Source organism: Triturus cristatus, chromosome 10 (assembly GCF_964204655.1).
Source record: "Triturus cristatus chromosome 10, aTriCri1.1, whole genome shotgun sequence".
NCBI classification, from domain to species: domain Eukaryota; kingdom Metazoa; phylum Chordata; class Amphibia; order Caudata; family Salamandridae; genus Triturus; species Triturus cristatus.
In genome coordinates this window covers 1,127,545,064-1,127,617,152 of record NC_140593.1, presented here as the reverse complement: position 1 = coordinate 1,127,617,152, position 72,089 = coordinate 1,127,545,064, and the positions used below count along the sequence as shown (strand labels likewise).

Sequence of the window (72,089 nt, the reverse complement as noted above, 5' to 3'; positions counted from 1 at the left end):
TCGTCATCATGAAGAATCTCTCCCAGTCTATGGTGCTGGAAACCTTAACAGCGCTGACGTCCGACCACAACCCAGTGTTGATCACAGTTTGAGACGTGCTTGAAGATCAGCAACAGGGCACCAGGCACAACTACAAGAAGGCAGACTGGAGCCTATACAAGAGAAGCCTGGAGGAGACACTGGTCCCTGGCCCCCTACACTGCATTGAAGACATTGACCAGGCGGTTCACCACTTCACAGCTGCAGTCCACACTGCCATCGAGCGCAGCGTTCCCGAGCAGAAACTCCAACGCTGCTCTATCTACGACCTCCCAAAGAGCATCAAGCAGTCGATAGCTGACAAGAACAGAGCCCGGAGAGAGTGGCAAAGGAATCGCACCCCTGACCTGCTAAAGAAGTACAATGAGCTGACAAGACAGCTGAAGATGCAAATAAGCCAGCACATTGGTGAAAAGTGGGAAGAAACTACATCTAACTTGAAGGACTCGGACAATTCTCTCTGGAGAATGACCCGACGCTTGACTGGGAAGAAGGAACCAAACCCACCGATACAAGGGAAGACTCACTTGGCATGCAGCAACAGGGACAAGGCTGAGATCTTCGCTGACACGTTGGAGGCATCCTTCACGCCTAACCAGGCAAGCAAACTGGCAGCAGAAGTCGAGCAAGAGGTCGCTAAGCACCACCGGAAGCACCCACCAGAAACAGAAGCTGCAATCGTTGAGGAATGCTCAACGGGCAAGTTACTGGCCCTGGTAAAGACACTGAAAAACGGCAAGGCACCAGGAAAGGACAGAATAGCCAACCAAGCCATCAAGATGCTCCCATATGCCGTAGTGGATTACCTTGCTGAGATATTCAACTCTTGTATGCAGCACCAGTATTTTCCTAACGCCTGGAAAGAAGCAAGAGTCGTTGTATTCCCCAAGGCTGGGAAACCACTACGAGATCCTGCAAATTACCGCCCCATAAGTCTGCTAACTGGCATATCAAAGCTCTTCGAAAAAATTATCCTGGCCCGTCTCGTGGACTTGGCCACAAGCGAAAACCTCTTCGCCAAAGAACAGTTTGGGTTCCGGAAAGACCACTCAACCAATCACCAACTCCTCAGAGTTGTGGACATCATCAGCCATGGATTCAACATCAACAAGTCTACTGGAGTAGTCTTTCTGGATGTAGCCAAAGCATTCGACCGAGTATGGCATGAGGGACTGCTTTACAAACTTATCAAGCTCAAGTTTCCAAGCTACCTGATTAAACTGCTGTCTAGCTACTTGTCAAAACGGACCTTTCACGTGGCGGTGCGAGAAGAATGCTCAACGCCATGCCCAATTCTTGCTGGAGTGCCTCAGGGATCAATCCTAGGAACATTCCTCTTTAACATTTTCACAAACGACATCCCTATGGACCTAAAGAAGACTGAGCTTGCTCTTTACGCCGATGATGTTGCAGTCATCTCCCAATCCTTCAGCGAAAAGGAAGTGGCTAAGAACCTTGAGACATCACTCAGCAGACTCTCCGAATGGTACAGTGACTGGCAGATCACCCTGAACACAAGCAAAACCACAGCAACATTATTCACCAGGAAGCTGAACAGGAAACACTCACAGATCCTCCTCAATGGGGAAAAGATCAAATGGGAAAACAGCAGCTCCTACCAACTGTAGTAATCTAATAGTTATCCCAAGGGCCACACTTACCAGTGGCCCGCAATATCAAATCAAATAATAAGCAGTTGGCAACGTAGAAGGTTCAAGCGTTTATTGGCCACAACAGAACTCTACATAGAGGAGCCTCATGGATCCTCACCCATCAGGTGCGCCGAGGAAGACTGCTGGCCCCTTGACAGAATCACACTTATATACATAACACATTCGACATACAAAGCCTTACAAGTGGAAAAACACCAGTTAGCCCAGGAGCTCCTAAATGAGCTCATACCATATCTAGTTTCAGCTGCACACAAAGGGGTTGCTATCTTTACAGAGAAGGTCGGCAGGGTGACTACCTTTTCGTCCCGGGCCTAGAGGAATTCGCTTGATACTCCCTACAGCAGATGTAACCTTGGGCCTCAGCCGTAAATACAATTCAACCTGTCTCTGAGCTGGTACGAGCTAAATCATGTAGATGGTAGGCAGAGGGAACCACGTGATCTGAAACACAACTAGTCATAATCCAAGATGGCCGCAGTATGGTTTTTCGGCCCTTTCTATCGTATAAGACACAAAAAACGGAATAGGCCATCTTCCAAAGCATATCTCGCATTCATGGAGTAGGGATACTGACCAAGATACATTATGCTAACTTTACATACTGACTTGAATCCCACAGAACGGCCCTTTTTAGCATAATGTAGCTACCAACCGAATTACTCCTCGAAGATACCTTCGTCTATCTGCATCATGTCATGTATCTCCTTCTGCGCTAATTGAGTATTTATCCTGTCTGGGTTTGCTTTAGGTTCAGGTAAGGCAAGACGGATTCGAGCGGCACAGTAGGAACAACAGGCAGGCCCACATTGGATGCAGACACAACAAGTGAAAAGAAAACCCACTATTCCTAGGAGTATCATGAATATTTTCCAAACCCAGGTGGTAAGGAGACCCCAAAACCACCCCAAAATAGACCAGGTACCTGTCTCCGTATGAATCTCAGATGCTAATCGATGCAATTTCTGAATGGCCAAACGAACCGAGGGGGCGGAGTCAGGTATATATACGCAGCAGGAGCTGCCAATCACTCTACACGCTCCTTCGCGATCAGCTAGGATAACGTCCAAAACAAGACGCTTTTGGAGCGTCACCAGTCTGGTCGCTTGGAGCTCAACTGTTATATTAGTCAGTATTCCAGCAGTGGTGTTCACCACTCCCTCTACTACCCTGGATAATCTTCTAATTTCTTTACTGGTTAGAACGGGTCCCCATATAGGCAGGACTCCTTTCATGATATCGACAAAGTGTTGGGCAGGGGTGTCAGTCTGATCCGTAGCATCTCCATCAGTGGTCCCTGATCCTAAACTCCGTCGGCTCAGTGAGTGAGATTTATGATAGTCAGAAGGGGCTATGTAAACAGGAGGATATAGGAAAGACAAGTAACATCTACCTGACCACCCTCTGGGGAGCCAGGTGTAAGCATTTTCTCCGCACACAAAATATACATTCGGAGGGGTAAGTATAGGTGGGCTGCTAAATGTTTGTAAGCTATAGGTATAGTTACATTTACTAAACCCAACAAATAAATGACCAGTACCATGTATACAAAAGGAGGACGACGTATTCAACACAGGGACCGGAATGATCTTATCATTTGACACATTTCGTTCCTGGAAATATTTGAAATACTCAGTAAAATTGAAGGACACAAAATCTAACACTTCGTCCCTCAACCAGGTGTCGTTTTCATGTTCCGTATACACATTCATGCAAGCGGTTGGATCCAGAGTACCGTCTGTACCTTCGGCATTTGGGGTGAATCGCTGGTGCCTTTCTATATATGCCAGAATTAGGTCATAATCTTTTTCTGAAAATCGGTGCTCATCAACAGTATAATGTTCATATATCATTGACAGTAATCTAAACCAAGCTTCGCAACTGCCTAAGTATGACAAAGGCATTGAAATGAATAGATCATGTTTGTGCATCACTGAGGGGAGATGGCCACATACCCAGCAATTCGTAGCATTTGTGGAACTATGGGTTTGGTGTAACATTTCAATAAAAGCATTATTCACATATGTCTGACGATGCCTCTCTTTATGTGGGGCAAAAGTCTGGAAACAGTGCTCCTCAGGGACAGGGGTGGTAGCTATCAGGGTGTGCACAGGATGACGGAATACTAAATAGATGAACATCCCCAAACATAATATTAATGAAACAACTATTACGGCAAAGAAAACAATCTTGGCACGCAAACTCCAGGTAGAAAACATCGGCAGATATGGATACAAAAGGCGGGGTACTATGGGACGTTCCTCTTCAGGGACAAAACGAGCAAAAGGGTACATTCTCACTAAAAGTCCAGATATAATCTCGGGAAAGAGGGGATCTACAAGCAGTCCAACCTGCCGGAGGGTGCTTCTTTCCTGTGTCCGTATTAGAGCCTCACAGGCAGACTCCTATTGTTCCAAACAACAAAAAGAAAAATAAAGGCACAAAAACTTCTCGCGTTGGAGTTGCACTTGACACAACTGTTGCTGAAAGGAAACTCTACCTGGGCCCCACCAACTGATCAATGTCTCTACCTTCTTTCTGAACAGAGCTTTATTAAAAGTTCCAGGCTCTCAATGAGTTCAGACCAGTGTTTTTGCTTTTTCCAGGGTTTTACTCAAGCCTTCATTCTCATTCTCTAGGCTGAACCTGGGATCTTTGCTTTCTGTCGGGCCGCAGGTTGTAACGAACATGACCCGGTATTTCGGGATTAATGAAAAGAACAGGCACAGTGGGATCAGGTAGAGGACTGGGTGTGTGACTTCCCTGGTCAGATATTACATTCCCAGGTGTCAGACCACCCGCTGCAGACGTCTCCGAATTCACGACACCCTCCTCTCGCCCATTCGCTTCTCCTTGGGCTTCTGGGGAAGGTGACTCTTTGGTAGGTTTATCACTTTCGTGCCCTAGTACTTTGTTCTGGTCCCGCTGATCATCCGGCAAAGGAAGGGGAACCCTTTTCAGATGCGACACATGAATCCAATGCCATTTCCCTTCAACTTTAACAGTAGCCAGAAGCACTTGAAAAGGCTTGGTCCAGCGCGGGTCCAGACTCGATTTCCGTAGGTAGTTCCGAACCAAGACCCACTGTCCAGGCTCCAGGCTGTGTCCAGGACCCTCCGGCAGGACCTGCAGTACTGCTGATATCTGTTGGTGAATGGAACGAAGATCTTTAGTTAATGCATAAAGATAATCTGCCAACATAGGGTACTCAATATCTCTAAGGGATTTTGGTCGTGGCACACCCCATACATTAGCGGGCCTACCGAATATCACCTCATAAGGCGATATCCCACTACGGGAGTGGGGAGTAGTTCTTACAGACAGTAAAGCTAGGGGTAAGAGATCAGGCCATTTTAGCCCTGTTGTATCCTGTAGCTTCGCTAGTTTCAATTTTAGAATCCCATTATATTTTTCCACCAGCCCTGCTGATTGGGGGTGACGGGCAGCATGGAACAGCATGGAACTTCTGCTGTATTGCCAGGCCATTGCAAACATGCTCAACAAGGTCAGCATTGAAATGTTTCCCATTGTCACTCCAGATCACCCGTGGTAACCCATAGCGGGGAAAGAACTCCTTTACTAGGGCTTTTGCGGTGGCTAGGGCAGTATTTTCCTTGGTGGGGTATGCTTCTACCCACTTGCTGAACGTACAGACCACTACCAAGACATATTTGAGATTGTTAACCCGCTCAAACTGAATAAAATCCATCTGTAATACTTCAAAAGGTAGGGTGGGGGGCGCGAAACTACCAGTCAGAACAGGGATACTGCCTCCTGGATTATGCTGTAGACAAATCATGCAATTCTGGACTAGATGCTTTGCAGTCTTATGGATGTTGGTATTATACCACACAGGATCCAGCACTGCGCAAATACCTTGAACCCCCACATGTGCGGGACCATGTGCCATGGACACTACCGCATTCACAAATGCATTCGGCAGCAGCCATCTACATCTCTCTGACAGGTCAATCCAACATCCATTTTCATCTAGCTTCCCTATCTGTTCCTGCCAGTGCTTTAGTTCTTCAGGGGTCGCTTCTAATTGCAATTCTTTCACGCTATCTATAGTGTTATTGAATGTCTCTGTTTCTACCATCCCTCTATACAGACTAGTTACAAACATAGAGGTGGTATTGGATTGGGCAGTTTCTTTAGCGATTCTGTCCGCAAAGGAATTTCCCTTACCTACGTCATCAATTACAGTTTTATGAGCACTACATTTAACAACGGCTATGGCTTGGGGCAAGGTCAGGGCAGCCAACAATCTCGAAACCAACTGACCATTCTTTATTTTCTGACCATGGGATGTAAGGAAACCTCTCTCTGCCCACAACCTCCCAAAACTATGTGCTACGCCGAAAGCATACCGGCTATCGGTGTAGACATTTATCCTTAACCCTTCGCCCAATTCACAGGCCCTTAGTAGTGCGACTAACTCAGCAGCCTGAGCCGATCGATAAGGCACCTTGGCCGTCTCAACTACTGTCTGCAGTGTGGTGATCGCATAAGCAGCGGCCGTAGCGTCGCTAGGTAACCTAAAACATGAGCCATCGACATACAATTCCCCTTGAGGGTCAGATAAAGGAATGTCTGTCAAATCTATCCGCCCCTTCGTTTCTTCCTCTGTCTGAAATATGCAATCATGTATGTCTTGACTGTGGTCTCCCAGAGGGAGAGGTAGTAACGTAGCGGGTTTCAGGGTGACACATCTTTTAATAGTGATGTGTGGTGCAAACAGGGTCAATTCGTACCCTGTAAGACGTGCACTAGTTAAGTGCTGAGTCTGTGTCCTGTTCAACAATACGTCCACAGTGTGGGGCACCATCACTGTCAGGTCCGTATTCAGGACGAGCCCTTCCGATTGTCGAATCGCCACCGCAACCGCAGCCGTGGCTCTTAGACAACTGGGAAGTGCCCATGCGACATTATCCAATACCGCCGAAAAGTACGCACATGGTCTTTGCTTACCACCAAATCCTTGTGTTAACACTGAAAGCGAGCAACCTTCAGTAGAGTACAAAAGGCTTCCGGTAATCAGGGGTGCCAAGCACGGGAGCAGAGCAAAGAGCAGATTTCAAAGAGACAAAAGCATTCTGACATTCAGCTGTCCAAGGTAAAGGCTCATGCACATCTTTAGTCGTTAGATGCAAGAAAGGCTTAGTCAGTAGGGAATAGTTAGGGATCCATTGGCGACAGTAAGAAGTTATACCAAGCAAAGCGCGGACATCACGTTGTGTGCGAGGAACAGGCATGCTAGATATAGTTGTGATGCGATCAGGAGTCAGTCGTCTTACCTCCTTCGACAGGAGATGACCTAGATAGGTCACCTCCGGTCGACAATATTGAAATTTAGACAACGATACTTTATTACCATGTTTTGCCAAGTGCTGTAACAATGCAACTGTCGCCGCTCTGCAACCGTGTTCGGTATCGGAAGCCACTAGGAGATTGTCTACGTACTGCAACAGAACGTTACCTGGTGGCAAATTTAGGGTATCCAATAATGCTTTAAGCGCTTGACTGTAAATACTCGGGCTTTCTGTATAGCCCTGTGGGGCGCGACAGAATCTGAAGCTTCGGCCTCCTAATGAGAAGCCGAAAAGGTATCGACTAACAGGATGAATGGGAATACTAAAGAAAGCATTTTTCAAATCAATGACAGAGAAAACTCTAGCTGTAGGAGGAATCATCGTTAAAATAGTAGTGATATCAGGCACCACGGGATATTGAGGCACCACAATCTTGTTTATTTCCCGCAGGTCAATCACAAAACGATATGTGTCAGCATAATCAGGGTTTTGATCTATCGGGGCTCGTTTAAGAATAGGAAGAATAGGGCTGTTACACTTATTGGAAGCTGTCTCCTCCACTACACCGGTGCGGATCAAATCATGAATGATGGACAACAAAGCTCGTTCACCCGCAGGGGCAATCTTATACTGTGGGACTCTAGGTAACCGGGCATTCTGTTTCAAGGTGATCGAAACAGGGGGTATTTTCAACAAACCCACATCAGTATCTCCGGTAGCCCAAAGGCCCTGGGGAATCTTCGTAAGCTCAGGGGTAAGATGTCCGTTTTGGAGAAACATTGTGCCGAAGGAGAAGAGGGTTTCTTGATAGTCAAATAAACACCGTCTGGAGAGCAATAGATATGAGCATATAACCTCTTCAGTATATCCATGCCCAAGAGATTTTCACCACACTGTGAGGTTAGAAGGAAGGGTGAATCTATTGAAATTGGTCCCAGAGTAAGAGAAAGAGGTTGGGAGATGGGAGATGGGGCTTACCACCGGAGTTCCAGAGAAACCTACGGACACATTATTCTGGCCAGACAGAGCAGCCCCAGGGACAAGGGCACGTGAAACAGAACTGTTCATAGCCCCTGTGTCAACTAGAAACTTACCCGATGTATCCATTAAACGTGCATGAACATAAGGTCCGTTTTGTTCTATTGGAATTGACACATGTCCCCCACTCTGTCCTCGGCTATCCTATGCCTGAGAATAGCCTGCCGAGTCATCGCTCACACATCCTTCATTGTAATATTGCTTCCCCTGACCATGGTCAAAACAATTCTAACTATTCTCACCTTGTCCGAAACCTTCCTGCCTTGTATATCCACCCCAATGACCACCAGCACATCCTCTCCCTTGTCCCCTCGGAACGCTGTTTTGCGCATACAACAACGGACACTGGGCTCGCCAATGTCCTTCCTGTTTACAGAATGCTCATTGGTTTATTCCCAAATCTGTTCGTCCTACACTCTGCACGGGACCCGCCCCTCGTGGGGCGAAGTTCTGTGTTCCCCGACCCCTCCCTCGGCCTCTTTCAACTTGCTGTAACAACACTCGTGTCTTCAAATCTTTCGATTTCCTTTCCGTTTTTTCCTTGTTCTCGTTCTCCCGGTGCTCATAGTATTGAGCCATACTTAAGATAGTCGAAGGGGTAGATGTCGTCCAGGTACTTTCCGCGGCCTGAAGTCGGGCCGATATCTCAGGCAATAGGTTAGTTACAAACCTATTGACAAACAAGCGTATGCCGCCCTCCTTGGACAGATCTTGCCCGCTGAAATCAATGAAAACCCCTTCAGACCTTGTAAAGAAATCTGACACACTCTCATCCCTTTTCTGTTTGCACGCTGTCAATTTGTCCCAATCTACTTTTCTGGGAGGGATTAGTGAATGCATGTAAGTGATTATTTTTTCCGGCAAAACTAATATTTCAGTTCTAGGCTTATCTCCTGGTTTACGATCCCTATCCCAGTCCCTCAATTGCTCCCATGTTCCCCCAAACTCCGTCACATGGTCCTGGTCCTGGTCATGCACCTGACGCCATATATCCACCGGCACCAATAGAGCAAAGAATAGCTCGATATCAGCCAGTGTCATCACCGCCGATGAGGCGGCTTCCGTCAATTCTTTATAGTATGCCGTAGGATTCTTCCTTGGGTCGGGCAACTGAGTTTTCAATGAAAGTACCTCGCTGCGTTTCCATGGGGTGTACACCCACTGTTCCTGAAAACGGGCGTCTACTCTGGGGCGGGTTACCGTCCCTTGTGCGTTTACTATTTCAGTTATTTCCGGGTGATAAATAGGGTGTACCCCTGTGGGAATAGCAGCTTGTAGCCGCATTCTGTAATTTACCAGAGTTCTCACATTCCCATATACTGCTTCTGGACTTAACTGAGATTTATGTGTCTGATCATGAATATCATACAGTATGGCCGGAGCCCTCCCCTCTCTATAAACCTGCTCCCACAATGATATGAGGCGTTCGGCCATGTGTTCCAACGCGTGCTGCTGCATCACCGGTTCGTAATCTTTCATAGTGCTCCATATGTCGGACAAAGTATAAATAGATTGCCGCATCCATTGGGATGCCTGTACTGCAATGGTCTCCTTCTCCTCTGTTCCTAGAGCTGACCGAGTGAACAGCTTCTTGCCATCAAGAGAGCCGGCCAGATGTACTGGAGTTGAAACAGCTGCAGAAGGAGTTGCACTCGCGGAAGAGGAGGTCAAGGCAGAAGGAGAATGCATTGACCCTGGTGACAACTGGGGAGCTTCAGCTGTCGTGGCTGACAACAAATTGGGCAATAAAGCCATAACTTCTGAGACAGAGGAAGACAACCGAGAGAAGTCGGCTTTAGGCGTAGGGAGGGAGGGGGGCTGAGGCGCCGATGCAACAGGAGTTGCTGTGGACGCAGCTGAAACCGGCGTAGGGGCTACTGTCCCTGCCCCAGCCGATACTGCAGTCGCTGGTACCTCCGGACATAACCGTTGCGGGACATAAGTGGGCGGCGGCCGCATGTCCAACAAGTCTTCTATTTCATCCTCTGCGTTAGGTCGAGCCACATAACTTTTATCGACCTTCAGTCTAAATTCACGATTCACACAATCAATTCCTTTTTCCACTTGAGTTCTATCATAGGCTACAGCTTTCTGAGTGATGGTCTGCCCTGCCTTAGCCCTCGCTAGCTTTTCCTCCCTCATTCTTCGTTGCTTTGATTCTTTCTGCCAGGTGTTTAAGGCTTTAAACATAGACTGCCTACTGCGTCTAGAAAATAGTTGTTCCTGTAAAAAGGCAGTTTTCTTTTCATAAAATGAGCCAGTCTTTGGCCACTGTAACTCTTCATTACCTTTAGTATACTTATGCCACAAGGTGTTGAACAATAGAGGGGCAATTCCGTGCTTCACATACATGTAATGGCTAGGGCTGCCCTCCGGTGGGGCGGGCTGACTCTCAGCCAAACGAGAGTCGCTGGTCCGGCAACAGCAACCAAAACAATTCAATTTGCTGAAACACGGCATGCTGGTTAGTAGACAGACACAAATAACACACAACTGATTTTATATCACATATAACATATATGTCGACATTCCATATATCAATTCTCTTTTTCTGCAGTTCAACCTATCCAAAATTGATGCATCCAAACAAACGAACCGAGCCCGTCGACTCCTGTTCGTGGAGAATTATTCAACAAAGGATCAACAGAATCACAACAAGCAGTCTCTAAACAGACTGGCAAGAGTCGGTCAGACAGAGGTAACCACAAACTGTACTACGCACCATTCCGCTGCCTCCCTGGTTCACCACTTGAGACTATTCCGATGTGGTCCAAGCCGCACCTCAGATATGTCTCATGGCTACCCAGTTTCGGCCACGGGCTTTCCCGAGTACCGTTTGGCCGTGCGTCACACCCAGGCAACAACTAGGCATCTGATCAGTATCTTCAAATCACAAAAGATCCGTGGAGTCCCTACAGTCAGTCCCTACCGGACCACCCTGTAAGATCTCCTTAATTCTCCTGAGGTCATTACGACCCCTCAAATCAAATCCAAATGTACCGCTCAACAGCGCGTACTTCAAGCAAAGGCACCGCTCAGTAGCGCGTGCTTCAAACAAATGCACCGCTCCACAGCGCGTGCTTCAAACAAATGCACCGCTCCACAGCGCGTGCTTCAAAAACTTCAAATTACTCACCGGGTGCACCCAGGTACGAATGTTCGTTCTCCGCTGCCAACTTCTTACAACCAACACAGTCAGTTCCTGGGTTAAGCCCGTAGGACCCCGGTGAAGGGCGACTAGCAGCAGAGGGCACCCCGATCGGGAGCACGGTGTGGACGTCGGACTCCCCTCCGCCCGCCCGGCCAAGACGCCCTCAATCCTGCCACCCGAATACGGGGGAGGAAAGACCCTATCACGGGGTCCCTTCGTGGTCGCCAACTGTAGTAATCTAATAGTTATCCCAAGGGCCACACTTACCAGTGGCCCGCAATATCAAATCAAATAATAAGCAGTTGGCAACGTAGAAGGTTCAAGCGTTTATTGGCCACAACAGAACTCTACATAGAGGAGCCTCATCGATCCTCACCCATCAGGTGCGCCGAGGAAGACTGCTGGCCCCTTGACAGAATCACACTTATATACATAACAGATTCGACATACAAAGCCTTACAAGTGGAAAAACACCAGTTAGCCCAGGAGCTCCTAAATGAGCTCATACCATATCTAGTTTCAGCTGCACACAAAGGGGTTGCTATCTTTACAGAGAAGGTCGGCAGGGTGACTCCCTTTTCGTCCCGGGCCTAGAGGAATTCGCTTGATACTCCCTACAGCAGATGTAACCTTGGGCCTCGGCCGTAAATACAATTCAACCTCTCTCTGAGCTGGTACGAGCTAAATCATGTAGATGGTAGGCAGCGGGAACCACGTGATCTGAAACACCACTAGTCATAATCCAAGATGGCCGCAGTATGGTTTTTCAGCCCTTTCTATCGTATAAGACACAGAAAACGGAATAGGCCATCTTCTAAAGCATATCTCGCATTCATGGAGTAGGGATACTGACCAAGATACATTATGCTAACTTTACATACTGACTTGAATCCCACACAACAAAACTGTCTGCATTATACCCACTCCTGAAGACCAAGTCGATGCCCTTGCAGAGCAAGGTGCAAGCAATCACCTCAATAATTCGACCAACTATGACGTACGCTTCACCAGTTTGGAGTGGCTGCCGCCCGCAGCATCAGAAAGACCTACAGAGACTACAGAGCAGGGCCTTACGGATTGCAGCAGGTGCTCCTATCTTCACAAGAACAGCAGACCTCCACAGAGACCTAGGCGTTGAGATGTTGGACGACCATCTCTGCAAACTCAACAGGACATTCTACAAAGGATTGGATCAAAAAGAAAACCCACTGATCAGGAAACTTGCAGACATTTCTACAAACCCATTTGACCGCTACCCACGGCCCATCAAAGCTCTAACCTTGTGAAACTGAAACAGCAACACAGCATCCAAAAACTCATCACTGTCAGAAGGCAACCGCCGCGGCAGCCATCAAAAGCTCATCACAGTCAGAAGACATTTGACAGACGAAAACAAGACTCTGCGATAAAACTTGCTGACACTTCTGCAAACCCAATTGACCGCAACCCAGGGCCTATCACAGCGCTGACCTTGTGATGCAACCTCAACTGTGACAAAGTGTCACACATCAAAAAGACAACCTAAACAGCGACTAAAAAACTCAAAATGAATGTGGAGTAATGAGGCTACCGCCTCGGTATCCAAAAACTCACCACTGTCAGAAGGCATCTGACAGACGAAAACAAGACACACAGATGGGAGTGCTGCTGGAAGGCGGGGCTGAAACAGCCTTTGATTCTTTCGGGCATATCCCCAGTGGGCGGAGTCGTTGATTGAAAACTCTGGGCGCGGCTGTTGCCTCTGTCTCTTTCTCCAGCTCGCTGGGATTGCCTGCAGCAGGCACATGGGACTTTAAGAGAAAGAGAGGGAGGCAGGGAGGGACTGAGAATGTATTCAGAGAAGTGGAGAAAGGAGAGAGGAAATATATATAGAGAGAGGAAGAAGTGCAAGGAGAGGAAGGGAGTGGGGTTGAGCATTTTGGATCTGGCGGCTTTTGGTTCCCCGCTGAAGCCATGAGAGCAGCAGTCCATGCCCCTCTCCCCCTATGGTGAATGAAGGTGTTAGGTGGAGGGCAGTGGTGCGGCCCCAGAATCTAATGTGGTTTTACCAAGTGTGTTTTTGCTTCAGTAATATCAGGCTGGGCATTCCCCACACTCTGCACTCTACACTGCAGGGTGACTGTGCCATATGGAATCAGCCGCAGCAGCGACTTTAGTTTATTGACCTTCCAGGATCCACAGAACGCCTACAATTCAGAAATAACTGTGATCACTCGCAGCATAGCACAGTGAGTTAAACACTACTGATGTTTAATAGCTGTGATCACTCGCAGTATAGCACAGTGACTTAAACACTACTGACATTTAATAGTTGTAATTACTCGCAGTATAGCACAGTGAGTTAACCACTACTGACTACTAATAGCTGTAATCACTTGCAGTATAGCACAATGAGTTAAACACTACTGACGTCTAATAGCTGTATTCACTCGCAGTATAGCACAGTGACGTAAACAGTACGGACATTTAATAGCTGTGATCACTCGCAGTGTAGCACAGTGACTTAAACACTACTGACATTTAATAGCTGTGATCACTCGCAGTATAGCACAGTGACTTAAACACTACTGATGCTTAATAGCTGTAATCACTTGCAGTGTAGCACAGTGACTTAAACACTACTGACATTTAATAGCTGTGATCACTCGCAGTATAGCACAGTGACTTAAACACTACTGACGTTGCACAGTGAGTTAACCACTACTGACTACTAATAGCTGTAATCACTCGCAGTATAGCACAGTGAGTTAAACACTACTGACATCTAATAGCTGTATTCACTCACAGTATAGCACAGTGACTCCAACACTACTGACGTTTAATAGCTGTAATAACTCGCAGTGTAGCACAGTGACTTGAACACTACTGACGTTTAATAGCTGTGATCACTCGCAGTGTAGCACAGTGACTTAAACACTACTGACATTTAATAGCTGTGATCACTCGCAGTATAGCACAGTGACTTAAACACTACTGATATTTAATAGTTGTAATCACTCGCAGTATAGCACAGTGAGTTAATCACTACTGACTACTAACAGCTGTAATCACTCGCAGTATAGCACAGTGAGTTAAACACTACTGACGTCTAATGGCTGTGATCACTCGCAATGTAGCACAGTGACTTAAACACTACTGACATTTAATAGCTGTGATCAATCGCAGTGTAGCACAGTGACTTAAACACTACTGACGTTTAATAGCTGTGATCACTCGCAGTGTAGCACAGTGATGTAAACTCTACTGACGTTTAATACCTGTAATCACTCGCAGTGTAGCACAGTGAGTTAAACACTTCTGACGTTTAATAGTTGTAATCACTCGTAGTATAGCACAGTGAGTTAAACACTACTGACGTTTAATAGTTGTAATCCCTCGCAGTATAGCACAGTGAGTTAACCATTACTGACGTCTAATAGCTGTAATCACTCGCAGTATAGCACAGTGAGTTAAACACTACTGACGTCTAATAGCTGTAATCACTCGCAGTATAGCACAGTGAGTTGAAAACTACTGTCGTCTAATAGTCGAAACCACTCGCAATACAGCACAGTGAGTTAAACAGTAATGGCGTTTGTTAATTGTAATCACTTCACTCGCAGTACAACACAGTGAGTTAAACAGACCTGTTATGTTTGGTTGAAGAAGTGTGTTGTAGTGGTAGGACCTGTATCGGATGAAGTGTTTGAAGTCCAGACACATGCTCTTGGCGTACTGATGTTGCACGTAACTGTTAGTTTCTTCTATAGCGCTTATGTGCTTTTTAAAGGGCGGTGCGCTATATATATACTTTTACATAAATAAATCAGCGAATCTCTGTGGGACTGAATATTCGAAGGAAGGAATTGTTTTATAAAAATGAGCAACTGTGTGTAGATGAGGTGATGGCATAGGTTCGGTTCGAAGGTGTGTAGCTTTAAATATATACCAAAAATATTACTAGATCGCACATGAGCGGTTGGTTTAGCAATCAGTTCTGATAACTGTACCCACAAGTGCGTTCAGTGGATTTTAAACACATTTTTGCTTTGCAGCACATTGCATGCTCCTCACCATTTTGCCACAAAATATTTTCCAGAGAACATGGTCGAAACAAATGCATCTTTACAAAAAACATGAATCGTTTTTTTTAACCAAATTTTTTTGATTCTTAATAAAAAAAAATAGCACCATGCACAGTGCAATAACAATATAGATGCTCTTCTAACAGACACACATCATGGTTGAATAGCTCCATCATAATAGTCCTACCATTTCCCCCATCTTTTACGGTGTTTATGGGAACAACCGCTTACATGGAAATAGTCTCTTCTTGGAGAGAGGTTGTGACCTTAACAAGCTACAGCTGCTGACGATCGAAGAGAGATCAAAAATCGGCCTGGGCAGATTTGTTCTCACAGCTGAGCCATACATAAATGCAAGTGAGACCACTTCTTCTCAGATTTTCTTTCATTTAGGCTAGCATCATATTATTTATTTAAAAAAATCCACTGCGTGGTGGCTGCACGGCGCCATGCGCGTCTTAGTCTCCGCCCTCGCGTCTACGCCTACGCGTCATTCACCTTTAGGGCGGGGGTCTGGAGTCAGTGGGCCTGGTGGTGATCTTGCGCAAGCGCATTGTGGGTCGCGCAATAAAAAGTGCGCGTGAGTGAGAGGCAAAGTAGGCCAGAAAGTGAGACCACGAGAGGCTGGAGCGGAGCCTGGAGGCTCTGACCCCATAATTTAATTATCTGTAGCCTACTCTGGGCTGTGTCTGCCGTCCGACTCCCACAGGTGAGTGCTCATCGTTTCCATTGCATGCAAATGCAATCCTTGCCCCACCCTGAGCAATTAATGGCCAGGAACTGTATAAGGGGCGTCGCGACCGGGCTGGAATTCAAAGCAAAAGCCTGTTTACTCCCCGGCCCGGTTCCTGCACTGCAGCGTTTTTATTCAGCGTGACATTAACCGTTACAGAACGTTTCCCTCTGTTACTCAAACATCGGGTGAATGCGCCAAGGTCTGCCGAATCCCACCCTCTTCCTCCCCGGGGCTTTAGACAACCTGACGGAGCTTGCCCTCGAACAGTGTGAAATCCCCTGTACTTCTACAACAACTCGTGAATTATCCACCAGCCAGCACCTGAACAGGGAGTGTGAGCATCTGGGTCAGATGAGGGCGCTTTCTGCGCCATTCTATTTTAATTTCAGTGCAAGTATGCCATTATAATTTCAGTATTACGTAAGTAGTAGAGTGCACTCCTGCGTTTTATTCCACAATTTTGTACTAATATTGGCGTGCACTACCTTGGTGCGTTTCATCCAGACACACTTTAAAAGTTTCAGAAAAACAGGAACCTCGTCAGGTTCCACCACGGGGTGCACATGCAGAGAAATCGACTCCTTGTTGTTTATTATGATTAACCCGGTGCTCTTGTAAAGAATAGCGAGGGGGGGGGGGGGGTGTAAATAGCTGTGTGGACCGAACTTTGGTAGTTTTATAGGTTTAATTTGGGTTCTGGCACTGTGCAAGCTGATGGCGTGTTGTCATCTGGGGGGGAAGTTAAGGGGGTTGGGGATAGTACGATCTCTTAAAGCAATAAGAAACTAGCTGGTTTGCTTCATGTTATTTATTCATGAACTATAGAGGACAATATTGGTAACGCGCACGCTTTGTTTCCTACAGTTATCCCTGACAAATGGCAGAGACTGCCCGAAATGCATGATGTCTTTTAATTAACTTATTGTCACGCCATGCGGTGGGGTGACCCCCATGTGCTGTTCAGAAAGGCCTGGATGGGCATTCGTTGAATATGAAATACATTGGTGAAACGCCACATGAAAAATCATGGTGTGATTCTTTACAATAGTACCGGGTTAAGGATGTTAAACAATAAGGAGTTGATTTTAATTTCGGTGCCATTATGCCAATTTTGCATATTTCCTTCCTGCGTATCAGCGAGAGATTACAGCGGTATGCAAGTCCTGTGCTACTTTACCATAGTACAAAAATACCAACATGTGAGTACCGTCAACATGGCGTTAAGGCAGCCAACTTTCTTCTCTTCTGATTAAGATGCTCTGCATAAATTATGCAGATAAGCCAGAATGACAGTCCATGCCTCTAAGAATAGCAGTCAGACCTCTCAAGCAGCCCTTATCAGAAGCCTTTATGGGCCCCGGCTCAAACGCTATACGGGTCCACAATCTGTTTTTTTTTTTTTTTTTTTTTTTTTTTTTAATTTTTGTTTTGTTTAAGGAGCACCTCTTTCTGAGAAGCAAAAATGTTTACACTTACCACGCCGGACTCTGCTCCAGGATTTGTCACCCCCCTATTGGTGCGTCACCACCCCAGTGCTGCCTGATCTAAAACGAAAAGGCCTGCGTTTTCGTTTTATAAGTACATTTTATAATTCCCCCCCCCCCCCTTTCCTCCCTCAGTGATGGCCGGGCCCTGCGCTTAACTCGCTGAGCCTCAAAGAAGGACCAGATTTTAATGTAAGGGATTTAATCAAAACCAGCGGAAGAGACCATTTGAAAGGGGAATAAAGTATGCAGGTTGGGTGATCTAAATGAAATCCTAGGCGAACCTCTGCCATAGTGTCAGGTTGAAGTTTTCCAAGGTCAACTCTCAAGCTGAGGGAAGAGATACTAATGTCGCTCTGCTGCAATTCTATACCTACGTATCTGCTCATTAATGCCATTCAAGCATGAATTTTGCAGGCACCAAAGGCAGGTGTTCTTGGGGGGGGGGGGGGGGTCAATGTCAAAAGTGATGTGTTCCAGTGAATGGAGTTGGTGATGTGACTGTAGAGCAGGCAGCTTGAGTCTGCTATTATAGCTGCATGGTATGGACAGCAAATAAGCAGAAGTCTGCTCAGGGTCAGCAGTGTGCTAAAATACCCTGATACACCATCATAGCAGGGTGCTTAATTTATGCAGGTGCTTTCCGGTGCGCTGCACTGGTGCTAAATTGCCAACACCGGCACTTATGGTATTCTGCCAATGCTCACAAATCCACTGTGCTGCAGAACCGGGCTGGGGCCTACCAGGCATAGGGTGGAGCGAGGTAGTGGGTGGTGGCTGGCCTTTGCATTTTCCACTATGACTCACATTGACTCCTGCCGGCTTGAAAAAAGGTGAATAGGATCCCTTTGCTGTCACAGCACAGTGGGTTGAATGCCTGTTCTGGAAAAAGATACTTGCTGCTGGAATGCACCGGGTTGAAAGCGTTGGGTACTGAAACGGCTTGTATAACCTGTAGGCTACACGCCTGTTTCATGGATATGCCGAAACTGTTTTTTATTTACAATTTATTTGACTATTTGCTGGGTGATAATATCTTGGTGTCCCCCCCCCCGCCCCCCCCCCCCCTTCTTCCTCACACTCTTTCGGGAGCATATTGTTCATTCTCACTGCTGAGACCTGGTTAGATAAGTCCTTGTCGGCCTCAGATTCCTCTAAATTAAATTCAGAATTCATCTGGTTTATTACATCAAAAAAGGCAATTTTTGTTGGCTCTCCGGGCTCAGTGCACTTTTACCAATGCTAACCAGTGCTAAAGTGCTTGCGCTCTTTCCTTTAAACACGGTAAAATTGGCGCACACACCCCTGGCCGTCCGACGTCACGGTGTGTGTGCGGAGGATGGCCGGGGGCCATCCAAACCCCGCCCACTCAATAAAACGGCCGCACATCGTGAAAATGTGCTCAGTGCGGAAGCGGTTAAGCATGTGTCAAGGCCAGGGCCTGTCATTGCAGTCTGCCTGTGCGCTTATAAAACTGCCATTTTGACCTGGCAAAAGGAACCTTTTTTCCAAGCGTGAAAATATTCCCTTTAACTACATATGTCACCACTAGCGCAAGCCCTTTCCATAAGGCAGAGTGCAGTGTATTTAAATGGTTTGGCATATAATTTTAAATTTTATATGTCCGGAATAGGCAAGGCTGAGTTGATACCCTTGTTCTTTGTGTGATTCTTGAATTTTTCACAATCCCATGACGTGAGTGTACAGGCAACATTGATGTTTGCACCCACACTCTGAAAAGTGTTCCAGTGCCACTGGCCTAGGTGCCTTTGTGTGAATTTGTCAAGCTTTCTGGCTAGGGTGTCATGTGAGACACTTCCATGCCTTCTGGCAGCCTGTGTCCTTATGTGTGATGTTTTCATGCTTTCTGGCCTGGGTGCTTGTGTGCTATTTCCATAGTTTCTGGCCTCAGTGACCTGGAGGCTCACGTGTCACATTTCCATGCTTACTGGCCTGGATGCTTTTGTGTGACATTTCTGTGCTTTCTGGCCTGGTGTGACCAGGCCTGGGTCGGTGCTTATGTGACATTTCCACGGTTTCTGGCCTCACTGTTTACAATGTCAAAATGCCACAATCATAATGTTGTGCGCTGTTGCACTTTACAAAGATGCTTTATTTTAGCACTGCTTACAAAACTAAGGATCTAAAAATCATTTAATGTTTGAACATTGTCTTGTACAATTTTTACTCCGAACCTTTGCACAATTGTTTGACGTTGAGTGCGTTTTTATGGAACAAATTAATTTTATTATTTGCGTTTTTAAATGTCTTTATGCTAGTTTATATGAAGAATAAATTGGTTATATTTAAATTCATATTTCGTGCTTGACATTTCATTTTTAGGTCTCGCCTGACCCAGCGCATGCGCTGGTCTGGCGAGGACTTTTAGTATGGGCTTCAAAAAATGCTACCAGCTTGCGTGCATGTGCACGCTTACGAGCAGAGGCGCCATATGGCTTTCCTTGTCATGCTCATTAAGTAAATCGCTCGCCGCGCTTGATCGCGATCACTTTCGCGCCCATTCATTAGGGGCTTTGGCAAAGACGGCGCATGATTATTTTGACATTCCAATTCACTTTACAATAGCTGCTGCCCCATCCCGCGAGTGTTGTGAGGTGGAAGTTATTGTAAAGTGAAAGTGCAATGCCAATCTTAAGCGGCTGCCTTTGCACAATGCCGACAGCTTGTTAATGCGTGCATCTCGTCTTGCACATGTACGCCTTGTTGTGAGCCATTGACATCGCTGTTGCCATGCAACGCTTTATTCCCATAAAAACCAACACCCAAAAATTAGCGCTGGCTGTAAAGTGTTCCTGTTCAGAGCAGCACCGTGAGGATCCGAGCTGCGTTATTCTAGTAAGGCGTGTCTTCCCAACGCTACGTCCTGTGTAACTTCTATCCTTGTGTTGTCAGCAGCAAAGAGTTTTGGACATCTTCACGCTCCCTCTCGGTGCTTACTGAACTTGTTCTGCAAGTTTCAAGTGCAACTCTGTGGTTACGTTTCGCAAGTTTCAAGTGCAACTCTGTGGTTACGTTTCGTTAGAATCCACGAACAGCATGTTAAGAACTGTGAGCCCATCTTTTTGATTTAAAAGAACTGCGTTACAAACAAAGTTACACAATTTGTTCATCTTTCCCAGTGGTATCGGGCTGCATGCTTAGAGGCACACCAGCCTTTAAAGGTTTATATATTCTTGCTAACACATTGCTTTAGAATTTCCGTGCCCTTTACCTAGCGAGGCTTTTTTTTTTTTTTTTTTTTCTTTTTCTTTCAGGTCGGGTAAGAAATACATCGATAAAACACAAACTTTCTATTCAATTGTATCCCACAATGAAAATCTTGTTTCTTTTTCCGAAATTATGGGGATTTACATTTCATAAACTTAGCAGAAGTCTTGGCACACCTAGCTAGAGGATGGATTTTCTTGATAAAGACCACAGGTTCAATCCCGCAGTGCTCTATACCTTTTGACATGTATGATTTTGTCCTTTTCAGTACTGGTTAGTTTGACCATTTATTAGCTAGGATGCCTGGTTATTTTTTCAGCAGTATTTAGGCTCTTTTGTTGTGTTTAGCAACAAATCCTCCAATTTTGTAGAAAGCAAATTGGAAGTGAGTATCGGTGGAGTGGAATAATCAATCCGGTTCTGGCTTTCCATGCAAGTCTGGCACAGCGATTATGTTCTGGTGTAACTAATTACAATAGTGATTAAAGGGAGACCGGCAATGTGCAGCGTTACTATTTCACATTAACAGACAATGCTACAAGTTTATGAACAGGAGGTAAGATAGCAGACGGGCACTCTTGTTTGGTTTTATAAAGACCGTTGCACACTTTAGCTGAGGATGTTTTCTCGTTTGTTTTTGTTTTCTCGTTTCTTGTTGTTTTTAGTTTTCTCATAACCAGCCTTACACATATTACAGAGGGACAACATACTGTTTCTCTTTTAACCCCTTCGCCGCGCGGCAAATTCTGCCGCGGTGCGAGGGCTGAGCGTGGCGCTCAGTTACTTAGGATGGCTCCCAGCCGTCATGAATCACGGTGGGTGTGTGCCCATGACGGCCGGGAGCCGGCTGAACTCCGCCCACTAAGCATATTGCCTGCACAGGTGGGGAAATATGCCGCGCGTGGGCGGAGCGGCAACGGTAGGGCGGCTCCTGGCCGTCCTGAGCACCCATGGGGTTAATATACACAACGTACACTAGCTACTCAGGTGAGCATATTTGTAGTATTTTGGCGAGGTTATGCTATTAACCGATCTTGCTCCCCCAAAAGATATCTGCCTCAAGTCCATATGACCCCAGTCCATATCTAATGCGCCTTCTCAGTGTAGTCCCTTTGTGCATCTCTAAGGACGCAGCATAGTATTGCCTTTTCAGCTCCAGTCCTGAGGTGTAACATGACGTGCACATGTAGTTTTAACAAATTTTATCGTGGGATTTGTAGCTTAAAAATAGCTCCTTTCACCAGCTTCCTCGCATGTCGTTGCTTCTTTAGAATTACGCTGCATTCTTAGGCACTGGGACGCACATGATTTAACCTACACACAATTGGCTCATTGGTTCTCTGTGCACATTAGAGGTAAACACCCCTTGACATGGTTTTGTGCATAACTATACATTTTGATGTTTTTCACTACAGAACACTGGTGCACAAAAGGACCAATCCAAGTGTATAACATTTCAGGCAATGGCATAAACTCTATTTGCACAAGTGCAGGACATCTGCACATTCGCAAGTGGGCAGTGCACTGAGCTGTGCAGATTTTCAGTTTTAAAGGCACAATGGAGCTGCTTTCTCTGAGGGAGGCAGATGTTGATTTCTTGGCTATACGTGACTCACCTGCGCACATCCTGAATAAGGGCATTTGTGTAGTATGTGAATGTTGGGAACAGTGCTTTAGGAGACTGTCCTAATCACGTCTTATATATGTTATATCGTTTACTGTGAAACGTACTGACTGATGTGCAGTTTTATGTTTTTAGTCTATGAAAGAGTTGCATCACTCATAGTAATAATGCATGTATGAGGATGCTATCTGTGCGTGTGAGTTTACATCTATGCACGTGCGTATGTGTAGACTTCATTTCCGCACTTGTGACATTCATACTGGGTGTGTGCTCGTGTGTGCTCAGTGGTATTTTGATTGAACACTAGGTAAAATGCTGCTAAAACATTTCTGGTATTAACAATATTGTTAAGGACAACCATGCGCCTTATTTACGAATTCTATTCAAACTGTTTTGCTAATCAATACACATCTAACCTGAAGCTCTACATTTTGTCGGTCAAGGTATATCGGGGATATATTTTGGGAAAGCCAGGCAAGTGGTCCATTCCCCTGTTCTACCCTTGTCAAAACGGCCCTGCCCCTTAGGAACGCTTCAGTAGTAGGGTCTTTTTCTACCAAATCTACGGAAAACATCAGACGCTTCTAGGATCCAATGTAGACGGAGCCCAGTAAGCTGATTTTAAATCAGAAGCCTCTTTCTGGTCCAACAGGAACGTGATGCCTGCGCTGACCAGCCAGTGAACTCCACGCTGGACCCACCATCACACTGACAGCGGACCAGAGACAGAGAAACAGGCTGGTCAGTGCTGATCCAGTGTGCCTACAGGCGCATGTACAAACCCTTGCATGCACTGCAGCCAACACCTACGAGATCGGGTGCAAAAAAAACTGCCGCAGGATCTACTTTCCTATTTAGATGCCTGCGACTTTACAGCTCGAAAGAAGGCAAACACAAATGCAGATAACTGCAGGGCTGTTTAGAAGTTACCAATAACAGAATCGTGTTCCTGCGCTAGTATGATTAGAAAGGCACACTCATTCTAGACCATGTCTCTGTATTGTTTAAAAATCCCTTGAGCTTGCTTTCTCTTGGGAGAGGTAAAGTAAACTAGCATTGGCATAGCCAATAGGTCTCGCCTTTGGGACCTTACAAGTGTTTAGTCATGCAGCACAAAAGCCTTACTGCAACAACATTAACTGTTGCATGGCTAAACACTTATAAGGTCCCAAAGGCGAGACCTATTGGCTATGCCACTGCTAGTTTTAGTGTTCTCTTTAGGAATGTCTGAGATTAATGACTGGGTATCCTGGCGCTCCGTAAGGTAATTATTTACTATGCTTTAAAAGTTAATACAATCTAATATGTAATGTAAAATGTTGGCAAAAAAATGCTTTGTTTTGGCCTTTCTGTCTCCAAAATTTTCTCGGGGGGGGGGGGGGGGGGGGGAGACAACCTCTTCCGCCCCTCCTACGCTTGCTCGCTACACACCATATGGGGGCTAGTCTCACTTTTACTTTGTTCTCTGATTCACTACTTGTGTATTTTTGGTGCTCTCTGAAAGAATGTCTATGGGTACATATGACTGGGTGGGTAACCTGGTGCTCTTTAAGGTCATCATCTACTATTTACTGTCTTGAAAGTTGATACAATTGAGTATATAATGAAAAACGTGCTGTAAAAGTCACCATTTTGGTCTGTCTTTTTCCAAAATGTTTCCCCTAGTAGTAGTCGCTCGCTACACGCTGGACTAGGACTGGTCTGGCTAAATTTACCAGGGCTGCTTTCAGTAGGGCCTACATCGTCCAGGAAGGAGCCAGTGTGAAGAAAAGAAACCAGCGGGGAAAGACAAAGACCTTATCTGGATGCCGCTCCCCCCTCCCCTCGCCTCTTCATAAGGAGGCCGGGTGAGAGCGTGGAGGCACACTGCTAGGAAGGGCTGAAGCAGACAGAGCACAAGGACAGCTCCCCGAAGAGTACAGCATGAGTCAAGGTAGCACCCAGCGGTACCCCTTGGAGGCGAAGGGTGTGGGTTTGGTGCAGCATCACAGGAAGAAGGTAGGTGCCTACGGGTCACTCACTCGTCTCCAGTGCATCTCATTATCTAGGGAAGGGGTTTATTTGATATGTTAGTGGTGTATTACAGCATTCATGTATCACTAACCATATGAGGGGTGCTGAAGCGCTTGCCTACATGGGTAGCATGCGGCACCGTGTTGGGTGTGTCTTTGTTTTTGATCCTATGTGGGTGGTGTTTGCATGTCATGTGTGAGGATCAACTACATGTGGTTATCGTGTTCTAGGCAGAGCCACAGGAATTATGCGGCAGGAGAAGGCCAAATTATGTGGCCGGTAACTGCAAATTTTGCGGCAGAATTAGTATTACTTCTTATTTCATCATTTTAAACTTGGTAACACTCTCTGGTCAGTGGGTGCACCTCATTAGTACCACTTTAACATCCAAATATAGCAATGCGCAACATAAAGGTTTACAGTCCAGCTTTGCAAAAGGCCTCCACTGTGCTGCAACAAAAGTTATCACATGTTGTGCAACTTTTAAACCATTTGATCTAAAAACAATTTAATTTTTGTTAAATTCATAGATTATGCGACAGATGTTGGATTACATGGCAAACGCGCCAAATGTATAATTATGCAAAAATTGTGGCCACACAAGCGCATAATTCCAGTGGCCCTGGTTATAGGACACCGTGCTCACCAATGTGATGGATGAAGAAGTGTGAGGCAATCGCGCAGTTAATGGCTTCTGTGAGCTACTGACCCCGCAGGCACCTTTATGGTATTTCTTGTGTTGAAAGTCCACTTCGCCGGTTACCGCACTGGGTTGTCCATTCTGAGATATTTTGTTTACGTTTGAAGTCCTGAAAAGTTATAGGATAAAGGGAGTAGTAGTGCAGAGATCTGCTGGGGTGGACTTTGTTAATATCACCCCAAATCTTATTGTCATTGTGAAATGCCACTACATGGACGTAGTATGTTGCTAGTCGGTACCTGCCGTTTTGGACTATTTGAGAGTCCTCCAATGGCAAGTACATGGCTGGTCTCTTTAGTTATTCCACGCCTGTTCAGTTGGTGGTGGGTGGTTTATTGCTGTTGACTAGTACACCACTTTGTGCTGGAGATGGCACATAGCAGTTCTGCTAACCATAAGAACTGTCTGACTACTAAGTGTGGGTTTTATGTATTGTTTTGTTATTGCATTATATAGTACTTACTACCCCCTGATGAGGCGCTGTTTCTACGCTGGGAAGCATGCTGCTGCAGGTCCCCATGTTTGTGGGGCGTTTTTTCGACTTTTGGTAGTTATTTTTGGCTTTTCGGATTAGCCATGTGCTCTACAGAACCCATTACACGCCTTTACTCCTCCTTCTATGTGGTAGATTACATTTAGTAGGAATCGGGTGCGATCTTTAGAGGGAGGGGTTAGCAGTCTTCATAGACGAGCCACCTGGGATTGGGTTCTGTTCGGGTGCAGGATGTAAGTTTTAAGTAAATAGGAACGAGGCGTTGGGAGGCACCAGAGCGCCTCATATTAATACACTTTGCAATCACCAACTCACTTAGAATTAATATGTTGGGTGCAGAATGAGCGTTCAGCGTTTTTGTATCACAAATTCGAAGACTGTCCAGGACAACCGAAGGGGAGCAAATGCTGCAAAGGAGTTTGCATCGTTTTAAAAAGCCTTTCCTCGTTTTAGAGATGGGGATTCCTGGTTTTAGAGATGGGGGATGTCAAAGCGCTTCTCGGGTAGTTGAGGTTTCAAAGAGCGCTTAAGTTAAGTACTGCTTTCTAAGGGGCTTTGGCGCGAAGATTTATCTTAGCTGTGTGCCCTGAGTGGCTAGCGGGGCATATTTTCTTGAATCGCTTGCTCTGAGAGCTAGGTTATTTTTTTTTTTCTCCTATTTAGTTGTAACCCCCTGTATGTTAAAAAGGCACTTTGATACACATCTTTCCTCAATTGGGAGCCATTTCAAGGAGGAGAGGACCAGCGGGATGAGGTCCTATTTGATGAACGTCTGACTTGCAGCATACAGTGTGGGCTTAAAGGAGGAAATGTCCAAAGGAGATGTGGTTGAGGGTGGGGACGTGCAGTAGTGATGTAGTCTAGTGGTTGGGATATGGCCTAGGGGAGTAGATGTGGCGTAGTATAGGAGATGGGTCTAGTTGAAGAAATACGGTAGTTCTGGTTATGAAAGAAATTGAAACACTCACCCTCAAGTTACAGTTAGTGCCACAATCCAAGACTCACACAACCTCAAGCCAAACCATCACCTGCACACCAGGTGCACCGTTTGTGACATCACTAGCAAAGTGACAGATGCAATTACTAAAGTGAAACAATGCTGCCGGTCAGATCACGTTAGCGTTAAGACTTCCAGTGAGGCAACAATGAATACAGTGCCATTTAATGTTTAACTTTTATATGTGTATCGATTTTTGCGCTCAGTGGACTGTATGCAAGTGCTGTGCACCCACCTGGTCCGTTGCCAAATGCACGCCGATGGCGCCCAAATCCTCCTCATGAGGAGGAGGAATGGCCCATGGAGGAAACCAAATATCACTACTTCGAACACATAGACCCATGGATGAAAGAGAACCTCCCCTCTGTGGATCGAACCAACAATGAAATCCGATCCATGGGGGTGGCAGCTCCCAGCTCCTGCCCTTGAGTGACCTACAGGTCTTGCAGAACTTCCTGCAGCCTCCCTGGAATATAAAAAAACAAACTTTTGGGTATTCTTTAATGCCGATCTCTTTTGTTCCCCAGGAGATGTAGCAGTCAAAGGCATCAACTTCAGGCCAACATCCTCCCTCTTTCAAACCTCAGAACAGGAGAGCCTGTGAAGCGAGCACTTGGAACCCCCCCCCCCCCCCCCCCCCCCCCCCCCCCCCATAGTCTTAGTCTCGGTGGCGGCAAGAATGAAATCCGAAGGTGACCTTTATTCACAAGACCTGCGGGGCATAGAACAAGGGTAGTTTAAACAAGCATTTGCAATGCAATAGGTCTCGCATTTATACGAGTTTGAGCTATTGGCATTGTAAGTTTGGTTTTTTAAAAACCTAAATAAAAGGCACTGTCATTTACAATGCCAATAGCGCTCAAACTCGTATAACTGCGAGACCTATTGCATTGCAAATGCTTGTTCGAAGCGCTGCGAGATTTAAATGATATAGCGCTGAGAAGCGTGTGTTTTTGACTCCCTCTGCCACAATTATACAACTTGCTAACATCGGAGGATTTAGAATGTAAAATTAGTAAGTATGCAATGTACGTAAAAAGAAAAAAAAAAGCGTTTGTCCCGAGAAGCGCCTAAAAGCGATTCCAGGTGCATACAAGTGTCGAATGTATTCCCTATGGACTGCTGGGGTAGTACTGTGCCCTTCAGAAGAGTGCCATAGCAGGCGCAGGGGAAAGGCTATATTGAAATAAGGCTGGGCAAAAAAATGTGTATTAAGGACCTGCGTTGGTAAAACGAACTGTCGGTGATCTGCTCCCTCCCCAACAAAGTCCTCCAACAGTACAAGAGCCCGCCCCCTCCCCCCCCCCCCCCCCCCCACCAAATCTACCAGGGAGGCTGCCTGTTTCCTTTGTGAAGCCGCTCATGCGTGCAGGGAGTTCACCGCTTTGAAGTAGGCTGACAAGCAGTCTTTCATCACCCCAGATTTAAAGAGTTTAGACTTTAATCGCAATAAAGGCAATGCAAAAAGCATTAATAAAATCAGAGTAAAGGAGGGAAGTATGCTGACGAGGGAGAGTGCAGGTCAGTGAGGCTTATGGGGGGGAAGGAGATGAAGAGTGGGGCTGAGGGTAGAGGTGATAAAAGGGGAGATGAAAACATTGGAACTCTCCGAAAAGGGGACAGCTGGGGAAGGAGGGAGCGTTGATGGGTAGTGAGGGGATGGACTAATGCGGGGGGGGGGGGGGGGGGGAGTAGTGGAGGAGGAGAAGGCGGGATGGTAAGTGAGGTAGGAAAAAGTTGAAAAGAAAGGAGAGCGGGGAGAGGGAACTGACCTGGTGGAGGTCACGAGAAGGGAAGGGGGAAAGGAAGTAGAAGTGCTGGGTACAGGAGATGAAAGGATGGGGAGAGAAACATAGGAAATGACAGTAAGGGTGTCTAGTCGGGAGAAGGCGCAAGGGTGGTAGCAGAGAAGTTGGGAGGCACATCACAGAGGAGGCAGTGGCAGGCGAAAGATCATTAAAGAGGAAAGAAGTGGGGGAGTTGTAAAGCACTCAATACCTTCGGGTCGAGTCAGCACTAAATAAAACTGATTAAAGCCACACACAAAGACTGGCTGATAAATAGAGAAAGTGTAGAAATGAAGGGAGAAAGAGGGAGACAGAAAATGTGAGTGAAGACTAGTAGAGTAGAGCGTTTAAGGTGTAAATGAATGAAGGAGGTATGGGACATAGAGACGGGACGTGGACGAAGGAGGTGAAAGAAATCCTACAGAATTTGAACAAACACCAGAGAAAAGTGAGTCATTTATAGATCGCTTTTCGGCCTCAAATGGGCCCCTTGGAACTACCTTTGAAATGCGGTTGAAGGAGAAAAAAAAATCGCTACTATTGAAAGCTATATCAGAGAGAGGAGGGGGGGGTTGAGTTATGCCAGATGAAAAGTTGGGGGGGGGGGGGGGACGCATCACGATGAGAAATTACAAAAAAAGTGTAAGTTTGTGTAAGAGGTCTGGGTGGGAGAGTAAGGGGGTGTAGCGTGACAGGAAGCAAAGCCAACAAGCAGGTAGGGGGTGGCAAATGGTGTGCACTTTCGCGGCCGCTTTGATGTCCTCAGTGAGCCGCCCGGCCACTGAGGACATCAAAGCGGCCGCGAAAGTGATCAGGCAGTGCTTTTCAGGCTGCCAAATGGTGCGCGCGCCTGGCGCACATGCACTGTATTTGGAGGCCTGAAAAGCACTAGTTTGCACTTCCAGATCCCCCTTTAACAAAAGCTCTCGCGAGAGTAGTGCTAATGCGCTGGCTCAGGCGAGACCTAAAAATGTCCCTCGCTATAGCCCAGCTATAATGTATTTGCCTCCCCAACCTAATTGACCGTTTTAGTATTTACTAATTCTCGTTTGCAGTAACCTGAAGTGACCATAAGGGGGCACTGCTGCCCCTTAGAAAGCTCTGTGAATAAACAGAATATTGTGTAATAGGTTTGCCGTGGGTGGAGTCAGTCGCATATTGGACTCTAACTCATGAAAGAAAGGGTTGGGCTGCTGTGGTGTCAGTGACGTGTCAAAATGGTACTGAAAGGTCTATAGGTTAGGGGTAAACCATTCACGTCAGGTTAGTGACTCTGGAAGGTGGATAGAGCTGGGAAGGAGTCAGGCACTCGCCAGGCCTCTAGAACTTGGACAGTCCCTTACCGATCAGGTTGGTGAATCCGACAGCCATCAAGGAAGGGTGGTTTTAGTCACATTTCAAAGTGACCGGCATTGGGGACGGAGATGGAAGCACTTACAGACCAGGTCAGTGGCTTTAGGGCTGGTATAGTCGGTCACAAGTCTGATTCATTTAAAAGGCCTCAGGACTGGGTTATAGTCATTCACAGGTCAGTTTACTGCATATGAAAGGCCATTAGAGCCGTGGTCGATTCAATCCCGTGTACCCGTGAAAGGCCAGGCTCGCACTACTGAGTTTCATGACACTTTGAGAGCATGGCATTGTGCATGTGTCTTTACCCGGAAGAGACTGGTTAGAGCAGCTTTACTGTTCCTGCCAGACGTTTTGTGCTTAAACCAGCTTCCTGCTGGTACCTTGTATGACTCGAACAGAAGGTATTCATTCCCTCGCATTCCATTTTCACACTTCATATCATGGGTCACTTTGCTTGAAATTTCTGCAAAATTTTGCAGAAAAAAACTCACTTGCGCCCCTAGGAGAGACCGATTACAGCTCCAGCTGGCCTTAAAGTACAACATTGTGATGGGAACTGCAGGTGCCGGGAAGGATCTAGAAGCCACAGCAGATCACCCTGGAGCTCCAAGCTTCACAGGCTCATCCTGTGAATCACTGGTCATGGGTGAACTGTTCAGATCATGGGGTCAGTGGGGCCCAGTAGTAGTTGCCAGGGACTTGTGGGAGATGAGTGGGTGCAGGAATGATGGAGCAATGTTCCCATCGAGGTCAGGTGGTGTGAAGGTCAAGCTTAGGGACACCCCAAAGTGGCTGATGGTGGTACTCGTGTGTGCTCCTAGGGGACCAGACACACCAAGGGGAAGGGCGCTGACAGTAGGTATCTACCGGTGCACGGATCCTGGAACCAAATGACAACCTCTGTGGTAGATGTGTGTAGGCAGAATCCTTGAGTCCAGGATGCAGTAGTGGTGATGTGAGTGAGAGATGTGCATATTTGAACTTGCTTTGATGATAAATATTTAGTTATGCTAAAAGTAAACCATATCATATCCGTGTATTATTTCATCATTAGAATTTTTCACATCTTTATTTCGGGCAAAATAACACTAGGCATTTTGCTCAGTACCTAAAAGCACTCTTAACACAGCAGGTGGGGCATTCGATGGGGGCCCCACACCTGCCCCACTTCAAATGAGGCCCTTGGTCTTCAAACCCACGTGTCCTGTGCCCCCTAATAGTTCTTTCCTTTCTTCCTCTGCAGACCTACATGTTCCTGGTGCTCTGGTCTGATCGCAACAACATCCTCATCTACCGGACCTATGAGGAGTTCAAGAAATTACAAGTGAGTACACAAACGCCAACCCGGAAATGGCGCTTTGTTTTTGGCGGGAATAACAGGAAATTGACCCGCGTACTCAGACATGCTCTCTTTTATGTTCCAGGTGAGTCTGAAGAAGAAGTTTCCAATTGAAGCCGGACATATGAAGAAGTCTGAGCGCAGCATTCCTAAGTTAAAAGGTAACACGAATACATGTGTGCGACCCAAGTTTAAATGTCGATCAGTGGAGCAGTGATTAATTTGAGCCGGTGGTTTCCGGTGCTCAGCACCATCACTTAATCAACACCGGTGCTTAATCATGAACACCGGCTTGAGCACCAGTTAAGGACACATACATTTTTGGGAGGCACAGGGAGATTAAGTGATTTGCCCAGAATCACGGGATGTTGAGGCCATGCTGATGCTCAACCCTGGTTCCCCAGCTCTGGCGTCTGCAGCTCTAGCCATCACGCCACATCCTCTCCCTACTTGTAGGGTTTCATTGCTAGTAGTTGATTATGTGTTAGGCAGCGCTAACAGGCAAAATGGACTGGTCAAGCTGCATCCTGACGAAAGCACCAGCACTTATGTTTTTTTACAAATTAACCACTGGCTAGTGATCTTTTTTGGACAGGGTAGATCCCATTCCCTGGCAACGACTGGACCAGCTGTTCAGCTTGCCAGCCTTTTCAAGGAAAACACCTATAGATTGCCATTAATGCTGCTGCACGCATCTTACAGCAAACCTAAAACACACAAAAACAGTACGAACTCCTTAAACAGAGCTGGGGTGCACTTTCAATTTAAGTCGTCGCTGACCTTTTGTATATTTCCCCATCCACCTCTCAGATGCTCCTGCCTTCACATTCAGGAAGGAGTCCAGAAGGTTCTTGGCGCGCCTCAAGCTGCTGGAGAGTTACGCCCAGGAGCTGCTGGAAACTGAGGCCAAGATCTCGCAGGGCGAGGATGTCACTGCTTTCTTCACACCGCAGACCAGGGATTTTGATCCTGCCTTCACCGAAAGCAGGTCTGGTGCCACAATTACTTTATTTTAAATCAGTCATACTGTGCATGTTTGTGTGCTGAATGTGTTAGTGGCAGATCAATACCCAGCCTTGCATGCACGAATGGCGCCTACCCTTGAGCAAGGAACTGGAGCAACTTCCTGCATGCGAGACTGGGGGTAACAGAACAATAAAGCATCTTCCACAAGCCGAGATGGGAGGATGCATTAGACCCAGCCAAAAGCAAATCCGTCTTGACCCAGCTCCAATAGGAACATTCCAGCCCGAACTACCCAGCCAGGTTCTCTCCGAACTGGAAAACAAGCAACCATCGACCGGTTCCCCCCTGATTGGGGCTCTTCAGTCAGGTGTATCTTGGTTCCAGTGGTACAGTAAGCTTGAAACTCATGTCTGGGCATACCATTGGCCGTTTTCACTCTGAGGGAAGAGTGGAAAATTGAGGAATAATGTGTGCTAGAGCCACATCCTTCAGCAGGTGGACTATCCTCGTAGATGCAGGCTTAGAGGCACAACCTGCCCCACGGTTGAAAACCATGACTTCCCTCCTTGAGCTGGGGCAGGGGATTTAGGAAGCCTTTGGACTGGGAGGTATAGCGTAGAGGACCCCATGAGGACCCCACGAGCAGTGAACCAAAACACATGACAACATCTGTAGGAGTGTCGGGAAGTCATGCCTCTGTGTAAATGACGCTAAATGCAACAATATTGCTTGTTCTCTAAGGAATTCCCTGCCAAGCCTCATGAGAAGCATAGGTCAACTCCTTTCCTTTAGAGACTATTTAAAGATTTACTTTTGAGTTGGATAACACTTTATTTTTAAGTTTTTTTGTTTTTTTTATTTATTTTAGTTTTTTAATGGTATCGTGTAGTTGTCTTTTTAGGTTTTGTTACCATACAGAAGTCTTTGGGATTTTGTGATCTCGTATGGATTGGAAAGGAAGAGAGAGTTAGGGTGACTTTAGACAGGTGTCAAGAGATGCAGCAAATCTAGCTTCCTGGATGAGGTTGCTTTTGCTGCTGTTCACTGTCTTTCTGTATTCTGTGTCTCAATGCGGAGCTCGCTCCTGTACCATATTTCAGTAATTAATATTTTTGGAGCCAAGAAACCCAGGTGTAGTAAGAAACAGAGCATTGGAGGCCACTGCAGGGAAAACAAATTTGTGATGTTATTTAATAGATCCACCAACATCCTAGTATGTCCAAGAACCTGGGCAGTGTTGGGGTCCAGAGGAGAGTCTGATCCTTAGATCACTGCAGCGTGGTACCACTTCACAAGCCAACATTGGGGCGTCACCCAGACTAGTGTCCAAATCTGGAAGCCATGTACACAAGGGGACAATGGAGCACAAAAGGAGGGACAGGTATTTAAATCTGTCCAGTAGGGAGGACGGCAAGGACACGTCAATACTCCCAGAAGTATGGATGTAACGGAGAATGCAAGCTAATGCCAACCACAGTGTATAACAAGTGTTCATGAAACAAGGCCAGGTGGGGGTATCACTCGGCTATGATTCAGGAATCACTCGGGGAAGTTAATCTTGGCCCGAGTGGTATGGACCCTGCCGTCAGCGGGGAGCCTGGCGCCGCTCTTAACAGAGAATATGATCAGTCTTGGACAGATGGAGTGGTTTAGATACTGCTTTGAGAAACCTGTTGATGTTGCAGAGTGGACAGGCTAGAGATCAGCAGGTCCAGCCTTGAGTCATCCTGCAGGACAGATCTAGCTAGCTTTGGACGAGCTTCAAGTGTGAGATCTAAGATCAGGCACCAGGGTGATACTTTACCTTGTCACTTACTGTGATTTTTGTCCCAATACTTAGGTTTGATTTCTGTGGTATCTCACATCTCACATCTGACAGTAGCAGTACTGGGTTCAATGAAATGTTTGCTTTGAAAAGGTGTTGGCAGTTTTTTTCTTCTCTGCTTTGGTCTGCTTGCGTGCATCAAAGTTGATGGTCTTGTGAATATAAGTCCATGAATTTAATTTCAGGATCATGTTTTTGTTAGTTACCGTGCCAGTTAATCACTGCATTGACAAGAGACCTTCCCTCCTTTAATTCCCTCAGATGGTCCGACTGCCAAGCCCTCGTCTCCTAACACAACAGCACACTGAACATTCCACTCGCCGCATCCCACCAGACACTAAGCTTAGGACACCAAAATCCTGCTGTGGATTTATGCTTTGTACTAAATGGTGTTCATGTCTATTCTCTAGCATAGTCATCATGCCCCCAGAAGTACGAGACGGGAGCAGGGAGATGTCAAAGCAACCGGCCAGTGACGCAGTCATTCAACCAATAAGAGCCGAGCAGTACTGTTGCTTGGAGGCGTACGAGGCCACAGATACCAAGAACCGCCCCTTCAAGGTCCGTCGTGGAGAGCTCGTGGACGTGTTACTGAAAGACACCACAGGTACTCCCCTTCTCACAAATGTATTCCCTTACTAGCAAGTACCGTAGAAGAAACGTGTTACATTTGAGTGTACCCATAATGGGTATTTGCATGCTTTAGAAAACTGAAACCAAATCAATCATACATGTGTTAATGTCCCACATACACCCATAGAAGTACCCAAACACCCATTAATGTCACACATGCACACAGGTAACCATAGAGGAACCCAAACACCCATTAATGTCTCATATACTCACAGGTACCCATAGAGGTACCCAAATGCTTATTAATATCGGATGTATGCACACTGTTGTACCAAGGATCCCATTAGGTGGGTACCCAGACAACTGTTAATGTTGTGTGTACTTATATGCAAGTTAATATCCTAAATACAACAGAGACCCATAGAGGTCCTCAGAAAACCTATTAATGTTTGGTGTTGTCAAACTGATAATGTCTGACACGCTTCCAGCCATCGACAAAGGTACATCAAGATGTACCTCTGTGGGTATCTGAGACCTCTGTTCTCACACCAGTACCCACACAGTCCAACAATCGGGGCTAGTATTATGATACAGGAATTCCAGACACTCAGCTAGGGCATAAGCAATAGGATGGCACCATACCGCTTCTAGAAGCACCAAGTGGAGCCCCCTTGAGAGTGCAGGGGCTATCTCTAAAATGTTGCTCTGCCTAGGGTCGTAAACTCTTATGCTGGCCCTGCTCTCGGTGGTTGTAGAGCGGTTATCGGGCAAACGATTGTCAGCTCTCCCGATTCCTTCGCAGACATCGTGGCATACTTCAGTTAAACCCTTCCACTATGCCCCCATCAGCTGTTTTAGCTTGTGAATCTCGTCACTGGCCATGTCCGCCCCTTTACATTTCAATGCCATGCCGTTTGCCCAACTGCACACCAGAGTGGTGACCTCTGTCCTGTGAGGATTAGCTGCACACTTACTTTGGTTGTTGAAGTTTGCTCCTGTGCCACTGAATGCCAGATCTCTGCCCCTACTGGTGTGTATGGGGTGCTTTAAATGCTACTTCCAAGGCTATCCTTGTGTGTGTTGGAAACTTCACTACACTTGTGGTCTACCTGTGCTGTGATGGAAGCTTGTGCTGTTGTTTCTAATGATTGACTTGCGTACGATGGAAGCTTGCACTGCTTCTCCCCAGCAGGTGAGTGGAGAGATCACGCCCACTAGCAAAATCTTTCTTGGTCAGGACCCTGTTTCAATTGTGATCGAAGTATCAACCGGTGCAGGTTGATCCTTTGAGGGGGGTTAGGTCTCTCAGCCAGCTCCTCACACGTCTGATACCACAAGAATACAGCCTTCGGTTAAAACCTAATCCCTCCCAGGCCCTTTCCCAAACAGGCTAAATCAATACACCGTCTTCCCCAAAGAAACTGCGAGCAGCTTTATCTGTTCAAGCAGTTATTCATGCAAGGCGGCAGGCTTTGAAGGAGCTTCTGAACAGCAGATGTTCCTATTCACCCGACCATCCCCTTGCACCCTCCAGGATACACCTTCCTTTGCAAGTTTTAAGGTGCCCGCTGCATCCCATTTCAAAGAATGAGAAACTTTTGAATTATTTGGGTTGAAGGGTTCACCTGATCTCTGAAGATGGCGCTTGCCCATATGCTGTATCGGTCAGCAGCTGGCTCTGCTGTCCCCATAATGTGCTTGTTCCTGTCCACCCTGTGGCGGTGACTTGTATTGATGCTGCTCATGTTGTGTGTGTGTGTGTGTGTGTGTGTGTGCTCGTGTGCTCGTGACCCATGACGTAGCTGTTCTGTGTTTAAGGGTCCCTCACAAATATGTGCTCAGTCCCTGTGAGAAAGGACTTCCTGTGCTTCACGTCGTCTTGCTTTCCTTGCATGATGACATACAAGCCAGATATGGCTTCTACATGATGGTACCAGACCGCACCTCATGGTTGGGTGGGGGGGGGGGGGTCTTTCCCTCTGTCGCTCATGGCGGGCCTTCTGTGCTCTTTCCTGCAGGCTGGTGGTTGGTGGAGAACAAGGAGAAGCACCTGGCCTGGTTTCCTGCTCCCTTTCTATCCAGACTTTCAAAAAGGAAAAAAGCTTCTCCGAAACACCCGTCCACAGACACTGGTAAGGCTGAGTTCTTTTCCCAAACTTGTGTAATCACCAACTTTCTCACCGACCAATCATATGGCCCTCTCTCCTGCGTTAATGTCCTCAGTCCTGACTCTGAACTGTGTACTCCTGGGCACCCTCAAACACCAGAGAAGAATAGTCCATGCATGCAACTGACTTTGACTCAACACAACATGGTCTACTGGGTGTTGTTGGGCCATCTGGTCATGCTTCCTAGTTTGAACCATGTTTTGATAGTCGTCTTGCATAGCAAGGTGCTTTAGGGGGCTCTTTGTGATCAACCGAATCGGGGGAGGCCATCTTGACACTTAGGACTACTTTGGGCGTCTAACTGATGGTATGGGCCACACCAGAGATGCCCTTCTTTAAATTTAATTCCAAGCTATCTAATTTGCATGAGTGTATAATCCAAATGAGGGTGGTCCTGCTTTCAGGGTCTTCTTTATCCAGCTTATGGCCTGTCTGTATTGGGGTTGGCACTCGCTGCCTGCCGGAAGTCCCTTACTTTATTGGACTAACGGATATGACCATAGGTCAGTGTTTTTAAAGCTATCATTTGCAACTGTGTTTAAAAGTGGCTGAACCAGTTACCCAAGAATGGGTGGAGTTGCGTTCTGAAATGTTTTTCTCATCCTGTTTAGGAGAGCTTTACTTCGCAATAAAATCTTACGAGGCCAAGGACTCAGACCAATTGTCCATGAACATTGGTGTGGTGGTTGAAGTTCTTGAAACATCTGACAATGGCTGGTGGCTGGTGTGGTGAGTTTCTTTTGTGTTTGGCTTTACATGTTGGTGTCCCCTTCACTTTTCTTATTGTACACTGGCTTAGGGTTACCAGATGTCTCCATCTCATGAGATGCCATTGTTTGTAGTCCTGGAATTTCCCTTTATAAATCACTGTTTTCAGGTGTGCCAGATTGTATGGATCCAATCAAGTGAAAGACTACAATTCCCATAATGCACTTATTTGGTAAATGAAAGTCTGGGTTTCGACGCCAGATATCTCGGTGACCTCTTGTGGATGGTTACTGTTTGTTCTCTAACAATTTGCTTTCATTGCTGTTATCAGTGTCCAATGTGTGGACACAGCAGGACCTGTAAATATCTCCAAAGTTGCCCATTTTAAATGGGGAGATTTCAAGCCATAAATAGTTTTCAGGGTGCCATTGCAATGAATTGCAAACCAGGAAGTCTTTTTGGTGTGATGCACGACCTGGCTTGTAAATACCTTACCTGGCAGCTTGAAGCTGTGGAACCAGGAATAGAGTAGAGCCTTATTCTGGGCACTGGGTGACTTGGATTAATGTAGTTAGATTGAATGCTCTGAGATGTCAGCCAGGATGGCTTGCATGTCACGAAGCAAATTGTGGTTGGAGATATTAATTTGAGTTTAGGTTGTGTTAAATCCATAGTTTCCACATTTCATTTTCTTATTTTTTTTGTAGAGCTGAAACAAATCTCTTTAAAAACAAATCCTTTACAGCTACTACCTATTTGTGGCATTTACCAAAGACCTACAAGTGCATACTTTATAAATTGAGTAAGACTTGGCTTAGTTGGTCCATCCTTAACCAGACCGCGCATCTACAATACCAATGCATCAGTGTCTGATTTCTTTAGATGGATTGTTTGCAATGATGCTCTACCTCTCTTTCTAGGTACAATGAACAGGTTGGGTACGTCCCATCAATGTTCCTGCGGCCATACAGAAATCCGCATCAGACGTTCCAGGCTATTACAAAGAATGCTTTGTATTCATCCACGCCAGACATTCGACAAGCTGCCAGCCCAACTCCGCCTAGTCGGGCATCTATTGGGGAGGTACCGTCACAGCGCAACAGCTTCAAAGATGGGACTGGTGAAACGGGGAGATCTCTGCAGAAACAGAAATCTATATCGCTCAGCAGCCTTACCACCACATCTTCGAACAAGGTCCGGTCCCCACTACCTCTAGAGCTGGATGTCTTTCCAGAGCAGGCAGCAAGTGGTGTGAAGTGGAAGCCCACCTCATCAACAAGGGACGTCAACCTTTCACCAGCAAACACGGAGCTTCTCTACATGAACAGCGTTGCGGTAGAGGGCCATCGACAAGGGATCAGCAAATCCATGCCAAGAAGTCATCTTAGCAGGGATGCTGGGCTTGGGGAGAACTCCTCGACAAGTGGTTCATACGAATCGCTGTCTTCTAGCTCAGACTCAAGATCTAAAGTTCCTAAGATCCCACAGAAGCCAGGAGCTCATGAGATCATGCAGAGGTGCACTACCTTCACCAAGAAAGCCTTACAGAGGTCAGCAGCCACCCTGGACTCTACGACAATATCAGGGACACCTGAGCGCGTCTGAAGCGAGCATTTTTAGGAAGGTAGATTAATTGCAGGCATATGGTTACTGAAATGAGAAGTTACAGCGTGACACTTAACTTTATCTCAGCGGTCTAATGTCCTCTCTTGCTTTTATGGCGGAAGGAGAAAGTAGCCTCTCGCAGCGGTCACGTGTTATGCAGATGCATCTCAAGAACAAGCATGTGTTGCGTATAGCGACACAGAGCGATGCAAGAGTTAAGGGTGCTTGAATGCAAATAACCTGCCACTAGGCTAAACTGTAGTAGAATTTTCTCTTCTTGATATGTTTGAATGCAGCAGACCGTGAATTGACTTGTGTTTAGGTGTTCAAAGCAAGGACACCATTGGCTATAACAATAGTCATGAGTTTATATTTCATGTTTGGAATGTCAAGTTCATAACTAAAGGCAAGACCTTTTTTGATCGCTTTACAGTGTAAGAGGTCTTTGTCATTTCTCATGTTGGCAGTACCGAACCAGAGTCTGTGGCCACAAACTGAATGTACGCAGAGCTGTGATGCAGACGAGGGACAACAGGAGAATTTATTTTGAGATAATCCATGCAATAGTTGTCCAAATGAATGATGTAATTTACTGGGATTACAGTTCCGGATCTCTGCATTCAACAGTACCTCATGTGAACTGGCTTGAGGTACTTTGTTACTGTGGTCAGCTGACGGTATCTGATATTGAAGTGCAAAGTGGCGGTAACACCTGCAGAATTTTGCTGCAATTCCTACATTTGCCTGGGATCCAGCTCACCCGTAAAGAATTCAGAGCAATGAGGGTTGTGTTGGATGCAGTGATCCCTAGGTGCAAATACCTCCCGCGGTCCCTGTAGGTAGCAGCGGTGGGGCAGTGGCATAGCAAAAGTTCAGGGAGCTCTCCTGCAAGGTACATGGAGGGGCCATCGCTCTGGAGCTCTCAGGCCTGAGTACTGTGCTGAGGGAGCCCCTGCAGCTTGGGAGGCCTGTGGTACACCCCTGCGGTGGGGCCAGGTAAGGGGAGATTTCGAGGGACGATGTAGAGGGAAAATTAAATTAACAATTTTCCCTTGGCATTGTCCCCCAAAATCCCCCCTTTACCTGGCCCCAAAGCCCCACTGCTGTTACCTGCAGGGAGCGTGGGCGCTGGCGAAAAACTCAAGGGCTTGGTGGTCGATTGTCCTGACTACTGCAGATGAGTCCAGTAAAGCAGGTGCAGAATAATGGTTCTTGACTGCGAAATCCAGCATTTGAAAATTACTTGCTCCGAACATCCAATGCCAATTGGGTTGACTCTGGTTCCTGGTCTGTCAGTTAAAACTCCAGGTAGTTCCAAGCATTCCATATGATGCAGCTAGGCCACAATACAACCCTGGCATTTGAGCATTAAAAGACTGCTTCACAGAATGCAGTCCCTCGAGTTCTTTGGGTGTAGTAAGACATTCTGGGTGGCTGAGAGCGACCATCACATGCGGAGTGCATCGCTTCACCCTTAGTTTCCAGCTTTATTTATGTTGGGCTGATAAGGCAGAATCAGGAAAGCTTCCTATAAAACTGTAGACTTCCTATTACTTCAGTCATGCCTGGATTTTTGTAAGTGATTGCTCTTTGTAGAAATAGCAAATGAAAGGCCTGGTGGCAAACCACGCAAGATCATCACATCCTGTACGAAAAAACCACATGCTGGAGGGTTCTAACTTTGCATCCTAAAGATCCTGGACTGGTTGCAAGCTGGGTCCATGTATGAGAAAGGTTCTTGATTGTTGGACCCTCAGCCAGTCTCACCCAAACTTGTGTTGTGAAGGTGCAGTGAAACAAACTGTGCGTTTTTAGGGCTAAAGCACCCACATGAATGTTGCTGCGTCTCTTCCACAATGCGCTTTCAGTTATTACATTTCATCTCCTCTTCCTTGTGTTAGAGCCTTGTGATGTTTCAATAGCAAATGTCCAAAAATACATCCTTTTTGGAACAATGTGTACTGCTTAATGTCATGTATTTATGCACTTTAAATAACTTATTTGATAAAAGTAACCTGTAATTGGTAGGTATTTATGTACCTGTGTTTTATTGTTCACTTTTTACTTTAAATAAAACATTTCCTGATGCAAGTGGCATTTTACTGCTAATTTGCAATCCATAATAAAGATGAATAACCTGAAGCTACAACATTGATGCATCTGATATCTTTTTAATGTAATCTCTCGTATATTTTGTGTGTTTATATGTTGCCTTGATACGAGAACTCTCCAACAGCAGGATGGTTTAACACCATATATTTATTAAAACCACAATTCCTCAGTCCATAGTACATGTCTGTTTCCTTACGTGTTTCAAAGCCTCACGGCCTCTATCAGTGGAAGGTCACGGTTGACAGTTAATACTTTCAGGTACTAGTGACCATCCTGTCGATGCTCATACAAAAAGCGCACATCCGCACCAGCAGACACAGATACACACTTGCACAACACAGAGGTGCAAACAGGGAGACACACACGAAGGCCCTTGAGAACAAAGGAAGGAGACGGCCTAGTGGCGTAGCGAAACTTGAGGGGCCCCTGCAAATTTCACGGAGGGCCCAGTGGCGTAAAGAAACGTGAGGGGGGGCCCCCTGCAAAGTACATGGAGGGGGCTGAGTTCTGAGGACATGGCACACACTGCACAAGTTAACTCCTTGCTCGAGGTGCATTGGTGGGGGATGCGATTGGGGGGGGGGGGGGCACTATTGCCCTGGCTCGCGATAATGGTATCCCCCAGAAGAGATGCCCGGACCTGTTGGTCATACATCTGGGAGAGAACGACTTGGTTCGGCTGTAGGGTTTGGCGCTCTTACAGCTGATGCAGAGAGACTTGGGGGTATGAAACACAGGCCGGGGACTTGCATTGCCTGGACTGAGTTTGTTCTGAGGAAAGTTTGGAGGGGTGCTATCAAACATTAGGCTGTGGAAAAAGCGCGATGGAAGCTCAACAGAGTGATGCAGGTTTTTTGTGGGGAAAAGGACATTACGGTCATTGCTCACCCTGGACTGCGACTGGAGGAGCCGCTACTGTTTAGGGATGACGGAGTGCATTTGTCGAGACTGGGGAATGCATATTATATGATGGAGATGAGAGATGTGGTTGGCAGGCTCTGGAATGAATAGATATGGTGCTGCAGGGATGCTTGAGTAGGAGCAGGGGTGAGCGAGGCATGGCTGGGGTGGGGGGGGGGGGGGGGGGGGGGGCAGGTGACCGCCCTACAGGGGGTTACCTGGTTGGCGATACTTTGGAGGGGTGGGGGAGTCAATAGCGGGTGTATCCAGCCCTGGGGGGGGGGGGGCAGTGGGGGAAGAGTGAACGACGTGGGGAGCTGGAGGCATGAGTGGAATGCCAGGTGATATCGGGGAGGATGATGGGAGATTTGTGGAAATAGATGAGGAACGGAAGGGGCATGGAGTGGTAAACCGGAGTGGGTGAAATGAGTGAAGGGATGATGTGGGGGGGGGGGGGTTGGGGTTTGTTGGTTGTTATGGTTATCAATGTTGTTGAGCATGGTTTATTGTGAAGCCTGGTCCTAATAAATGGCCTTTTACGCTTGAAGGTACTAGCGTGGTCTGATTATTGTGCTAACGTATAACTACATAAAGACATCTGCAGTGGCAGGGCCCCATGATGACCGGATTCCATTTCTAATAAGGTCATTCCTGAGACCTGCTGTGTAAGCCTGTCACGCAGACCTACCCCCGATGCTACTCTTCCCCCACCTGACTAACCATGTCTGGGCAGGGCTAAGTAGGTGTTTGCCGACACAGTGGCATCCTCAAACACAATTACTGCGGCGCCATTGAGGGGTGGGCACTGCACATTAACACCTTGCCCCTTCTTATAACTCATTCGCGATTAAATAGTGAGCCTAAAGAGCGAGCCTCACTACATTTTGGCCCTCCGTAGCGCTAAGGGTAACTTTTATGGGCGCACAAGGCCCATCTGTTAAAAAGTACTTTCAATTCAACAAAAAACTTCTACCAGGGTCGTAATGTAAGCGCGTTCAGTGGCCTTACATGTTATCACGTGCTGTGGCATTATATTAATCTACGTTTGAACACTGCCTACTCCTGTGTATCAACTTTGCGAGGAGGGAGGGTGTAACAACTACAGTGTGCGCTCCTTTGATGCCATGCTTTTAGGCCAAATTTGTTGTCCTTTAGTTATCACGTGCTCCTGGCTTCCGTTTACTTTTACAAAGTATATGTAACAGAGCACTGAATAACTTTGCGAGGAGGGACTGGGTACAGCTGCAGTATTCGCTTGTTCGCCACCATGCTTTTAGGGCAGCTTTGTTGTCCTTTACTAACAGATGCGCAAGGCCCATCTGTTTTTAAAAACTGCTTTCAATTAAATAACAAGCGTTGGCATAGCCAATAGGTCTCACTTTTGGGACCTTATAAGTATTCAGTTATGCAGCACAATATCCTTGGTGCAACATCAACTGTTGCATGGCTAAACACTTAAGGTCCCAAGAGACCTATTGGCTATGCCAATGCTTGTTTTTCAGGCACGGGGGAGTGAGCAATTTGCCAAGAATCACAGGCTGTTGAGCCGATGCCAAAATTCAACTCGTTCCTCAGTTCCAGAGTCAGCCGATCTGCTGATTAGGCCACATATCCTCAATGTCTAGGAAAAATATGCAAACAATCGGTGGCTATACTTGGAGTGTGATAAGTGAAGAGCAGGAAGTAAAACAAGCTGATTTCATAATTAGGATCAACAGTCAATTGGAGGGGTTTGTGACCACGTAGGCTGTTTCCACAGACTGGATGAAGAAAGTGAAAAGAATCACCCCATTATCCACTGTCAAAATGGTTTCTCTTTAGCGTGTGCTCAACAGCGCTTGAAAGTGAACGTGTACTCTGCGAGGCGCGTTATGTAAACTGAGGGGCATAGTTACAATTACCTGGCAGAGCGCGGTGTAGCTCCAAAATTGCTAGTTCCACGCTCTGTCAGTTTAAAAACGCAGCGATGTGCCGTATTCAAAAGAATGTGGCTCACCTCTGCATTTCCCCTGGCGCTAAATCTAGCTGCCTAGCGCCAACACAGGCCCCTTTGCACCTTAGTGCAAGAGTGTTTGCATTGCAGGGAATGATCGTTCATGTACAGGAAGGTGTCCCTTCCTGCACATAAACAATCACTAATGGCAAATTGTAACGTCTCTATGTGCTGCATTGTGCAGCACATACAGAAGTTGTAACTTGTCATTATTTAATGTTTGTTTATTTTCAGGAAGGGACACCTCCCTGCACATGAACGATCACTAGTGGTGATTTGCTCTTTCTATGTGTGCTGCATAATGCAGCACACATAGAAACTAGGAGAAATTAATAATTTCTCCTTGTTTCGCCAGATTAAGACCAGGTTTTCCCTGGTCTTATTTTCGGGGCTGCCACATGTTTACACCAGCCTTGTAAATAGGGGGCAGCGTCAAAAGCAATGGGTGTTGTGGCAGAACGCCCACTGCAACACCCATTGCCAGCCCCTTTCACGCGAATTTGAACAAGAAATGGGGCCCTTATTTACAAGGCAGCGTTTAGCCATGTTAAGTAGCTTATTGGCACCTTGTAAATAAGGAGAAGGGCTTATCGCCACCAGACTGCAATAAAAAGTGACGTTCTGATGGCAATAAGCCATTTTAAATATGCCCCTGAGTTTGCATGCTCTTAGTATTTCCCACTAACTTGGGACATCCCAGGTGGTGTAACAACTTGAGGGGGGGCCCCCCCTGCAAAGTCCATAGAGGGGGCCACCCATGCACCGGACCCAGTCAGGAGTACTTGGGCCTGCCTGTCCACAGTGCCAGAGGGGGCTCCCTCGGAGCTCGGGTCCCCTGCACCACGGGGCTGCGGGGGCTATTGTTACGCCACTGCCAGGGTTGTGCATGAAAATCTGCCCGTGGTCTCTGTGGAGGTGGAAAAATAACATATTTTATTATATAGCGCATCATAAATAATTTGGCATATCTAAGCTTTGTAAATGTAATGGTACTTAATTTACCGACCTTGAAATAATGATAGGCTGAGTCTACAGATCACTGCATACCTCTTTGATGGCCATTCGCTTACTGAGCCAGCATGCCGTATACTAGCAGGGTCAGCTCGGTATCTGCTGAATCTGTGTGCCCGCTCACAATATTAAGATGTTTTGTAGTCCTTCCAGGGGCGGAGAACATCTTTGCCAGGCACGCACCAGGAGGGGGAGAAACAAGGGGTCGAACCAGGGAGAAGCATCAAGTTTCTCCAAAAAGGCAAGAATCCTGGAGAAACATCAGGTACATGGTTGTTGTACAAGTCAGAGGCTTTTTAGGGCTTGTGAACCAAGAACAGCAACTTGTATGCACTTTATGTAAACGAGCACTGGCAAAGTCAATAAGTCTGGAGTTAGTGTGTTATGCATGCAATGTTATCACATGAGAGAAATTCACAGCAGGGAGCTTGCAGGAGCAAACAGAGGACTTTGTTATGAAATATTCCTATATGCAGTTCAATACAAGCACTCAAGTGGAGGCAGAAGGATACATAGCATTAGTTGAGAAGAATACTCGACTGGTTTGAGCCAAGACATGATTGACAGTCTCCAACCAATGGCTGAAAGAAACTGGTTGAAGAAAGCAAATGGTTGAAAGGCGTAGACCCAAAGATCACAATTTGACATTGTAAGCAGATTCTCCTTAGTGGTGCTGCCAAAAACCAGACCTAATGTAGAGAATAATTAAATAACATTTCAGAGTATGTACTAATAAGTCTATTCTTAAAATTCTGATTTGTAGTGGGTTGGATTCTGGTGTTCTGTTGTCCTGGCCTTCACATGATCTGCAGTCCCACTGCCAACATCTGGAAGGTATGTGGACATTTTTACGTAAGGCTGGAGAACCTGCTGTGTCCTTGGGTCTTTTGATATTGACAAGTATGTCTGTAACGATAGACATGTAAGTAACTTGTGCTCCCTATCTGGACGAGTCCATTTATCCACAAAGAGTTCTAGAGCATAGGAATTAAATTGATAATGCCAATATATTCTTTCCATTGCTGGTTCATTTTTAATTCTAGCCCCATTATTAGTTGTATCTTGATCCTCTTCCAGATATACTAAAATAGTTCACCCTGTGAATACACCTGTATGTGGATTATACTCGGCTGCTCAGAAAGTTGTCATTTCTGAAGGATATCCGTACATTGAAGGACAGCCTTCTAAAGATACAGTCCTGGATGTCAAACAACTTCTTCCTACTAAAGCCTCAAACAGCAGCTTTCTTACGCATAACCCTGAGAAATGAAAACAAACTGGCCGTAACCATTCTGAGTAAACTCTCCCTCAACATCTTTTTTCAAATTGTCTGACCAAAGCAAAATCCTTCAGCTTCACTATCAACCCTGCTCTGGCTCTAGTCACACACATCATCAAAGTGGCCCCGTCAGTAAATTACATCCTTTAGGTCCTGGAAAAAAAAAATCAAACTATCTTCTGATCCCCAATGATCTAAGAATCATGGCCCGCACCCTAATCATCTCCTGTCCGAGACTGAGGTACTGAAATTCATGCAGGAGTTCCTGTCTTCTCTCATTCCATCACGGCGGTATACCATGCAGTTGCTCAGTCGATCTCCTCCTCAAGGAAATTGGACCACATGACACCAGTACTGAAGGAACTCTACTGCCTTCTCACCCAACTATGGAACTATCACTCACAGGGTCATTCATTTCAAGACCCCTGCCTACCTTCCTTTCTTATGATCTCTGGTGGAGATGGAGGACTTTGGAGGAAGAACTCTCTCCTGCAATCTCCGGTGTCTTAGTGCAAAGATAGTCCTTCTTGGGAGCCGCAATAACCTCTGGATCTCCCTTCCTCCTTCTTATGAAAACTCAAACTGTCCTTCAAGACACGGCTAAACACCAACCTGTTCCAGCTTCCCCCAACTAACTGCTTCCAAATATGCCTGAAGTCCTCAAGCTCCTTAATAACCGTGAGAATTACCATCCACTCCCACGCGATCCGCGTAAAGAACTTTTGGATCTCATTGGGTCAATTGTAGCCCCAGCTAAGGAAAAGAAGTGGATTACTGCGAAGGAGGCTGAGTTCCTTGTAAACACCAAATCTAGGACTCCGGTGTTCTACATACTACCAAAAATTCATAAGGCCGCCAGGCCACCTCCTGGCCGCCCTATAGTATCGGGGATTCAATCGGTCCTTGAGCCCCTTTCGCAGTTTGCGGACTTCTTCCTGCGAGAATCAGTCATCAAACAGGCGTCTTTTGTTCAGGATACGAGAGACATCCTGAATATACTGGAAAATGTAAAATTTGACACACAGACCCAGTTCCTTGTGACGATTGACATTGAATCATTATATACCTGTATCCCCCAGGACGCGACGCTGGTGGCAGCAGCCCGCGCCCTGGCGGAACAGGAGTGGTTTTACGATACACCACAGTCTTTCGTAATGCAATGCATTGAAATCGCATTGACTAGGAATTACTTTAGCTATAAAAATGATTTGTTCCTGCAGGTATCCGGTACCTCTATGGGCGCAACTTTTGCGCCCAGTCTGGCCTGCATTTATGTAGGCCAGTTTGAAGACCAGCATATTTACCATCCCGATAATCCCTTCCAGAGGAACCTCCGCCTCTGGAGGCGATATATCGATAATGTGCTGTGTATTTGGGAAGGCACTGAAGAGGATCTGGTGGGTTTCCTTAACAGATTAAATACATTAGACCAAAGCCTAAAATTCACCTGGACTTATGACCATCTGGTTGCGACATACCTGGATTTGGATATCCGGGCAGAACAGGGACAACTGGCAACAAAGGTACATCAGAAAACCACTGATAGGAACTCATTGTTATTGTTCGATTCCTTCCACCCACGAGCTCTCAAAGATAATTTACCGGTGGGACAGTTCCTGCGATACAGGAGGAATTGTTCTTCCACCGTGGATTTTATGCGACAATCAGAGGATCTTAGCGATAGACTTATCCAAAGACAATACCCTGGGAAGGTAGTTAAAAATGCTTGGAAAAGAGCCATGAACACACCCCGTAGTGCCCTTTTGGAGACGACGACAAGACCTAAAAGTGACTGCCTACCTGTTGTCATGACCTTTGTACCATTAGCGAATAAACTGAGACAGGTTATACGTAAGAATTGGGGACTGCTGTCCACAGCTGAGTTTAAGATGCCATCTCCCAGGTTTGCGTTTAAAAGAGCAGGCAACCTGAAGGATAGATTGGTACATTCACGAGCAGGGACGGACAAGGGTATATCTACACTCCCGGCGGGCCATTACCCATGCGGCTCTTGTTCTGTATGCGGTCTTACTTCCAAAAGGGATAGAGTGACGCTGTTGGATGGTAGAATTTGGTATCTAACCCAATTCACCAATTGTAATACAATGAATGTAATCTATCGTATTACCTGTGGCTGTGGCCTACATTATATAGGCCTGACCTCAAGGAAGGTTAAAATAAGAATCCAAGAACACCTTAGTACTGTCAGAGTGGGGAAATTGACCACCAAGTTTGTACAACATTGCGTCACTGAGAAACATGACCCTAGATCATTGTCCTGGATTGTGTTAGAAAAGGTCAGGGGTGACTCCCCTAATATTGAGAGATTACTAATCAATAGGGAGGCACGCTGGATTTTTTCCGAAAAGGCTGACACAATTGGGCTGAATGATGGGATAGAATGGAATAAAATCTCCCTATAATGGTCAGGCTGTATAACAAGTTCCTTGTGTCAATGAGATTGTGTGATGTTCTGTAAAACAAGGTTTTTTGTGCCGAATGACGCTGTATTTAAGACTACTAATGGCGTTCCTGTCCTTGGACTCGTGGTCCTTGTGTGTCCATCATTGAATGGTATTTCCAAATACCTAAAAATATACCTAGAGAATAGCGCATATTTGGCGTAATGTATACACTACCCTCTGAGAGTATGGTTGGGGAATGGACTTAGATCGACACACTCAGCTGACACTGTACAATGGTAAAAGAAGAGCTGTCCTATTATGTAGATAGGAAGATATGAGGCTCCCAATAATGACAGCAGAGAGTACACAAGTCCGATATTATTGGGATGTTTAGTTTATTTTAGGAGAAAAATACTACCCTCATTGCTATGATGGGCGAGTTTTTACTCTTTCTTACTATGACACAGTGTTTGATATATAACTACGATGTCATTTGTAGTGGCTTTGCGATATACAACGTACAATGCGTCAGTAATGCCAGTTTTGAATGGGGAAGTCGGAACCCTGCCCATTCCAAGATGGCGCCTGTGTTTTTGTGACGCACCACGTGGTTTGGATGATACCGCTACGTGATGCCTGAGAGTTTATCAGAGAGGCGTTTGGAAGCACCCGTAGCGGCTGAGACGAGGCTCGGGTTGCGATTTTTAACGGGGAGGCGTATGAGTGTGGGTTGAGGATGGATTGCAAGTGATGTCCCTGTCACCCTGAGAGTTCGAGTTGAAGGTATATGGAGGGGTGAGCTCCCTGTCTGAGTGGGATACTGAACTCCGACTCCCGACATTGTGTGCAAAGTTGTGGGGCGAAATCGACAATTAGATACACACCGATGTATGTGGATGCGGTGTGGTAATTTTTAGAGTCCTACATGACGGTAGATTCTAGTCCCCGATCCGAGTGATGTGTGGAACTCGGTTCCCCGTTATGATGTGGATGCATATAAGTCGTATGAGTCGTAAGGATGCCAGGCGGTATAATCGATAAATAGACATACACTGCTGAGTTCTATGCGGTGAATAAAAAACGGGCACAACATTGATGTCTGATACAATATATGTTTGGAATTGCCTTGCAGAATGCCCAGAAGTCCAAAGAGGGTGTGTGAAATATAGAATTACAGCCCCAATTAAGACGCTGTCGAACCGGTATGAGACACTTTGGTCGACAACGGGTAATGACATTCTCATTCCTTTTAAACCTTTGAGGAGTACATGACAGATTGAGTGTGATTGTGCCCTGCCATGCAGTGAGTAATTTCAGGAACCCTCTGCTGTGTTTTATCTTCTGTAGACACAAATAATCCAGCATGATTTGTGCTGTTATGGTGAAAGAAGTCCTGTTGCCCTGAAGAATTTGCCGTACAAGTAAGGCAATGAAACATGTTGGCGTTTTGACTTCGTGTCTGTTGAATTACAGCACTTATAATGCCAAGGGCATCAAATACATTCCCTTTTCCAGTAGTGAAATACAAAATTATGGGGCCCCCTGCAGAGTGGGATAAAGGGTCCCTGAGTCTTCCGTGTCTCACAGATATTCATTGGCCTTGGGCTGAATGTGTGCCCGGGATGAAGGTACAGCAAAAGAAGAAAAGCAGAACAGAGCGGAAGAGCAGATGGGGGTGTCGCAAAGTCAACATGGAGGACCAACACAGTTGTAGCCAAATCAAGAGACGAGGCCACATTGGCGTCTTTCTGGGAGTGCGCAGTGGGTTTGCAGGACCTTGGTTAGTCAAGGTGAGTGATGTTTTCTTCTACTCTGCATGGTATCCCCTTGGACCAAGGCCAGATTTTCATTTTTCGACTCATCATGGCTTGGTGTGGACCTGGCTTGGGGTGGAGAAGCAAGGATTGGGCCAGCAGGGAGAATGTTATGGGCAGTTCCGAACCCACAACTTGTCATGCATCTCTGGTAGGGCTCCTGAAACAGATGTACTGGCCTTTGACAGGCTACTGACCGCCAGCGAGATTACGGGTTGTGAGGAATGATTGAGACAACAGTTGTGTTTTCCAGTTCACAAACTGTTGGGTTGAGGATAGAATGGGTCTCAAGTTCCATAAGTCAAAAATGTATATGTGTCTTGTAGTCTTATAAAACGGACAACAGGACCAAGCCACAAGTAATCTAATACAAACGTTATCAACACGAATATCAGTGCTGAGCATTCAAACAACGTGGGACAGATTAGCATTAATAGGAACAGGACACACTTTGATTCTTCCAAGCCTTGAGAAAGGCCATCGTATAACCTGCCAGGGGACGAAACACACAACAGTCAAGTCCTTCTGAAAACTAATATGCTTTGTTATTCAGAACTAACTTTGGATAACTAATAAACCAACAACTTTAAAATAAAAATAATTTGTAAAATATTATAAACAATGGATTTTATTACTTTTAGGATCGATGCTACAAGAGGAAGTCAATCCATAAACGATGATCGTGACTCCGGCTTAATGTCTAAAAAGCCAACACCAGTTTGGTGTCATATTAGGTAGGGGTTTGTAAAGTTGCAAATCTTTCTGTCTTGCAAACTTTATGTAGTTCTCGCGAATGCTATGATGAAAACAGGTAGTTTAGGATTTTTTTCTATATGTTCTTTCACATTGAAATATGGACATTCCTGTCTCTTCCGAACTGTCAACATAAATCCAGTTTCATAGTCTAACGAAAACCATATTAGAACACTGGAATGTTGGGAGCTCCATTGAAGACAATGGAGTGTCTCAGGGCAATACTGGCTGTTATAAGCCTTCTGCTCCATCTATCTGCAGAAGCCTGCGTGTCCCTGGGAGCTGGAAGCGCGACGCAACGAGAAGAAGCGTGTCGCCGCCACAGCTGTAGTCATCGCATCGCCGGAGAAGCGTGCCACCGCTGCATCTCCCAGAAGCGTGCCTTCATCGCAGCTGTCTGCTGTCGCATCACCGGAGAAGCGCGTCGCAACTGCGAGGGTCGACGTCGCATCATCGGAGAAGCGTGTTGCAGGGCCTGTCGCGGCTCCAAAGTACAGAGTCGCTGCCAGGGCGTGCAGCATCGTCCCAACGTCGTCGCATCAAGGGCGCCATATTATTGCATCACACCGGAATGTCGCATTGCGGCGCCATCTTGCCGCATCGCAACCGGGCTGCAGCACGAGAATCTACGCATCAGCTCCTCTCCGGTAAGGATCAAGACGCATCCCCTACTCTGCACAAGCATTGAGGCGCGACGCATCATCTCCCCCAAAGCAAGGTACAGACGCATTCCTAACGCTGCGAGCCTTTTGTTTATTTTGCGTTACGCATCCAGGTACTTTTGTGAGAACTGTGTCGCATTTACCATCAACTTGAACTAAGTTAACTCTACTATCTTTTTTTTTTTTGATAAACAATTTTATTGGAGATTTTGAAAAACACAGCAATAAAAACATTGTGCCTGACAAACCACCACTGTACATTCACACAGATTGAAATCATGCCCCCCCTCGTCCCCGCCCGAGCCCTGTCCCCCACCCCTACCCCCAAAGCGCCCAATCACGGTACATTGCCCAACCACTTCCCCCATACCCTACGATATTTCTTAGGACAGCCCCTCGCCTGATAGAGAGTACGTTCCTGGGCCGCGCACCAGTCCACACCAGCGCTCCATTTAGCCAATGTAGGCGGCCGTGGGTGTTTCCATGCCGCTGCAATGTCTCTCTTTGCCACCATGAACGCCGTCATAAGGAACAGCTTCTCTGCACGAGTGCCATGTAGACCGTCCGTGATGCCCAGCAGGGTGTGCCTAGGATTATGTGGTACCTCCCAACCCAACACCTCCGTGAGGTCAGCCTCTATGCCCCTCCAGTAATCTCTTAGGTCCGGACAGGACCACACCATATGGATAAAGTCGGCCGAGTCAAAGCCACAGCGGGGGCAAGATGCGGTGACAGAGAGGCCCGCTCGGTGTAGACGCGCCTGTGTGAGATATGCAGTGTGGAGGTAGTATATCTGAATCAGCCGCAACTTGGCAGAGGCCGTCACCAGCCGGGGGGCCATAAAGGCGTCCCTCCAGTCCACCTCATCCAAGGGCCCCACCCAACCCTCCCATCTCTCCCTCAAGCCATCCTGAACCGCGGGGGTATTGTTAATAAGTGAGCGGTGTATACGGGAAATACCCCCCCTCCCCAGGTTACCCAGCAAGACCTGAGCTTCGGGGGGACTGTGGTCTGGCAGTCGAACATCTAAAGGAGTATAAGTGCGTATGGCATGGCGCAGCTGGAGGTACCTATAAAACTGTGACGAGTGAAGGGAGAAGCGTTCCTGCAGCTCTGCGTATGAGCACATGCGCCCCCCCCGCCAGACATCCCCAACTGGGAGATGCCGAGCAGGTCCCATGACCTAAAGCCCTCCAGGGCAGTAACGTCCCGCAACTGCACCCCGTGCCAAAGGGGAGTGGCGCGAGTCAGCCGCCCGGTCCACCGGGTATGGCGAAGCGCCGCTCGCCAGGCCAGGAAAACCGCCCTAGTGATTCCGGGGCAAGAAGAGGGGATGGGAGCTCCGTACAGGCGATCTAAAATGCAGGGAAAACCCAAATCGGCTAGCTCCAACCTGTAGGCCGGGTCGGACCATCCCCCTCCGAACCAATCGTGATTGACGAGAAGGCGAGTGGCCAAATAGTAGAGGTATAGATTGGTCATACCCAACCCTCCATCAAAGGTGGGTAGACGACACGTCGACAAGGCCAACCGCGGCCTTCCACCGCCCCAGAGGAATCGAGTCGCCAGCCCGTCCAGCTCGCGGAACCAAGGCCGCGGAAAGGACACGGGGGTGTTTTGTAAGATATAGAGGAACCGGGGAAAGATCATCATTTTGTAGAGTGCCACCCTCCCCAGCGGATTGAGCGGGAGCGGTTGCCAGCGCGTCAGGTCAGCCTTGGCCTTTTTGACCAGGGGAGCCACATTGAGGGCCCAGCTCAGTTCCGGGAGCAGAGAGACCCAGATGCCCAGGTATTTAAAGGACAGCCGGCGAAGGGGAATCCTGTCCTGCCAGTCAAAGCATTCCCGAGAGGGGTGCAGAGGCACAAGGACCGATTTGTGCGAGTTTAAGTAGAGGCCAGACACGCGGCCAAAAAGGCCCAAGAGATGGAGGGCACGGGGACCAGATCGCGCCGGGTCGCTAAGATACAATAACACGTCGTCCGCATAAAGGGCTATTCTGTCGGGCGCAAGACCCGGCCACTCCCAGCCCTGAAGAAGAGGGTCTGTGCGGACCAGGGCAGCAAGGGGTTCCATAGCGAGGGCAAAGAGGAGAGGCGACAGTGGGCATCCCTGCCGCGTCCCCCGACCGATCCGAAACGGCGTTGACAACGCCCCGTTAACTAGCACTCGGGCACGAGGGCGCGCGTAGAGGACCCGCACCATTCCGACAAATTTGGGGCCGAAACCCATATGAGTCAGGACCTCAAATAGGTAGGACCACCCAACCGAATCAAACGTCTTCTCAAAGTCGGCAAGTAGGAGGGTGAGATATGGGGAGATGCGGTGGCGATGAGCCAGGGCCACGTGAAGTCGACGGAGGCAATGGCGAGTACCGCGGTCCGGCATGAAGCCACATTGGTCCGGGTGCACCAGGTTGGGCAGAAAGGGCCGAAGCCTCTGTGCCAGGACCGCCGCGTAGAGTTTGATGTCCGTGTTGATGAGGGAGATCGGTCGGTACGCTGACCTGTCGCAAGAGGGCGGCGCGGACTTGGGCAGAATCACAATCGTGGCCATATCGGCCTCTGGACGGAAGGAACCGCGTTCAATCGCATCAGCATAAAGGGCGCTCAACCGAGGGGTCAGAAGGTCCTTGTAGGCGGCGTAAAATTCTTGCGGGAATCCATCCGGTCCCGGGGTCTTCCCCGCCGACGTGCGCCCGATCGCCTCCCCAATCTCCTCCAGAGAGATGGGCACCTCCAGACTCTCCCAGTCACTGGACCGAAGACAAGGCAGTTTGAAATTGTGAGTTGCCAGCAGCGAAGCTAGAGATAAGTCCGACGCCCGGGCCCGGTATAGCTGAGCGTAGTATTGAGCGAAGGCGTTTGCCATGGCCACGGAGGTGGACTGAAGCTGGCCTTCTGAATCAGTGACCGCCGGGATGATGCGCGACGCCCCGGGGTAGGTAACCAGCCGGTGCAGCAGAGCCCCATTCTTGTCACCCCACCCGTAGACCCTCGCCACCGAGGACTGCCAAAGAAGCTTGGCCGCATCCATTGACCGTTGGTGAATCTCGTCCCGCAGAAGCCGCAGTTGACGATCTACGGCCGGATCCCCATCCGCGGACAGAGATTGCTCCAGACGCAACGCCCGGGCCTCGCAAGCAGTAAGTTGCTGAAGCTGCGTCTGGCGGTGCCGCACCACCAACGCCTTGGCGGCCCCCCTGATGGTGGCCTTACCCGCCTCCCAGAGGGTGCCCGCCGAGGAGACAGACCCGTTGTTGTCACTAAAGTACTGCGCCAGCGCGGACCCTACCTCCTTGCAGAGTCTCTTATCCCGGAGAAACCAGGCGTTGAAGCGCCACATTTGACGGGCCCCTTGGGGCGGGGGCCCCAGACCCAGGAGGACGGGGGAATGATCAGATATCCCTCTGGGAAGAATGCGGACATCTTGGATGCCCGCACACTCGGTGGACGGGACAAAGATTGCGTCAATCCGCGCATGAGTGTGGTGGGCGGCCGAGGTGTGGGTGTATTGCCGCGCGCGCGGGTGCCAGATACGCCAGGCGTCGCACAAGCCCTGAGCCTCCGCCCACCCCACCAGCTGTCTAGCCCGCGCGGCGCGGGGCGTCGAGACCGGTCCAGAAGAGTCAAGCAATGGGGCAGAGACAGCGTTGAAGTCCCCACCCAGAACCACAGCACCCGGCGGCAGAGCGGCCAGCAGGGACGCGGCATGGGATAATGCTTGGGCCAACCCGGTGGGTGGCGCGTAGAGCGACAGAAAAGTAAGCGGCCGACCCTCCAGTGTGCCACAGACTGCGATCCCCATCCCCTGGGGGTCGCGGGCCACCCGGGTAAAGACAAAAGGAACAGAACGGCGCAGCAGGACGGCGACCCCCCGAGACCCGCGGGAGAACCCAGAGTGCCACACCCGATCGTACCCGTATCTGGCCAAGAAGGGACACCTCTCGCCTAGCAAATGGGTCTCCTGAAGAAGGAGCACATCGATCTCATTACGTTGAGCATACTTAAGGACTGCAGTGCGTTTGAGGCTATCCAATAGGCCATTCACGTTCCATGACAGGATGCGCATAAGCGCTTTGGAAGGGAGGTCATCCATGGGAGCGAGGGGAACCGAGCATGCCAGAAAGGAAGCGGCCAGAAGAAGCCAGGACCACGGGTCCTGCACCAGGGAGGGGCAACGGACCGCGCATGAGGGCAAGCGGCAGCGAGGCGCGCATGAATGAATGCAGGGAGGGGCACAGCAGTGTGTCGAGTGTGGTGCAGTAACAGACGCCCAAATAAAACCAAAACCAACCCAAACAAAACAGTCCCCTAAGAAGAAACAGCCAACAGGCCCTCAACCCCAGACCCCCACCCCCCACCCTACACTTCAAAAACGGAAGCATCTGTCGCCCGAACAACCCAACAGGTACGAGACCCCAAGCCTAGATGCTCGGGTGTAGAGAGCGTAGTGGACCCCTCCAGAAGAACGGATTTCAATGATACGTCCCAGGTATTTGTAAGAAAGCGTAGGAGTGGAAAACCCCCTCCACCCCTCTATCAAATAAGGTTGTCACCCCTCCCCGTAGAGATTTGGCTCAGACAACAAGTTACATGGCGGGACTACGGGAGAGGTCAGACAAGTCAGACTGTATGGTGAGGGGGGCGGGAGATCCCCCCGGCCCGGGTGACAGGCGGCGCCGGGGTCCCCCAGCCACGTGAGATGATGCACCAGAGGAGGCCGAAGAGTCCCTCACACGTCTCTCAGAAGCATTGGCAGACCTGGTTCGGGCCACCGCCCCTCCGCGGCGCAGCCGGGACTGCGTGCGCTTCCTGCGCCGTGGTCGTCGGGTTCCAAGCACCTCTTTGCCCCGGGGCCCCGTAGCGGGCGACATCGCCGCGGTATGGCGCAGAGGCTTCTCCTCCGTGAGCCAGGTCCAGGCTGCCCGAGGGGTATCAAAGAACAGAGTCTTGTCCTGGAAAACAACACGAAGGCGGACCGGGAATTGGAGCTGGTACTGAAGACCCAGGGAGCGCAGCTTTTGCTTCACCTCTGTGTAGGAGCGGCGCTGCTCCTGGACCTCCCGGGTGTAGTCCGGAAAAATCATGATGGTGTGATTGTCAAAGGTCAAGGGGCCACGCACTCGCGCCTCCCGCAAGATAGCGTCTCTGTCTCTGAAGTTGAGGATCCGCAGGATAAACGGGCGCGGGGGGGCCCCCACAGGAGGTTTGGCCGCCAGAGACCGGTGCGCCCTCTCCACCACAAACCAGGTCGACAACCAGGTCGACAACCCGGACTCCGGCATCCAGGACTTGAACCATTGCTCGAGGAAATCGTCGGCGCGGCCAGATTCCACTCCTTCCGGAAAGCCCACCAGGCGAAGGTTGTTGCGACGGGCACGATTTTCGGCGTCCTCTGCCCGCCTGTGTAGTTCTTTAGAGTGGGTGGTGAGTTCTCTGACCTGGTCTTGCAGCAGGTGAATGTCGTCCTCTGCCGTGGAAATCCGGGATTCTGCCTCCGTAATGCGGGCCGTGGCGTTGCGGAGATCCTGCCGTAGGAGCGCAACATCGACCTTCACCTCGCCAACCATCCCCTCCAGGGAGGTACGGGAGGCGTCGATGGCCTGAAGGATGTCGGCCAAGTCTTTATTCGGGGCCGGAGCCCCCCCCCACCCGGAGGGTCCAAGCCGGCAAACTGGTCGATCTTCGTCTGGTGGGACGTACCCGGCAACTTGGGTCCCCTCTCCTTGCCCATGGCGGACCGAAGAAGTAGAGGTCCGATCCGTGAGGGGGCCCGGAGGGCAGCAGGCGACTCCCGCTCTGCGAACGCGGCACCGCTCCACACCAGGCCAGCGGGGGAGGAGGTCGGGGGCAAGGAGGAAGGGCACGGGCACCCCCCAACCGCTTCGTCGGGATCTGACCAGGCCGCCGTCACCGCGGCGTGCGCCACGAGCCAAAACGTCCACCCGCTATCCAACGGTGGGTTGCTGGGGGCCACCGAGGCGTCGTCCGGTCAGGGCAGCAGGAGACTCCAGGGCCGACAGCCCAGCCCCCCCTAGATCCGGGGGCAGGATGCGGTGCAGTAGGGGGCTCGAAGGGGGGGGGCCCTTCCCCGCCAGCAGTGGTCCCGGGGCAGTGATTCGGGGGCGCGGGGGGTCGCCACCTCAGCCAGCACAGGTTGGCGCCAACAAGAAATGATTGGTCCAAGCGCTGCACCCCACCGGGAGTCCGCCGGGGGAAAGCAGCAGGAAGGGGCCAACAGAGGGTTCCCCCTCAAGCCGCCACAACGCGACAGCTCCGGTCCCCCAGCCTGGGTCTCTCTGCGCGGGCCGACCTGCCCGCCGATGAGGGCTACGCCACCCCCAAGAAGCGCCCCTCCAACTTCTCCCGTCCCGGCTCACCTCAAAGTCACCGCCAACCGGGGCCCAGATCACAGCTCCTCCGGGTGTGAGGCAGCCAACAACGAGTCTTCGCTCCTGTAGGGCTCTCCCAGATTCCAGCAGCCAGGGACCCACCAGGGGGGCACAGCGGGGCGGCCAAGGAGATCCACCTCCCAAGAGGTAGCAGCGGGCCTAGCGGCCGGAGACGAGACAAGCGGTGGCCCAGACCCCCAGGCGGCCCAGCGCCGCCAAGGCCAATGCGGGTTGATCTCCCCGCCGACTAGGGCCCCTCCTCCGCCAGGCGAGCGCCGGTGAGCATCGGCAGGGGCAGGGCAGCCAGTGGCAAGCGTGGGGCCTGTGCCCCTCGTAGCGCGCCGGGGCCTCGCGTAGCGGACAGCGCCGCACACAGCACCAGAGGGACGCAGCCAGGTGCCGGCGCGGCTCACGGGCTGTCCAGCTCCACCGCGGGGGCGCCGGATGTCATGAAACCCGGGCCGGGGGTAGTGCTTCAGTTTCTCCACCCGCGCCGGTCTGCAGCCAGGACCTAGGACGGCATCAGTGGAGGAGGATCAGCGCTGAGGGGTCCGGCAGCCGGGAGCCTCACTCCGTTGCGGCCATCTTGGCCAGCGCCACCTAGCGCTCCTGTCAACTCTACTATCTTTAAGTCAATTTTGAGTACAGTATTGTGAATTTTTGCCTTTTGTGGTCTTGTGTTAAGTCTATATAAAGAATACTTATTTTTATAAAACCTGTGTGGTGTCCATCTGTAGTGTTTTCACTGTATTACTGTATGTGTTCACAAATGCTTAACACACTGCCTCTGAGATAAGCCTGTCTGCTCGAGCCAAGCTACCAAGGGGGTGAGCAGGGGTTATCCAGTAGTGTAATCCCCTTTCCCTGACTTAGAAGCAAGGGTCCCTATTTGGTCAAAGGTACCTACCTCTGCCAACTAGAGACCCTCAGTTCTAACATTGGTGGCAGCGGTAGGATTTGAACCTAAATTTGTGACTCATGAACAGTGATTGGTGTACACTACTAGTGAATGCAGACCAAACGCGACCACATACTTTTTGGTAGAATTTTGTTTTTCCTTGGACTGTTATTTTTTCCTGAGAACTACCAATTCTTAGTGCCATGAGAAGGCCAGTATCTGTTGCATCAATGGATCTAGAGTTTGAGGAAGATAAATTGGAAACCTACACTTTGAAACAGCGCAAGCATCTCTGCAAGAAATTGAAAGTTGCTACACCAGGTATTTCTAAAAAGGATGACTACCAAAAGGCGCTGAGGTTCGGGGTAGAAGCAAGAAATGCCCCCTAGTCAGTGGTGGAGCCAGCTGGGGGTGCAGATGGGCAACTGGATAGGCCAGTGTTTCCAGCCAGGGGAGGGGTGCCGGCTACACCTGGCAGTAGTGTCTCTTCCAAAGAACTGTCCCCCAGAGAGTTGGAAGACAGGGAGAGAAATAGGGCACACAAGCTGGAGATGGCTAAGCTTAAGATGGAGGGTCAGAGGGAAATGGAGAATAACAAATTGTCCTTGGAGAGGGAGAGAATGGAGCATGAGAGGATGTTGAGGGAGTTAGAGATCAAGGCAAAGGGCTTAGAGATCAATCCCTCTGGTAGCAGCATACCATCTGTGCCTTCAGAAAGCAGAGTGTATATTCCCAAGGATGTCTTCAAAGATTTCCACAAGCATGAGGATATTGGGCAGTGGTTTGCAGCCTATGAAATAGCAATGTTGGCCCACTGGGTCCCTGAGAAGGATTGGGGAGCTGGGTTGTGGGGCCGCTTTGTGAGTGAGGGGAGGGATACTTTGTTAGACCTGCCCAGTGAGAATAGGATGTCTTGTGCTCACATGAAGGAAGCCCTGATGACATGGTATGGTTTGGCCCCAGAACTCTATAGACAGTGATTTAGGAATTGTAAGAAGCTGGAGGGAACCACTTGGGTAGAATATGCGTCCTTCTTTCGCAGAGCTATGGATTGTTGGGTGAAGGGTAGCAAAGGGAATACTTTTGAAGCGCTCTATGATTTGTTTGCAAGGGAGCATTTGTCTGCTAATTGTTTTCCAGAGCTACGCCAGCACCTTATTGATAGCAAGTTAACTAACCCTAGGAAGCTTGCTGAGGAGGCGGACTGCTGGGTCAGTACCAGGGTCCACAAGGGTCATGTGGGAGATTCCGCCAAAGGTGGGCAGGGTCTCCAGAAGAAGAGTGGGGGGGCAAGGGTAAACAGTGGTCCAGAAAGGACCCCAAAGTAATTCCCAAGGGAACCAAGGGAAGGGTTCCCAGCCTCCCCCTGAGAAGAAGTCAGAGCCCCCGACAGGTAAACCTGTTCAAAGGGGGCCAGTTACCTGCTTTCAGTGTAAGCAGGTGGTACACCATTGGCATGATCCCCAGTGTCCCCGAAAGGGTCAGTATGTGCCACCCCATGCAACCCCCGTCAGATGACCAGTGTAGCCCTGGGAATGGAGGAGAAGGGTGCTCAAGGTGGCTGGGGTCCCGCAGAAATGTCCCTCGTCTCATTAGGAGACTTTGAGATGGTCCCTCAAGCTCAGCTGCCTGATAACACTAAGAAATGCCGGCAGTGGGTGACCATCAATGGCCATAGAGTGGAGGCTCTTAGAGACACAGGAGCCAGTGTGACAGCTGTCAAGTGTCACCTGGTGTCTCAAGAGCAGGTTGTCCCCAATGCCTTTTACCCAGTTGTTGCTGCTGACAACACAGAGAGCCACTGCAAGGTGGCTCAGGTTCCCTTTGAGGGGGGGGGGGGTCTCTGGTACTCTTCAGGTAGCTGTGAGGCCAGCCATGCCTGTGGATTATCTGTTGTGCAATGATTTGGAAAGCTGCCCTTGGGCTAAGGTGGAGAAGAAGGCTCATTTGGAGAGGGTTTGTGTAACCACTCGGTCTATGGCAGCCAGTGAAGAACCAGAACCTTATGGGCCTGGCGGCGCAGGGTGCGCCTGAAATCTCTGGGGTTCTCCTGCTCAGCTACACAGAGACACGGGACACTCTGACAGGCGTAAAATATTGGATTTATTAGCTGCAGCTAGTACAGTTATCCCAGAAGTACACGAAGTAGATTCTCAGGAGACTGCCACTTCACTCCGTGGTGCACAATCTTATATAGTACATAGGTGACATATACATTAACCAAGAACACACCTAAAACATATAAAAGGAGCCAATAAGAAAAGTCGGAAAACAGAAGTATCAAGTAACTCGAAGAAGCCTCTCCTCCAACTGTGTTTGTCACCCCTCCCCACAGGTTGATGTATTAACGGATTTGTAACTGACTTGCAGATGGCGAGACACCTTTGTGTGTTTTGGAGGACAGTTGTGAAACGAGAGAATACGAGCAGAGTACAGCGAAGGCCAGACGATAAGATAAAGTCAGAAGAGAATAGTGTGAACCAACAGATAGTTGAGACAGGGATTAGGAAAACCAGACGGGAATTAGTGTACTCGGCCAGTCCTAACACCAGCTTCGTAAATAGAGGCAGAAGGCTTATTTCGACACGACGCTGCAGAAAAAGCAGAAAAGACTTTGTTCGCCATGCTGCCTGAGTGAGGGCAACACAAAATGACGGCGGAGCACAAAATGGCGGGTCGATACGATCGCGATCGAAAATTAAAGTTCCTCAGACCCTCGTTTTACCAGAACTCTGACAAGATACATAGACTCACGTTAATCTGAGTCAGTGTCGATGGCCATGAGGTCATCGAGTTGTTGCTGTAGCATCATTGTAATATTCTCTGTTCTTTGTGACTTGGGTTTAGGGATGCACACAGTAGCACAGAAGTCGCAGATGACGGGGCCACAGTGCATACAAAGGCAACAAGAGAAAATGATGGCTAAAACTATTCCAAGGAATGTCAATACCTTCCAACCCCATTTGGACAGTAGTCCCCAAAACCACTCCAATAATGACCAATCTACTTCGTCCTGATGAATCGACTCCGAGATTACATGTAACTTAGAAATGGCTTGGTATACTGTCGGAGCGTCATCAGGTTTGAAAAATACAGCAACTCGACCCGATCAATTTACACACTCCACCACGATCTGCAAGAACAATGTCTAATGCAACTCGGTTCTGTAATGTCATAAGACTATCCGCCTGTAGTTCTGCCGTGATATTACTTAAGGCTCCTACAGTGATGTCTATAGTGGTTTCTACGACACAAACCAGTTGTCTTATATTTCTGCTATTGGCCATAGGACCCCAAAAAGGAAGAAATCCTTTGAGGAAATCTCCTCCCTCTTGTCCTGCTGTGTCTTTGGAATCAATAATCCCTCTGCCATATCTGTTTTTATGATGGTTTGCAGAAGCAGTGTATGTAGGGGGAAGAAGGAAAGCTATATAACAGGTACCAGAAAAACCAGTCGGCAACCAAGTGTAAGCTCTATCGTGACAGATGAAATATGTGCCTTGAGATGGTACTAACGGTGGTGAATTCTGAGAGGAGTAGACGTATGTGTGGGAACAACTATTTCTTTGTACGGTGTCAGCAAACTGACCATTTATTTGCAGACAGAAATTTCCCTGATGAGGTATAGTCCAAATCGGTGGAGACTTTCCCTGTTTAACCTTATCACTAAGGCTAGGTATATAATTGGTGACGTTCCAGTTGGTATATGCTTTTCTTTCATCAACGGAAATCCTACTATTTTCCATGATTTTAGCCATAGCTACCATTCCCTTTATCAATGAGCTGTGACTAAAATCTGGACCACCAATATATGAACTAACGGGTCGTCTGAATTTTCTTTGATAGGCGTTGGAGGAGATAACGAAATAAGCCCAAGCGGAACCCTCATAGGAGAACGGAAGAACTAAATACGGCATCCCTTTTTCTGTGGTATGTGGCATAAGTCCACATACCCAACAGTCGGTTGTATTAATTACTAATTATGTTGATGTAATAACTGGATAAATGAATTATTGTAATACTCAGTTCGTCTAATGAGTTCTTGTTGAGGAAGTGTATGAAATAAATGTGGAGAGATAGTAGAAGACAAAGAGATAGAAGGAAGGACAACTTTTCGCTTAAACAATCCAACTTATACATGCCAAAAGAATACATAATAATATAAAAACACATAAAGTTATACTAAAACGACTGTACATTATTCTACAGGATTCTTTTCTCATTTTATCCTTTTTCTCTCTTTCTTCTAATGTAGTCTCCATTTTTCTAAGTGGATGCTCACGGCAATCTTCCTCAATCACTTAGTCACGATTGTCTGCCGTCCTATGACACTGCAAGTCCTGCAGGCCTATTGCCACTACTCAGGTCACAACCAAGACTCCTACCGTGACCCTGCAACCGGAATAGAGTACTACATAGGAGAGAAAATCTTAAGTGTTCTCTTTCAGTTTTGACCTTAAGTTGTAATGAGTTCGGTTGGGGACAGTCTGATCCTGAAACAATGTTCGTGGATTTGTAGTATCTAAGCGAAGATGTGGTGGTACAGCTTGCTGAAGAATGTCGTCGTCCTCTTTTTCCGATAATGTTCCATTCAGGCGTGCATCACTAAAAGGTACAAATTGTGGAACCTTCTCGCTTTCAGAATTTTTAATGCCCTTACGTACCCACTGATCAAAGGGTAAAGGCAAAGGCACTTTCTTACAATGCACGCCGTGAATCCAGTTTTTCTTTCCTTCGACTGTCACCGCTGTTCTCGTAGTTAGGAGTACTTGCCGAGGTTCCTTCCACCGAGGCTCCAAATTCTTTGTTCTTTGGAAATTCTTCACACAGACCCAGTCGCCTGGTTGGATGGAATGACCCAAGTCTGTGGAAGCCTCCGGCAATGCACTCTGAACCTGTTGATGGAGAACACGCAATTTAGTCGTAAGGTCGTGCAAATAATCAATCAACATTGGATATGGCAAGTCTGAATATTTCTTAGGACGAGGGACTCCCCATATATTAGCTGGACGCCCAAAGACCACTTCGTAAGGGCTAAGTCCCAAACTAGAGTGTACTGCTGTTCTGGTGGATAGGAGAGCTAATGGTAGAGCATCAGGCCAATTAAGTCCTGTACTAGCCTGCACTTTCGCAAGCTTAAGGTTTAAGGTACCATTGTAACGTTCTACTAAACCCGCTGACTGTGGATGGTTTGCCACATGGAACTTTTGCTTGATACCAAGACCCGCACAAACTTTCTGCATAACCTGACCCACAAATTCACTCCCATTGTCACTCCAGACAATGCGCGCAAACCAAACCTGGGGAAGAATTCTTTTAGTAGAACTTTGGCTGTGGATAAAGCTGTGTTGTCTTTTAGAGGGTATGCTTCTATCCATCTAGAAAAGGCACACACTACCACCAGAACATATTTAAGGTTTTTGCACTGCTCCATGTGAATGTAGTCGATTTGCAACACCTCAAATGGATATGTCGGAGGAGCAAAGTGACCTGCTGGAGTTGGTGTCCCCTTTCCCGGATTGTACATTAGACAAATAATACAATGTTTCACTACATTATCTGCACACTTTGGAATTCCTTTGTTTTGCCACACTGGAGCCAGAAGCTTGCATATACCTTTCGCACTTAGGTGGGCTGGACCATGCGCCATAGTAACTACTGGTAGTACATAAGCGTCTGGTAACAGCCAACGTTGGTGCTCTGACAATTCCACCCAACATCCCATCTCATCTAACATTCCTGTACTTTCTTTCCACTTTCTCAATTCTTTCTCTGTAGCCTCTTCCTGAATCGATTTTACACTTTATACTGTATCCTCATACATTCATCTCTCTATGATCCAATTCGCAGGACCTGCAACATACATTCGACTTGTAGCATCTTTTGCTGTCTTTTTCGCTACCTCATCTGCAAATGCATTCCCTCGGCCAACATCGTCTGTAATCTTTTTGTGTGCACTACACTTCACAATCGCTATCTGAGCAGGCAAAGCAAGTGACTCAAGAAGGTCAGTCACCAACTGACCATGCTGTATTTTAGTGCCATGCGAAGTAAGGAATCCCCTTTCTTTCCAGAGACGCCCAAAATTGAACGCCACACCAAACGCGTACTGACTGTCAGTATACACGTTCACTCTTTTTCCTTTCGACAACACACATGGTCTCGTCAAAGCTATCAGTTCTGTTGCTTGAGCTGAATTGTGTCTAATGCGTGCTGTTTCTACAACTGTATGTAAAGTAGTTACAGCATATGCTGAAACCGTTTCTCCAATAGGAAGCTTGAAACAAGAACCATCCACCCATAAAATTCCATCCGGATTTTCTAGCGGTGTATCTCTCAAGTCAATTCTTCCTTTTGTCTCTTCCTCAGTGCGGAGGAAACAATCGTGTTGTTCCTGAACACCTTTATCTACTGGAAGAGGCAACAAAGTAGCTGGATTTAAAGTGTTACATCGTTTGATGTGTACATGATTAGCCAAAAGTGTCAGCTCATATCCAGACAAATGAGCACTCGTAAGATGTTGCGTTTTCGTCCTATTTAGTAAGGTATCCACTGCATGCGGCACCATAACAATAAGAGTGTTATCTAGTACCACTCCAGCTGACTGACGAATAGAAATTGCTGCTGCTGCTGTTGCTTTAAGACAACTAGGCAATGCTTTAGCTACTGGATCTAACGTAGCCGAAAAATAGGCACATGGCCGCTGTTTGTCTCCAAGACGCTGTGTTAAAACTGACAATGCACAACCCTCTCTCTCATGGACATAAAGCGTGAATGGCTTACTGTAATCGGGAGTACCCAATACAGGAGCAGAACACAGAGCAGCACGTAAGTCAGAAAAACTCTTCTGATATTCGTCAGTCCACAGAAGGGGCTGAGGTGTATCTTTCAAAGTGAGTGCCAACAGAGGTTTAGCCAACAAAGAAAAGTTCGGAATCCACTGCCTACAATAAGAAGTAATGCCTAGAAAGGCACGTACCTCTCTTTGTGTGGTTGGCACAGACATTTGCGCAATCTCTTGAATTCTTTCTGGGGTTAATCGTCGTCCCTCCTTTGACAAGAGATGACCCAAGTAGGTAACCTCTCGACGAACATATTGTAATTTGGAGGGTGAAACCTTATGATTCAGATCAAACAAGTGACGTAACAATGCAACAGTCACATTCTTGCAAATATCCTCTGAATCAGCAGCGATTAACAAGTCGTCCATGTACTGGATAAGGGTAGCACCAGACGGCAAATGAAAAGCATCAAGATGACATTTTAAAGCTTGACTGTAAATAGAGGGACTTTCACAATAGCCCTGAGGTGCGCGTTTGAACCGGAAGCTTCGGCCTCCAAGAGAGAAGCCAAAAATATCCCTACTCTCTTCTGCAATGGGAATACTAAAGAAGGCATTCTTTAGATCGATAACAGAAAACCAAGTCGCTGTGGAAGGTATCATTGTCAACAGAGCAGTGATATCTGGGACCACAGGAAATTGCGGTACAACAATTTTGTTTACCTCCCGAAGATCAATTACAAAACGATATACAGGAGGTTGAGAAGGATCAGTGCGTTTAATATCAGGAAGAATAGGACTATTGCATATGTTTCCTCTCGTTTCCTCAACCACACCCTTCTGAATCAAATCATGAATGATTTCTAAAAGCGCTTTTTCACCTTCAGTAGAGATTCTATACTGCGGAATACGTGGCAATTCAGCATTAGGCTTGAGAGTAACAACATAAGGTGGGATCTCAAGACAATCCACATCGTTCGGACCCGTAGCCCAAAGCGTTGCAGGAAGAGAGAGCAATTCAGTTGGAAATTGGTCTTTAGACAAATACATTGGAGAAGTCAGTTTCTGTCCTAAAGTAAGATGTACACCAGAAGGAGAACAATATATCGTAGCATGCATTCTCTTCAATAAGTCCAAACCCAACAGATTCTCACCGCAGCCATTCGTCAAGAGAAGCGGAGCTTCCAAATCGTAAGGGCCAATTGAAATAGGCAAAGGGCAAGAAACCGGATTACGAACTGGGGTGCCAGAAAATCCTACAGATACATTCGTTAAGCCAGACAAAGGTGCCCCAGGGAGTTTAGAATGAATGATAGAACTTCTCATCGCACCAGTATCTAAAAGGAATGGCTCTGAAACACCCATTGTAGTGACATTAACATAAGGTCCATTCTGATCTACTGGAATCGACACAACTCCATTACTTTGTCCATGGCTGTCCTAGTTAGCATGAAAACTTTCATTCTCGCCTTCAATATAATGGTCTTCATTATAATACTGTGTAGATCTAACATTTTGCTGATCAAGGTAGTTCACGGAATTTGGAGGAGGAAGGGAACACTGTTCTTTAGTCAATACACCTCGACCTTTACCTCTGTTTGCTGACTGGAGGCCACCACAACCTCGTGGAGCAGATAGTGCTCCATTGCGCTGCAATAAAACCGGACAACTATTCTTAAAGTGACCTTCCTCTCTACAATAGGCACATTGATTAGGTCCTAACAAAGGTCGCGGAATATACGGCTCAGGCTTTTGATACATCCTCTGAAACTGCGGAGGCTGTTGAAACTGAGGCTGAGCATAACGAGGAGGATAAGCTTGTTGCAAGAGAACCTTCGTTTTCAATTCTTTCGTCTTTTTCTCTTGCTTTTCTTTTTCTTCTTAATCTCTGTTTTCATAATATTGAGCAGTAGCCAATATCTGGGCAGAAGAAGAAACAGCCCATGAACTTTCAGAATCTTTCAATTTGTGTGACAGCTCAGGAAGTAAATTAAATACAAACTTGTCTACAAATAATCGCTGTCCACCCTCTGTAGCCATATCTTGACCACTGTGATCGATAAATGTCTCCTCAAAACGAGTGAAGAAATCAGAGACACTTTCATCTTTCTTTTGTTTGCATGCCGCTAATTTATCCCAATTAACTCTCAATGCAGGCATCATCGTTTTCATTAATGTAATAATCCTACCAGGGAGTTCTGAAATCAAAACTTCAGGCTTAGCACCACCCACTTGAGCTGCATCCGCGGCGGTTATAGCAGCCCAATCACCACCTAATGCTTGAACATGATCCTCTTTACGAATCTTAGCCCATAATGCTTGTGGGACTACATTTCCCATCAATATGTCGATATCAGCCAAGTTCATGATGCAAGCATCAACAGTCTGTTATAATTCTTTATAATAACCCGCAGGGTTTTTACGAGGATCCGGTATAGTCTGTTTAAGTGCTAAAACTTCAGATCTCTTCCAGGGGACATGTACCCATATACGTTGGAAGTGAGCAGGAATAGCTGGATTATTACCTTGAGCTGCAATCTCTTCCTTCCATACTGGAGGAACCTCTCTCATAGGATAATTCTTCAGTGTCAGTCTAACCGAAGGATCAGAGTCAAGAAAAGTCTGAGAGGACAATAAGGTTCTAAAGGTAATAAGTGTCCTTACAGCGTTCTCAACCTTAGAACCCACAACAAGTCCTTAATTGAAATCAGCCTGAACATCTAACAAACCCTGTGGAACCGGACTTGAATTCATATCCTCCCATTCTTTAGCAAGAATTTCACACATTACATTGAAAACATATCTCTGCGTAGGCGCATTCAATTGTGAGAAGGTAGGCATAATATCGGGCACACTATATTGGGGACCTCTCTCGATCCATTTGCGTCGAGAGAGTCCAACTTTTCTCGTTCTTCAGAATCTGGGAACTGACTACGAGATTGTCTTCGAGCAAAAGCCGGAGACACATTTAAAGCTTCAAAGAAAGGAGATAGAATACCAGAGACGGTGTCCATGAGTCGCTTACGCACAGACGGAGAATTAGACATAAGGATAGGGGACAAGGTATTAGGCGAGCTAACAGAAGGAGAACCAGTAATTGCAGGAGGAGCAGAAGGCAAAGGAGATCGAAGTTCGGGAGATGAGGGCAAAGAAGTCGACGGCAAAGCTGGTAGGGGCGGTAATACTGGAAGGGGCAAATGTGGAAGAGCCGGAGCAGGCGGAGGTACTGCTGGCGGCTGAACAGGCTGTAACAACGGGGGTGCATTAGCACCTTGCGCATAGGGCGGAGGCAATCTCAATAAGTGAGAATGAATGAATGAAAAAATATTTAATAAAGTGCACTGTGGCCAAGCGGCTTCCTGGCGCTAGGAGCTCTGACCAACAAACATAGAAGAGAGCCCGGGGAAATTAACAGGAGTGCACCTGAGAGAAGAGAAGGGTTTTTAGCGCTATGCGAAAATGGGAATAGATAGAGATAGAGCACAGAGAGAGGGGAAGGCTGTTCCAGAAGAGGGGGGCCAGAACCGAAAATCTGGTACCACCTGTTCTGGACTTACGAAAACGGGGAACATGAAGAAGGGCCAAAGTAGAAGATCGAAGAGTACGAGTAGGGGTGTGAGAAGAAATAAGAGAAGTGATAAAAACTGGGGCAGAATGGGCATGAGCCCGAAAAACTAGACAGCCCAACTTAAAAAGAGATCTCTGATAAACAGGAAGCCAATGAAGAGACTTAAGTACCGGAGAAATGTGATGAGTTTTAGGAAGATGAAAGATAAGGCGGGCAGCCTGGTTCTGTATGGACTGTAAACGACGTGTTTCATAGGCAGGAATGCCCACGTACAGGCTGTTCCCGTAATCAAGACGGGAGGTAATCATAGCCATGATGATGACTTTGAGGGCATCCGAAGAAAAGAACCGAGAGATTTTACGGATGAGCCGGAGAGATAGAAAGCAGGAAGATACCACGGAACTAACTTGGGCATGCATAGACAAGTCCTGACTGACCCTAATGCCCAGGGTCCTGACAGAAGAGACAGGAACAGGAGAAGGACCAAGAACAGAGGGCCAGAAGTCAGAAGACCAAGGGCTAGATGAGCCACCCGTCAAGACCAACTCGGTCTTGTCCGGGTTAAGTTTGAGATGATTAAGGCTCATCCACTCGGAGATAAAAGTCAGAGTGGAACGGAACTTTTGAAGGGACTCAGAAGAAGAAGAAAGATCGAAGACGAGCTGGAGGTCATCTGCGTAATTATACACAGAGACCCCCAGGTCGAGAAGAGAGATAATAAGAGGGCGGATATAGAGATTGAAAAGAAGAGGGGAAAGAGAAGAGCCTTGAGGAACCCCACAGGAAACCATACGGGTAGGGGCAGAGAAACCGGAAAGATGAACCGCTTGAGAGCGACCCTTAAGAAAGGACGCAAGCCAAGATAAAGCTAAGCCCCGAATGCCCGCTGCGCTGACACGGCCGAGAAGAATGGAATGGTCAACCGTGTCAAACGCAGCGGACAGATCGAGGAGGACCAGAGCTTGGGGAAGAGTGGAATCAGCTTTAGATTTAAGACATCAGGGGATCTTCTTCTAAGTCTTTCTTGTTATCGGAAGGGGAAGTAGGCAACACCGGATAGCATTTATCTATCGCCATACGATGCTGTCTCTCTGAAATTTCCATCGCATTATTAATTTCGTCATCTTTGAATTGCTGGGCAGCCTGTATAATTGTCATCCCCTGTACTTTCCTATCTCGTTTTGCTTGTTTAATTTCTCTCTGTTTGGCTTCATTACGCCAAAGGTGGAAAGAGTCAAATATTGCCGGCCGGGCTTTTCTTTTAAATAATGTTGCTTCCAAATTATCTAGCACATCAGGCTCAAAACTACTATTTTCTGGCCATTTTAAAACACCAGCTTTCTTCGTGTATCGGGTCCATGTCTCGTTAAAGGCAATGGGGCCAACACCATGTTTAGAATAGAGCTCATATGTGGGAGTTTCAACCGAAGGAATCAGACAAGAGTCCTCAAGCCGGGAATCCCTATTACAACCAAAGCAACAAAGTTTTCCAAACTTAGTCAGACCAGGCATCTCGTGATTTCACCGGACTGTTCACAAACTTCAAGGGGGTAATCTCAAGTTACTCAGCACAAATGCACTTACCCCTCGGCTTCGGCTATTGCAATAGTCGAATCTAAGGACCAAAGAAACAAAGACACAAAATTGTGGGCGCGACCCACCAAAATACTTAATTAAGGACGTCTTCTTACGCCAACAGAGGCCCGTCTATCGTCTTGCCTTACCATACATCACCAAAGGAAGGGCCAAGGCAGGGCGGCAGTCAGGGCAGCAGTCGTCAGTAGCCGTCAGGAAGGAGTAACCACGCTGCAAAAGACCTTTGGACCACTTCGACAAACAGGGGTCGCTTGACGTGGTTCGCGATTCCTCCAGAATTTTCTTGCGGGGTTCCTCACGACCTTCAGGCAGAACCACTACCACTGAAGCCGCCCAACGTTGGGCGCCAGTTGAAGTACCAGAACCTTATGGGCCTGGCGGCACAGGGTACGCCTGAAATCTCCGGGGTTCTCCTGCTAAGCTACACAGAGACACGGGACACTCTGTCAGGCGTAAAAGATTGGATTTATTAGCTGCAGCTAGTACAGTTATCCCAGAAGTACACGAGGTAGGTTCTCAGGAGACTGCCACTTCACTCCGTGGCGCACAATCTTATATAGTACATAGGTGACATATACATTAACCAGGAACACACCTAAAACATATAGAAGGAGCAATAAGAAAAGTCGGAAAACAGAACTGGACCAATAGGAAAAGTTGGAAAACAGAAGTATCAAGTAACTTGAAGAAGCCTCTCCTCCAACTGTGTTTGTCACCCCTCCCCACAGGTTGATGTATTAAATCTCTTCAGTGCCCATGACGAGATAGTCTCGTCATGGAGCACAATTGCGCTGTGCCCATGACGAGACTATCTCGTCATGAACCCCACCCACTAATACAACGCCCAGCACAGGAGGGGGAAAGGGCGTGGCACTGAAGGGGTTAACGGATTTGTAACTGACTTGCAGATGGCGAGACACCTTTGTGTGTTTTGGAGGACAGTTGTGAAACGAGAGAATATGAGCAGAGGACAGCGAAGGCCAGACGATAAGATAAAGTCATAAGAGAATAGTGTGAACCAACAGATAGTTGAGACAGGGATTAGGAAAA

The 72,089-nt window shown here is 47.6% G+C and overlaps 1 protein-coding gene across 1 annotated transcript; it reads left to right on the top strand.

The window, feature by feature from the left end:
- Window positions 1–15,842: 15,842 nt before the first annotated feature.
- LOC146796700 (NADPH oxidase organizer 1-like) lies at window positions 15,843–41,022 on the top strand. Its single transcript, XM_085629381.1, has 9 exons — window positions 15,843–15,983; window positions 24,015–24,344; window positions 30,933–31,013; window positions 31,114–31,189; window positions 31,839–32,016; window positions 34,230–34,426; window positions 36,411–36,524; window positions 37,172–37,289; window positions 38,189–41,022. The coding sequence occupies exons 2-9, from the start codon at window positions 24,270–24,272 to the stop codon at window positions 38,871–38,873; spliced, it is 1,524 nt and encodes a 507-aa protein (XP_085485507.1). The 5' UTR covers window positions 15,843–15,983; window positions 24,015–24,269; the 3' UTR covers window positions 38,874–41,022.
- Window positions 41,023–72,089: the final 31,067 nt, after the last annotated feature.

Coding starts and splice junctions, on each gene's coding strand:
- LOC146796700 (XM_085629381.1), top strand. CDS start 24,270: ATGAGTCAAGGTAGCACCCAGCGGTACCCCTTGGAGGCGAAGGGTGTG. Junction 31,014..31,113: donor AGGAGTTCAAGAAATTACAA/GTGAGTACACAA, acceptor TTTATGTTCCAG/GTGAGTCTGAAGAAGAAGTT. Junction 31,190..31,838: donor CAGCATTCCTAAGTTAAAAG/GTAACACGAATA, acceptor TCCACCTCTCAG/ATGCTCCTGCCTTCACATTC.